Raw genomic sequence first — 72,089 nt, 5'->3', positions numbered from 1 at the left:
TTCGAGTTGCCAAACGTCAGCCTCGAAACCTTAATGACTTGGAGAAGATCTGCAAAGAGGAGTGGAACAAAATCCCTCCTGAGACGTGTGCAAACCTGGTGGCCAACTACAAGAAACGTCTGACCTCTGTGATTGCCAACAAGGGTTTTGCCACCAAGTAATAAGTCATGTTTTGCAGAGGGGTCAAATACTTATTTCCCTCATTAAAATGCTAATCAATTTATAACATTTTTGACATGCGTTGTTCTGTATTTTTTTGTTGTTATTCTGTCTCTCACTGTTCAAATTAACCTACCATTTAAAATTATAGACTGATCATTTCTTTGTCAGTGGGCAAACGTACAAAATCAGCAGGGGATCAAATACGTTTTTCCCTCACTGTATAGTCTCAAATATTTTGTTATCTTTTTTAAGAGAAACGAGGTTGGCAGGTAGGATTTAGTTTCTCCCCGTCTCTGGCCCACATTCCAGTACGGTAGGTGACGGTAATCCACCATAATGGTGGATGCCAACCGCCCGATTAACCCCACTGAAGAAGAAGTAAAAAAAAAAATATATTGCATGAGGAAGTTGAGGAGGGAATGGCGACTCTGCTTGAATCTGAAAGTGCGGCAAGTGAAGTGTGTGATAATTAATTGAAAATAGTGAAATCAAAGAATGGAACAAAACGAGCAAAAGTTGTAGTAGAAGGCAAGGACCGGTCCAATAATTCATTTCTTATTGGACTGCGTTTTTTGGACAAGGAGATTCATTTGGGAAATCCATTTGTAATATTGAGGACTGTGAAGAAAGCAGTGGGAAAGGTGGATTCAATCAAGGTGACTAGAAGCGGCCTTGTTTTGGTTAATTGTGTTGCTGAAGAACAGAAAAAGCTTGCACTGGATCTGGCAAAATTGTCCACGTCAGCAGTGACATGTATTGATCTTCAGAGCAGGGTGTTATAGCTGGAGTCTCGTTGGATATAGATGATGAGTACCTTAGTCAGAAAATCCCAGGAGTGGTCAGTGCACGTCGCCTGACCAACATGGTAAATGGAAGGAAGGAGAAAAGCCTGCCGATATTATTGTTGTTTGATGAGACTGAATATGTGAAGCTTGGATATGTGAGGTATGCGGTGAGAGCATTTGTGTCCAAACCATTACAGTGTGGAAATTGTAAAGGATATGGTCACTTGTCAAATGTTTGCAGACAGGAGAAGTATGATATTGAAGAATCTGTGAATGGAAAATGTTGCAACTATTGTGGGGATCATACTCCGGACTTCCTTGAGTGCCCTGTTAGGGTGAAGGAGGTTGAGGTGTCAAGGATCAGGGCTGTGCAGCGGATCTCCTATGTGGAGGCGGTGAAGAGAGTCGAAGGGGCAAGAGGACACAGTGTTGAAGATATGGTGGTGGATGCATTGCAACCAGTTGCTAGTGTTTTAAGTCAATCGGGTGATCTGGATACACTCACTGTGAAGAAGATGGATTTTGTGGCATTTATAGCCACAGTGATTAATTGTACAGCACAAGTGTCTAAGAAGTTGGATATCATTATATCTGCAGCCGATAAGTTTTTGGGGCTCCAAGAGAGCATACATTTTCATACTTTTCCCCGTGGGAATCGAACCCACAACCCTGGCGTTGCAAGCGCTATGCTCTACCAACTGATCCCCACAGGACCATAGAAGAAGAAGATTTATTTTCTGCATTTATTCTGCGACACAACCGCCAGGACATCATGGAGGAGATCAATGGATCATCAGAAATGGGTATAATAGATAGCTACTTAGTCAGTTTGCAACCAATTTTAATTTTTAATTGGATTTAAAAAAAAGCAAATCTGAATGAAAATGCTCACGGGTTCTCTTCACAAAATGGTCAGCTAGCTAGCTAGGTTACTAGATAGATGGGTAATGGCACATATTGAATGTGTTAAACAGGGGTAAGAGTGTTAGAAGAGATTTTATATTACATATACCTCCTCCATTGTCCATACATTCCCACAAACACACACACCCCAAAGGATTGGGATAACTTGGTTTAGTTATCTATTGCTCTATCTAGGTGTAGTCGCTCACCTGTCTGAAATTGTAAAGTGTGTGTGTGTGTGTGCCCGGGCTGTGTTCAGTAGAGAACAACATTGTCGAAAGTTCAGATAGAAATGAATTGTCTCTCTGCCAATTAGGTCTAGTAATTAATCATATCTCTATTCATTACATTAGGCCTACTACTATCTGTACATCATCTACCTGAACTCAACCCTGTTGATGCTGTCCTCTATTGATGTACTTTATTGAAGTTGGTTTGTGTTCATTAGAGCACACACCATAGCAAATTGTGCTGCAATAAAAAAAACGAGTTCAGATAGTATTCTACCTCCTGTTTCACTGGGTTTTCTTCTGTGTTGTTCCTTCTGAACATTACCCTGTGCTTTATTGACTTCTCTGTCTCTGTAGTGGCCTGTTGTTGTTATTGTTGTATTGACGATGTTGTCTTCTGTGAGGTGGTGGTGGTCTATGGGTGCTGGTCTAGGCAAAGAGGCAGAGCCAGGAGGAACCTGGAGTGGCTGTGGGTGTAGAGGTGGTGCCCGTGCCAGGCCAAGCCCGGGGCCTGGCCGGAGAGTGTATCTACGCTATCTAGCAGCAGTACCGCTCTGCTCTGCCCTCCCTACAGACACTGGTAGGAGGCAGCCTCAGCAATGGCAATGGACCCAGGAACAGGTGAGGAATGGATGAGGGGAGACGACACACAGAGAGATACACACACACACGGACGTGGTACAGTACTGTAATACAACAAGCAGGCTTAACATCCGCTCCCCAAACACACACACATACTTTACTTATTTACAAAAGGCTCATTCCATGGGAAATGAAATGTGTAGGCCTATTTGATCCGACCCCCTTTTGAGAACATTTTTGAAGTTGACTGCAACTACCATACGACGGTAATATCGTCTTCCTTCCCATCCTGACTGTGATTTACATTAGCATTTTAGTCATTTAACAGATGCTCTTATCCAGAGTGACTAACAGGAGCAATTAGGGTTAAGTGCCTTGCTCAAGGGCACATCGGCAGATTTGTCATCTTGTCGGCTCAGGGACTTCGAACCAGCAACCTTTCAGTTACTGGCCCAGCGCTCTAACCGGTGATGTAAGATACCTGCCTTTTAATATTCTCTCCCATCATCTCTAACATAGTAGAGGTTAGTCAGATAAATCATTGATGTGACTTATTTACCTAGATAAATATTTCCCCCGAGGGGCAAGAAGGTATGGCAACACAGATAGGAGGAGAGAAATCTTCCACTGCTCCGTTCTCGCCACAACATGCTCTTCCGCACACACATACACACACAGTCCTCGCTGCTGCAGACCTTAACCTGAGTCCAGTCTGTTTGTGCCATCTTGGCAACTCCTTGTCACTCATGGTGATGCCAAATGTTTGGCTTGACAATGAGACCAACGGAGTTAGCAAGAGCACAAATCTATGACCATGCTACAGACAACTAGGCATACTCCTGTAGCCAACTCACACTGCACCACAAACACACACACTAACCCCACTACCTGTATGTCCCCCTCCATTTAGGAGCAGTAACTGTGCGAGTCTCTCTGCCCTCATCACGCCGGAACCTGTCCATCACTCCCATCGGACAGCAGCCTGCAGTTTGAGTTCCAGCTCTTCCTCTATCTGCTGGTGGTGCTGTTCATTCATTACATTAACATCTATAGGACCATGTGGTGGTACCCTTACATTCATCCTGCCGCCTCCACGTCTCTGGTGGGTTTTAGTACAGACACACACACACACATACATTAATATCTACAGGACAGCGTGGTGGTAACCCTATAGACATCCAGCGGCCTCAACGTCTCTGGTTAATAGTAATATAGGAGACACAGACACGTGCACGCAGTCGCACACACACACAGCTACCTGCTGCCTCTACACATTCCTTCAGTGTGTTAATTTTGTCTCATCTCTCTGCAGAACTTCCATCTGATGGACTACCACCTCACTGTGATGCTGGCCAGGAGACTGGTGTGGACTATAATGTCAGGGGTACTAAACCTTCTATCGCTATATCTCTATCTCTCTTTATCTATCTATCTCTCTTTATCTATATATCTCTCTTTATCTATCTATCTATCTATCTATCTATCTATCTATCTATCTATCTATCTATCTATCTATCTATCTATCTATCTATCGCTAGGGGCCAGGAGAATGGTTATTAAATTAGAAATGAAAAAGCTATTGGCAGTTATTACATTATGGACTAGTCATAAATGGAAGATTGTCCATTCCTGGTTAGGGCTGGGAATTGCCAGGGACTTCACGATGCAATATTATCACGATACTTAGGTGCCGATACGATATGTATTGTGAAACCCACGATTCTATATGTATTGGGATTCAATACTGTGATTTTATTTGGTTTCGATGTTCCAAACATATTGTACACAAAATGTCTGCTGGAAAGACGAGAGAGCCATGAGAAAACAAGTTTTGATCAGTCATGGAAATAAGTGCTGAAAACATGTTGGCTCACTATTTTAAAAGTATATGGAGAACAAGCTATGAAGGAAGAATACTGGAGTGTTGGTGCAGGTACAGCTAACTAGCGCAAAAATAATATTGCGATATTGTCAAAACTATAAGAAAAAATGGGCCTCAGGATCTCGTCAAGGTATTTCTGTGCATTCAAATTGCTATCGATAAAATGCAATTGTGTATGATGTCCGTAGCTTATGCCTGCCCATACCATTACCCCACCATGGGGCACTCTGTTCACAATGTTGACATCAGCAAACCGCTCGCCCATACAACACCATACACAGTCTGCGGTTGTGAGGCCGGTTGGACATACTGCCAAATTCTCTAAAACGAAGTTGGAGGCGGTTTATGGTAGAGAAATGAACATTAAATTCTCTGGCAACAGCTCTGGTGGATATTCCTGCAGTCAGCATGCCAATTGCATGCTCCCTCAAAACTTGAGACATCTTGTGGCATTGTGTTGTGTGACACAACTGCACATTTTAGAGTGGCCTTTTATTGTCCCCAGCACAAGGGGCACCTGTGTAATGATCATGCTGTTTAATCAGCTTCTTGATATGCCACACCTGTCAGGTGGATCGATTATCTTGGCAAAGGAGAAATGCTCACTAGCAGGGATGTAAACAAATATGTGCACAACATTTGAAAGAAATAAGCTTTTTGTGCATAATGACAATTTCTGGGATCTTTTAGTTCAGCTCATGAAACATGGGACCAACACTGCATGTTGCATTTATATTTTTGTTCAGTGTATGTGCTACCACCCATTGTGGAATAGTTTCTGTACAGCAGATAGTGTAGCTAATACCTCACGAGAGATGGACTTACATGCAGGGCTGTTCGTCAAAAAACTAAGAATAGGTCTTAGTTAACCCACCGAAGTCTCATTTAACCCACAGTTTTACACGTTTAAACCACATTCTAACCTGAAAGGGCAATATGATCCTGTTGACAGACTTTTTAATGGGGAGAGTTTCAGCCTGCATGGCTTTGAACTGGTCAAAACTTAATCTATTGAAGTTATTAAGACCATGGGAGATATGAGCTCAGTTCAAGAGCACGGAATAGATGTGTGCGAATACAAAGCCAAATGTGTATGTTTTTTACCGTGTAGATACAACCAACTAACAATCCCCTTTGGATCACCCTTCCATGGATCTTTTCTTCATTTATATTGGGGTTGTTTATTCAAGCCATTGTATGTGTACAGAGAGAACTTGAATTAAAGAATGTAAATAATAATCCTGTTGTCTCACTTCATTACATCTGTCACTCTCACCATATGATCACGTTAAATTGTTGATACTTTTCATAACCTTTTGCATATACAAAAGTGGGATTTTATGTTATTCACTCAAGAATACTAATTTTACTAAAATGTTGCATTTAAAAATTTTGCTTTTTAATGTATGTACAAGAAACAGCTTGACCTGGCAACCTTTAGGGTCTATTATGTTGAGTTATGTGCCATTGACAAGTCTGACATGGAATATACAGTGGTTTGCAAAAGTATTCACCCCCCTTGGCATTTTTCCTATTTTGTTGCCTGGAATTAAAACAGATTTTATGGGGGTTTGTATCATTTGATTTACACAACATGCCTACCACTTTGAAGATGCAAAGTATTTTTTCTTGTGAAACAAAACAAGAAATAAGACTAAACAGAACTGGAGCGCGCATAACTATTCACCCCCCCAAAGTAAATACTTTGTATAGCCACCTTTTGCAGCAATTACAGCTGCAAGTCTCGGGGTATGTCTCTATAAGCTTAGCCACTGAGATTTTTGCCCATTCTTCAAGGCAAAACTGCTCCAGCTCCTTCAAGTTGGATGGGTTCTGCTGGTGTACAGCAATCTTTAAGTCATACCACAGATTCTCAATTGGATTGAGGTCTGGGCTTTGACTAGGCCATTCCAAGACATTTACATGTTTCCCCTTAAACCACTCAACTGTTGCTTTAGCAGTATGCTTAGGGTCATTGTCCTGCTGGAAGGTGAACCTCCATCCCAGTCTCAAATCTCTGGAAGACTGAAACAGGTTTCCCTCAAGAATCTCCCTGTATTTAGCGCCATCCATCGTTCCTTCAATTCTGAACAGTTTCCCAGTCCCTGCCGATGAAAAACATCCCCACAGCATGATGCTGCCACCACCGTGCTTGGATGGTGTTCTCGGGGTGATGAGAGGTGTTGGATTTGCACCAGACATAGCGTTTTCCTTGATGGCCAAAAAGCTACATTTTAGTCTCATCTGACCAGAGTACCTTCTTCCATATGTTGAGAGTCTCCCACATGCCTTTTGGTGAACACCAAACGTGTTTGCTTATTTTTTTCTTTAAGCAATGGCTTTTTTCTGGTCACTCTTCCGTAAAGCCCAGCTCTGTGGAGTGTACGGCTTAAAGTGGTCCTATGGACAGATACTCCAATCTCCGCTGTGGAGCTTTGCAGCTCCTTCAGGGTTATATTTGGTCTCTTTGTTGCCTCCTTGATTAATGCCTTCCTTGCCTGGTCTGTGAGTTTTGGTGGGTGGCCCTATATTGGCAGGTTTGTTGTGGTGCCATATTCTTTAAAAATTTTTATAATGGATTTAAAATGGTGCTCCGTGGGATGTTCAAAGTTTCTGATATTTTTTTATAACCCTGATCTGTACTTCTCCACACCTTTGTCACTGACCTGTTTGGAGAGCTCCTTGGTCTTCATGGTGCCCCTTGCTTAGTGGTGTTGCAGACTCTGGGGCCTTTCAGAACAGGTGTATTTACAGTCGTGGTCAAAAGTTTTGAGAATGACACAAGTATTGGTCTTCACAAAGTTTGCTGCTTCAGTGTTTTTAGATATTTTTGTCAGATGTTACTATGGTATACTGAAGTATAATTACAAAAATTCCATAAGTGTCAAAGGCTTTTATTGACAATTACATTAAGTTTATGCAAGGGTCAATATTTGCAGTGTTGGCCCTTCTTTTTCAAGACCTCTGCAATCCGCCCTGGCATGCTATCAATTAACTTCTGGGCCACATCCTGACTGATGGCAGCACATTCTTCCATAATCAATGCTTGGAGTTTGTCAGAATTTGTGGGTTTTTGTTTGTCCACCCACCTCTTGAGGATCGACCACAAGTTCTCAATGGGATTAAGGTCTGGGGAGTTTCCTGGCCATGGACCCAAAATGTTGATGTTTTGTTCCCCGAGCCACTTAGTTATCACTTTTGCCTTATGGCAAGGTGCTCCATCATGCTGGAAAAGGCATTGTTCGTCACCAAACTGTTCTTGGATGGTTGGGAGAAGTTGCTCTCGGAGGATGTGTTGGTACCATTCTTTATTCATGGCTGTGATCTTAGGCAAAATTGTGAGTAAGCCCACTCCCTTGGCTGAGAAGCAACCCCACACATGAATGCTCTCAGGATGCTTTACTGTTGGCATGACACAGGACTGATGGTAGCGCTCACCTTGTCTTCTCCGGACAAGCTTTTCTCCAGATGCCCCAAACAATCGGAAAGGGGATTCATCAGAGAAAATGACTTTACCCCAGTCCTCAGCAGTCCAATCCCTGTACCTTTTGCAGAATATCAGTCTGTCCCTGATGTTTTTCCTGGAAAGAAGTGACTTCCTCGCTGCCCTTCTTGACACCAGGCCATCCTCCAAAAGTCTTCGCCTCACTGTGCGTGCAGATGCACTCACACCTGCCTGCTGCCATTCCTGAGCAAGCTCTGCACTGGTGGTGCCCCGATCCCGCAGCTCAATCAACTTTAGGAGACGGTCCTGGTGCTTGCTGGACTTTCTTGGGAGCCCTGAAGCGTTCTTCACAACAATTGAACCTCTCTCCTTGAAGATCTTGATGATCCGATAAATGGTTGATTTAGGTGCAATCTTACTAGCAGCAATATCCATGCCTGTGAAGCCCTTTTTGTGCAAAGCAATGATGACGGCACGTGTTTCCTTGCAGGTAACCATGGTTAACAGAGGAAGAACAATGATTTCAAGCACCACCCTCCTTTTAAAGCTTTCAGTCTGTTATTCTAACTTAATCAGCATGATAGAGTGATCTCCAGCCTTGTCCTCGTCAACACTCTCACCTGTGTTAACGAGAGATTCACTGACATGATGTCAGCTGGTCCTTTTGTGGCAGGGCCGAAATGCAGTGGAAATGTTTTTTTGGGGGGATTAAGTTCATTTTCATGGCAAAGAGGGACTTTGCAATTAATTGCAATTCATCTGATCACTCTTCATAACATTCTGGAGTATATGCAAATTGCCATCATAAAAACTGAGGCAGCAGACTGTGAAAATTACTATTTGTGTCATTCTCAAAACTTTTGACCACGACTGTATACTGAGATCATGTGACACTTAAAGTCCACCTGTGTGCAATCTAACTAATTATGTTACTTCTGAAGGTAATTGGTTGCACCAGATCTTATTTAGGGGCTTCATAGGAAACTCTTCCATTATTTATTTTTTAGAAACAAGTTATTTTTTTCATTTCAGTTCACCAATTTGGACTATTTTGTGTATGTCCATTACATGAAATCCAAATAAAAATCCATTTAAATTACAGGTTGTAATGCAACAAAATAGGAAAAACGCCAAGGGGGATGAATACTTTTCCAAGGCACTGTATACCATAACCTGTGATCTGTGTAAGAAGCAATATCTAGTGAGAAATTGTCAGTTGTAACCCATTAGGCTGACGCTTTCAAAATAAATGTTATTTGTCACGTACACATGTTTAGCAGATGTTATTGCGGGTGTAGCGAAATGCTTGTGTTTCTAGCTCCAACAGTGCAGTTTATCTAACTATTCACAACCATACACACAACCTAAAGTAAAAGAATGGAATTAAGGAGAATATAAATATTAGAAATATTAGGATGAGCAATGTCGGAGTGGCATAGACTAAAATACAGTAGACTAGAATACAAATCAAATCAAATTTTATTGGTCACATGCGCTGAATACAACAGGTGCAGACATTACAGTGAAATGCTTACTTACAGCCCTTAACCAACAGTGCATTTATTTTAAACAAAAAAAGTAAAAATAAAACAACAACAAAAAAAGTGTTGAGAAAAAAAAGAGCAGAAGTAAAATAAAGTGACAGTAGGGAGGCTATATATACATGGGGGTACCGTTGCAGAGTCAATGTGCGGGGGCACCGGCTAGTTGAGGTAGTTGAGGTAATATGTACATGTGGGTAGAGTTAAAGTGACTATGCATAAATACTTAACAGAGTAGCAGCAGCGTAAAAGGATGGGGTGGGGGGGCAGTGCAAATAGTCTGGGTAGCCATGATTAGCTGTTCAGGAGTCTTATGGCTTGGGGGTAGAAGCTGGTGAGAAGTCTTTTGGACCTAGACTTGGCACTCCGGTACCGCTTGCCGTGCGGTAGCAGAGAGAACAGTCTATGACTAGGGTGGCTGGAGTCTTTGACAATTTTGAGGGCCTTCCTCTGACACCGCCTGGTATAGAGGTCCTGGATGGCAGGAAGCTTTGCCCCAGTGATGTACTGGGCCGTACGCACTACCCTCTGTAGTGCCTTGCGGTCGGAGGCCAAGCAGTTGCTATACCAGGCGGTGATGCAACCAGTCAGGATGCTCTCGATGGTGCAGCTGTAGAATTTTTTGAGGATCTGAGGACCCATGCCAAATCTTTTTAGTCTCCTGAGGGGGAATAGGCTTTGTCGTGCCCTCTTCACGACTGTCTTGGTGTGTTTGGACCATGATAGTTCGTTGGTGATGTGGACACCAAGGAACTTGAAGCTCTCAACCTGTTCCACTACAGCCCTGTCGATGAGAATGGGGGCGTGCTCAGTCCTCTTTTTTTTCCTGTAGTCCACAATCATCTCCTTTGTCTTGGTCACGTTGAGGGAGAGGTTGTTGTCCTGGCACCACACGGCCAGATCTCTGACCTCCTCCCTATAGGCTGTCTCATCGTTGTCGGTGATCAGGCCTACCACTGTTGTGTCGTCGGCAAACTTAATGATGGTGTTGGAGTCGTGCCTGGCCATGCAGTCATGGGTGAACAGAGAGTACAGGAGGGGACTGAGCACGCACCCCTGAGGGGCCCCCGTGTTGAGGATCAGTGTGGCAGATGTGTTGTTACCTACCCTTACCACCTGGGGGCGGCCCGTCAGGAAGTCCAGGATCTAAACATTATTAAAGTGACTAGTGTTCCATTATTTAAGTGGCGATTGATTCTATGTATATGGGGAAGCAGCCTCTAAGGTGCAGGGTTATGTAACTGGGTGGAAGCCGCCTAGTGATAGTTATTTAACAGTCTGATGGCCTTGAGATTGAAAAACATCTATCTCTCGGTCCCAGCTTTGATGCACTTGTACTGACCTTGCCTTCTGTGTGAACAGGCAGTGGCTCGGGTGGTTGTTGTCCTTGATTATCTTTTTGGCCTTGCGGTGACATCTGGTGCTGTAGGTGTCCTGGACGGCAGGTAGTTTGCCCTCGGTGATGAGTTGGGCAGACCGCACCACCCTCTGGAGAGCCCTGCGGTTGCGGGTGGTTCAGTTGCCGTACCAGGCAGTGATACAGCCCGACAGGATGCTCTCAATTGTGCATCTGTAAAGGTTTGTGAGGGTTTTAGGTGCCAAGCCAAATTTCTTCAGCCTCCTGAGGTTGAAGAGGCACTGTTGCGCCTTCTTCACCACACTGTCTATGTGGGTGGACCATTTCAGATCATCAGTGATGTGTACGCCGAGGAACTTGAAGCTTTCCACCTGATCCACAGCGGTTCTGTCGATGTGGATAGGGGCGTGCTCCCTTTTCTGTTTCCTGAAGTCCACGATCAGCTCCTTTGTTTTGTCGACATTGAGGGAGGTTATTTTCCTGGCACCACACTCCCATGGCCTTCACCTACTCTCTGTAGGCTGTCTCGTCATTGTTGGTAATCAGGCCTACTACAGTTGTGTCATCTGCAAACTTTATAATTGAGTTGGAGGCGTGCGTAGTCACGCAGTCATATGTGAACAGAGTACAGGAGGGGGCTGAGCACGCACCCTTGTGGGGCCCCTGTGTTGAGGATCAGAAAAGTGGAGGTGTTGTTTCCTACCTTCACCACCTAGGGGCGGCCCATTAGGAAGTCCAGGACCCAGTTGCACAGGGCAGGGTTCAGACCAAGGGCCCCGAGCTTAATGATGAGCTTGGAGGGTACTGTGGTGTTGAATGCTGAGCTATAGTCAATGAACAGCATTCTTGCATACAGTGAGGGAAAAAAGTATTTGATCCCCTGCTGATTTTGTACGTTTGCCCACTGACATGATCAGTCTATAATTTTAATGGTAGGTTTATTTGAACAGTGAGAGAGAATAACAACAAAGAAATCCAGAAAAACACATGTCAAAAATGTTATAAATTGATTTGCATTTTAATGAGGGAAATAGGTATTTGACCCCTCTGCAAAACATGACTTAGTACTTGGTGGCAAAACCCTTGTTGGCAATCACAGAGGTCAGACGATTCTTGTAGTTGGCCACCAGGTTTGCACACATCTCAGGAGGGATTTTGTCCCACTCCTCTTTGCAGATCTTCTCCAAGTCATTAAGGTCTGGAAAAAAAATTCTCAATTTGTTTGTCATAGTTGACGTATACCTATGATGAAAATTACAGGCCTCTCTCATCTTTTTAAGTGGGAGAACTTGCACAATTGGTGGCTGACTAAATACTTTTTCCCCCCACTGTATATGTGCTTTCTTGAGCAGGGGGACCTTGCGGGCGCTGCAGGATTTCAGTCCTTCACGGCGTAGTGTGTTACCAATTGTTTTCTTGGTGACTATGTTCCCAGCTGCCTTGAGATCATTGACAAGATCCTCCCGTGTAGTTCTGGGCTGATTCCTCACCGTTCTCATGATCATTGCAACTCCACAAGGTGAGATCTTGCATGGAGCCCCAGACCGAGGGAGATTGACAGTCTTTTGTGTTTCTTCCATTTGCGAATAATCGCACCAACTGTTGTCACCGTCTCACCAAGCTGCTTGGCGATGGTCTTGTAGCCCATTCCAGCCTTGTGTAGGTCTACAATCTTGTCCCTGACATCCTTGGAGAGTTCTTTGGTCTTGGCCGTGGTGGAGAGTTTGGAATCTGATTGATTGATTGCTTCTGTGGACAGGTGTCTTTTATACAGGTAACAAGCTGAGATTAGGAGCACTCCCTTTAAGAGTGTGCTCCTAATCTCAGCTCGTTACCTGTATAAAAGACACCTGGGAGCCAGAAATCTTTCTGATTGAGAGGGGGTCAAATACTTATTTCTATCAACGGTTTCTGGTTAGGGTAGGTTTTCATAGTAACAGTGGGTACATCTCCTCCTATACACTTCCTAATAAACTCAGTCACCGTATCCGTGAATTCGTCTATGTTATTCTCGGAAGCTACCCGGAACATATCCCAGTCCGCGTGATCAAAACAATCTTGTGAAGTGTGGTTTCCGATTGGTCAGACCAGCGTCGAATAGTCCTTAGCACGGGTACTTCCTGTTTGAGTTTCTGCATATAGGAAGGGAGGAGCAAAACAGAGTCATGATCAGATTTGTCTTAGGGAGGGAGGGGAGGGCCTTGTAGGCATCCCGGAAGTTGGAGTAGCAGTAGTCGAGTGTTTTAGCAGCGCGAGTACTACAGTCAATGTGATGATAGAACTTCTGTAGCGTTTTCCTCAAATTTGCTTTGTTAAAATCCCCACCTCAATAAATGCGGCCTCAGGATATGTGGTTTTCAGTTTGCATAAAGTCCAGTGAAGTTATTTTAAGGCCGTCGTGGTATCATCCCTAGATGGTTGGCCATGGAATAAAAATAAATTGGTGTGCTTCTGCACCCCTTTTAGGTCGTCACAAATATCCGGCCCATGTCCAGTCATACTCGGGGTGTCAGCGTGTCCCTGGACGTCATTCCGTCTCAGTTGCAGTGTTCAAATCATGGTCATCATGTGCCTGTGAATAACAACATTAAAGACGATGAGTGATCACAACATTTCCAAATTGAGCCATAGACAATACAACTTAAGCATTGAGGCAAGCATTTTGTTTACAACATGGTGTTTTACACTGTCTGTGTGTGAATGATGGAAGAATCTTACCCCCAGCTGTAGGTCCATTTGAGTGTGTGTGGTCACTTAGGCCTGTACATCAACCAGTACTGGGACCATTGGAGACTTGGGATGAGTGTGTATAAGCTTGTCCTTAATACAAATCATATCCTATTGCCGTAATTCGGCAGGTTGATATATTTAAGTCAGGTGTTAGAGCTGGGCTGGAACAAAACCCTTCACACACACACTCCGGCTCTTCAGGACTTCCTGCAATGACAAACAGACAAAAGCAGGAGAATAGTGTTCCAGGTTGAAACAGCTAACCTAGTTGAGAGGTGATACAACTTAAACACACCCATTGGTTCTGGAATAGAGAAGGTGCAAATAAGGTTTGCAATTTGGCATCAATAACATGACAGTAATTTTACCTCAAAAACAAACATTTGAGTACCAATTAATTTACAACCCACCATAGCAGGTAGGACTAAATAAGGTTATATAACCTTGCCTACTAACTATACTAATGATCTGCTGTCCAGATTGTAACAACAGATAATAACATATCAATTGTTTTCCCGCAGTAAAGTAAGCACACTGTTGACTCAAGAGAGGATGCTAATCAGTCTATCCCTGAAACCTAAAAAGCCAGACTAAATTAATACAGCTAGCTAGGGTAGATACAAGTCAAGTAGTACTTGAAGTAGGCTACCAACCCCTCACCAACAGACACAAACATTATAAAGAACGCCTAGCGCTAGATTCACAGTTTAAGTTAGCTAGCTAGTTAACTAGCAAGCTAGAACAAAACAAAACGTTTTATGAATTTCTTATGCATTTAAATGGCTAGACAAATAGAAGGCTAATGTAGCCATCTAACCAGGTTAATGTTTGCTAGCTAGATAAGACATTTAAAATTAAACACTTCCCCAAGACAATTCACATAATTGTCCATTTAAACAACTTTAGCCCATTTATTAAGTACTTAATTTAGCTAACATTTATAGTTAATTCAGAGATTCTTACCTTTGCCTCTATTTGGCAGTCTCGTCCAGATCATCATGGCCCTGGTGAGTGACATGAAGCTTGAGACAGGTATTTCTAGTTCTGTATGATAGCCACATTAGCAGCTAATTAGCGTTTAATTATTATTATTATAAAAAATGTTTATTTTTTTTTTGGGGGGGGGGGTAAATACAGGCGAATATATTGATGAAAGTCACCTTTTCCGAGAGACATTTACACGGTTATCAAAACGTCACGCCAGGGTAAGCCTACACGAGACACTTATTTGTAGTGTTTCTAAAATCCACAATAGATCAAATGAATGGGTGGTAAAACGAGTGTAACCATTTCCGTGTTTGAACGCTAGGTTTTATGGGTATTATGACTCATGCTGTGGTAGGCTATACTCTTTGGCCCCCCTCTTTCCGCGCCCAGTCTCAAAACGCTCTTCCTGGTTTGAACTGAATGTCAAGACGCTTGGCTACAAATTGTCAAACAACTCCAAAACAGCCTAGTCAGAGGAGGATGGAGCCACGAATGAGATTCCAGTAGCTTAAGGACCATTTTAGATTTTGTAAACCTGGCTTTGCACAATGAAAAACGAATGAGAGGTTTTGAGAGACAACTGTAAAACATTCAGAAAAGCGTATCATCGCAGCTACAGCTGGCTAGCTTTACAGAAGTGAACTATCTTGAAGAAAACAATGGAGAGCAAGGACAAAGTTCAAATGAGGACACACCCACGAAGGTAATGAATCAAGACAATCTAGTTAAATTGGCTACAGAAGTTTGTTTATCTAGTTTGAATATTATCGCGATTGTGTTGGGTTACTATAAACTAGCTAAGTTAGCATGCTAACGTTAGCTAGCTAGCATCATCCAGCAGAGAGCCAATATCAAGCTCTAACGTTATCAACTAACTATCTACTTGCTTGCTAGCTGTTTATTGCAAGTGTAGCATAACTGTTATTGCATCACATAGCTATTTTGTAGAAAGATAGTTTGAAATGGCACAACATTGCCTGGTTCCAGATCTGTTTGTGCGGTCTTGCCAACTCTTATCATCTGCTCCTATGGTTGGAGAGTGTAAGACATGACTGGGGGACACTGGATCAACAGTTGGTGCTCTTCCCCGAAGCCTACTGTTAACTTTAACTTATAGCTAGCTACATATCACACATGAGAACATTTAATGACTTGCCCAATGGTTTTAACTAGCTACTCTACATAGGCTAGCTAGCTAATAGCTATACCATGTTGACAAGCGACTAACCCAGGGGTGTCAAACTCATTTTAGCGCAGGGGCCACATGGAGGAAAATCTATTCCCAAGTGGGCCGGACCGGAAAAATCATGGTGTGTATATATATAACTTAAAAACAACAACTTCAGATTGTTTTCTTTGTTTTAATACGATCAACATACAACATAACATTTACATTTACATTTAAGTCATTTAGCAGACGCTCTTATCCAGAGCGACTTACAGTTAGTGAATACATTTTTTTTTTTATACTGGCCCCCCGTGGGAATCGAACCCACAACCCTGGCGTTGCAAACGCCATTCTCTATCAACTGAGCTACATCCCTGCCGGCCATTCCCTCCCCTACCCTGGACGACGCTGGGCCAATTGTGCGCCGCCCATGAGTCTCCCGGTCGCGGCCGGCTGCGACAGAGCCTGGATTCGAACCAGGATCTCTAGTGGCACAATTAGCACTGCGATGCAGTGCCTTAGACCACTGCGCCACTCAGGAGTACATAAAGCTGGAGCCTGAGGACAGTGTGTCCAAAATAGTACAAAATAGTACAAGCACAACATCACTATTAATCATAGAACACGTCAAGTTTATTTGAAAATTCTAAAGAAAAAGAACACACAAACACACAATGCCTCAGTGATTAACAGAACTGTTTCACAGATCACAGAACTATATCAGGGTGTCATTTCTCAGGCAGAAATGTAGATAAAAATAATGAAATCCTGTTCCCCAAACAAGTGCAAGAACCACAGAGTCAAGAATAGGTTAAATATACAAATAAAATAAAATCAATTAAAAACAATAGCACATCAACATAAAAACATATAAACATAAATCTGAAAGCGTTGCTCAAACTCCCGTAACAGTCCCGTTATTTTATCTTTGAACCGCTTCATGTCTGCCACATGTTGGGTCGCGCACACATTTTTCAGACAGGGGAAGTGAGCTGCATCACCACCGGCAAGTTGCGTCTCCCACAATGACAGCTTCAACTTGAAAGAACGTATGCTGTCATAATACTGCGTGACAACTTTGTTGCGCCCTTGCAGCTGTTTGTTCAACTTATTCAGGTGCTCTGTAACATCCACCATAAATGCAAGGTCCTGCATCCATTCTGCGGAATGAAATTCTAACACTGGTTTGCCCTTTTCTTCCATGAACTGTTCAATTTCTTCTCGTAAATCAAAGAAACGCCTCAGCACAGCACCTCGGCTTAACCATCTTACCTCAGTGTGGTATGGCAGGCCATAGATGAGGTCTTTCTCTCTGAGAAGGCTGTCAAACTGACGGTGATTCAGGCTTCTGGATCGGATGAAATTAACAGTTTGGATGACCACCTTCATGACGTTTTCCATCTTTAATGACTTGCAACACAAAGCCTCCTGGTGCAAAATACAGTGAAAAGTCAAAAAATCACGTCCTCCATTTGCAGATTGCACTTTCTCTCTGAACTTTGTCACAACGCCTGCTTTTTTCCCGATCATTGAGGGCGCACCACCTGTAGCCAGGCTGACAGCGCGGGACCAGTCCACTCCGACCCTGTCCAGCGCGCCGACGAGTGCGGTAAAAATATCAGCTGCTGTCGTTGTATCTGTCATCGGCACCAACTCCACGAACTCCTCGGTGACGGTCAATGTGTCATCAACTCCACGGATGAAAATGGCCAGTTGTGCAACATCTGTAATGTCCGTGCTTTCATCAATTGCAACCGAAAACGCAATAAATGACTTTACTTTTTGCTTCAACTGGCTGTCCAAATCCACTGAAAGATCGGAAATCCTGTCTGCAACTGTGTTTCTTGTCAGGCTGATATTTGCAAAAGCCTGCCGCTTTTCAGGGCACACAATCTCCGCTGCCTTCATCATGCATGTTTTTACAAATTCACCCTCACTAAATGGTTTTGAAGCCACTGCGATTTCATTAGCAATGAGGTAGCTAGCTTTCACTGCAGCGTCACTGATGTCTCGGCTGTGAGTAAACACAGACTGCTGTTTCTTCAGACCCGCCAACAGTTCATTCACCTTCTCTCATCTCCGCTGTCCTTGAAAGTTATCATATTTGTCGGCATGAAGACTCACATAGTGGCGACGAAGGTTATATTCTTTCAGCACTGCAACATGCTCTGAACACACCAAACATACAGCTTTCCCATTCAATTCAGTGAATAAATAGGATGACCATTTTTCTTGGAACACTCTGCACTCTGCGTCCACTTTTCTCTTTTTTGACAGAGACATATTGGGGCAATGAGGGTGCCAAAGCACATAATGTTAAAAGTAGAAGCCGTAATAAATATCGCGGGCAAAACAAAGTAGCTCATTGGCTGCACGTGCTTGACCTACTTGCTCTGCCCCGGTATAAACAGTTTGCTTGCTTAACACAATTGCTATTGCGCCATCCAGTGGACGCAATTGGAACAGCAGTTTATTTTATTGAAAAATTGCAGCGCATTTTTATACTTTACAAAATTATTATTATTATTATTTTTTTTTTTTTAATCATCTCGCGGGCCGGATTAAACCCGTTTGCGGGCCTGATCCGGCCCGCGGGCCGGACGTTTGACACCCCTGGACTAACCTAACAGAAGTATGAAAATGTATGCACTCACTAAAACTGTAAGTCGCTCTGGATACGAGCGTCTGCTAAATTACTAAAACAAAAAAAATCAATCTAGCACGTTGGGGTCGATGAAACAACAGAGTCCCATTAATTTTCAATGAAAAGAAGAGAAGTGGGCAGGGGACCATTGACGATGCAAGCATGGGCGAAGGAGTGGACCAAAGTTGTGGAAAACTGAACTTTTGTAGTTTACTCCGCGACATCGCGTTGCTATTGACCAATGGAAGCTCACTATAGTTTCTAGCCCCTACTAGATTGACTGTGGATACCTAGCACTACCTAGGCTGCTTGCCAGTACCGACATGAGGGCGAAGCTAGCTTGGCAATCCATTTATCCAAAAAGCCCCGTGTAGCTCAGTTGGTAGAGCATTGCGCTTGCAACGCCAGGGTTGTGGGTTCGATTCCCACGGGGGGCCAGTATGGAAAAATAAATAAAAATGTATGCACTCACTGGATAAGAGCGTCTGCTAAATGACTAAAATGTAAAAGTCATTGCTGTAATGAGTGACAAGGGACACAAACACATAGGCCAACATTATTCGACACAACCGATGATATACGGTGCCTTCAGAAAGTATTCATACCCTTTGACTTATTCCACATTTGTTGCTTTACAGCCGGAATACAAAATGGATTAAATATATTTTTTTCTCTCACCCATCTACACACAATACCCCATAATGACAATGTGAAAACAAATGCTATCAAATTTATTGAAAATGAAATATGTCATTTATAAAAGTATTCACACCCCTGAGTCAATACATGTTAGAATCACCTTTGACAGTGATTACAGCTGTGAGTCTTTCTGGGTAAGTCTCTTAGAGCTTTGCACACCTGGGTTGTACAGTATTTGCAAATTTTTCAAGCTCTGTCAAGTCGGTTGTTGATCATTGCTAGACAGCCATTTTTTTGGGTATGACGCTACAAGCTTGGCACACCTGTATTTGGGGAGTTTCTCCCATTCTCTGCAGATCCTCTCAAGCTCTTTCAGGTTGGATGGGGTGCATTGCTGCACAGCCATTTTCAGGTCTCTCCAGAGATGTTCGATCGGGTTCAAGTCCGGGCTCTGGCTGGGCCACTCAAGGACATTCAGAGACTTGTCCCGAAGCCACTCCTGCGTTGTCTTTGCTGTGTGCTTAGGGTCGTTGGTGAAGGTGAACCTTCGCCCCAGTCTGAGGTTGTGAGAGCTTTGGAGCAGGTTTTCATCAAGGATCTCTCTGTACTTTGCTCCGTTCATCTTTTCTGTGATCCTGACTAGTCTCCCAGTCCCTGCCGCTGAAAAACAACCCCACAGCATGATGCTGCCACCACCATGCTTCACCGTAGGGATGGTGCCAGGTTTCCTCTAGACGTGACGCTTGGCATTCAGGCCAAAGAGTTCATTCTTTCTTTCATCAGACCAGAGAATCTAGTTTTCTCATAGTCTGAGTCCTTTAGGTGCCTTTTGGCAAACTCCAAGTGGGCTGTCATGTGCCTTTTACTGAGGAGTGGCATCCGTCTGGCCACTCTACCAAAAAGGCCTGATTGGTGGAGTGCTGCAGAGATTAGTGTCCGGCCTGGAGCGTGAAGTCATGAGCTCTGCTGGTCGGCTACTGTGTTAGCAACCTATGTACATTACGATAGCCAGAATGGCCAAACCCCCAAAAAATTGGGCTCTAAAATGTGTTCATTATGATCAAGTTCAATCCCCACAGTGAATTATTTTAAAGTTCGCTACAAATCAAGATATTTAATTAGATAGTGATCCATTTTGACTACTTAAATTGTCGTCACAGGACCACGCAGACCAATCACGGGCCGGCAGGCTACGAGGAGGCTTGCCCCCTTATGCACGCTCTTTGCACGTACACCTAAGGGGGTGTGGTGTGCTATCCAGATGGGAGTGCGGTGTCAACGAGCCTGTCATGTGGAGATGGAGGGGCTGAACCAATGTGGGCTGACGCGGTTTTAATGTCTATGTGATGACAGAGGATGATAGAGCAGAGAACAGAAAATGGAGATGGAGGAATGCGCTCACACTGTTTGAAATATCCATTTAGTATGCAATTATAATTGAATACATTTTGAATTCAATTTATTTATGATGATTATGATGCTGTTGCACAAATCATAAAGATAGTCTACAATCATATAAAAATACAGAATCGAGAAAATCATTGTGTGTGTGTATACACACACACACACACACAGTTAAAGTCGGAAGTTTACATACACCTTAGCCAAATACATTTAAACTCAGTTTTTCACAATTCCTGACATTTAATCCTAATAAAAATTCCCTGTCTTAGGTCAGCTAGGATCACCACTTTATTTTAAGAATGTGAAATGTCAGAATAATAGTAGAGAGTGATTTATTTCAGCTTCCCAGTGGGTCAGAAGTTTACATACACTCAATTAGTATTTGGTAGCATTGCCTTTAAATTGTTTAATTTGGGTCAAGCGTTTCGGGTAGCCTTCCACAAGCTTCCCACAATAAGTTGGGTGAATGTTGGCCCATTCCTCCTGACAGAGCTGGTGTAACTGAGTCAGGTTTGTAGGCCTCCTTGCTCGCACATGCTTTTTCAGTTCTGCCCACACATTTTCTATAGGATTGAGGTCAGGGCTTTGTGATGGCCACTCCAATACCTTAACTTTGTTGTCCTTAAGCCATTTTGCCACAACTTTGGAAGTATGCTTGGGGTCATTGTCCATTTGGAAGACTCATTTGTGACCAAGCTTTAACTGACTGATGTCTTGAGATGTTGCTTCAATATATCCACATCATTTTCCATCCTCATGATGCCATCTATTTTGTGAAGTGCACCAGTCCCTGCTGCAGCAACTTGCCAAAACTATAGTTTGTTAACAAGAAATTTGTGGAGTGGTTGAAAAACGAGTTTTAATGACTCCAACCTAAGTGTATGTAAACTTCCGTCTTCAACTGTATGTATGTATAGTGAGGGAAAAAAGTATTTGATCCCCTGCTGATTTTGTAAGTTTGCCAACTGACAAAGAAATGATCAGTCTATAATTTTAATGATAGGTTTATTTGAACAGTGAGAGACAGAATAACAACAAAAACATCCAGAAAAACGCATGTCAAAAATGTTATAAATTGATTTGCATTTTAATGAGGGAAATAAGTATTTGACCCCCTCTCAATCAGAAAGATTTCTGGCTCCCAGCTGTCTTTTATACAGGTAACGAGCTGAGATTAGGAGCACACTCTTAAAGGGAGTGCTCCTAATCTCAGCTTGTTACCTGTATAAAAGACAACTGTCCACAGAAGCAATCAATCAATCAGATTCCAAACTCTCCACCATGGCCAAGACCAAAGAGCTCTCCAAGGATGTCAGGGACAAGATTGTAGACCTACACAAGGCTGGAATGGGCTACAAGACCATCGCCAAGCAGCTTGGTGAGAAGGTGACAACAGTTGGTGCGATTATTCGCAAATGGAAGAAACACAAAAGAACTGTCAATCTCCCTCCGTCTGGGGCTCCATGCAAGATCTCACCTCATGGAGTAGCAATGATCATGAGAACGGTGAGGAATCAGCCCAGAACTACACGGGAGGATCTTGTCAATGATCTCAAGGCAGCTGGGACCATAGTCACCAAGAAAACAATTGGTAACACACTATGCCGTGAAGGACTGAAATCCTGCAGCGCCCGCAAGGTCCCCCTGCTCAAGAAAGCACATATACAGGGCCGTCCTGAAGTTTGCCAATGAACATCTGAATGATTCAGAGGAGAACTGGGTGGAAGTGTTGTGGTCAGATGAGACCAAAATGGAGCTCTTTGGCATCAAGTCAACTCGCCGTGTTTGGAGGAGGAGGAATGCTGCCTATGACCCCAAGAACACCATGCCCACCGTCAAACATGGAGGTGGAAACATTATGCTTTGGGGGTGTTTTTCTGCTAAGGGGACACGACAACTTCACCGCATCAAAGGGACGATGGACGGGGCCATGTACCGTAAAATCTTGGGTGAGAACCTCCTTCCCTCAGCCAGGGCATTGAAAATGGGTCGTGGATGGGTATTCCAGCATGACAATGACCCAAAACACACGGCCAAGGCAACAAAGGAGTGGCTCAAGAAGAAGCACATTAAGGTCCTGGAGTGCCAAGACCTTTGGGAAAATACTCTGTGGACTGACGAGACAAAAGTTGAACTTTTTGGAAGGTGTGTGTCCCATTTACATCTGGCCTAAAAGTAACATCACATTTCAGAAAAATAACATCATACCAACAGTAAAATATGGTGGGGGTAGTGTGATGGTCTGGGCCTGTTTTGCTGCTTCAGGACCTGGAAGACTTGCTGTGATAAATGGAACCATGAATTCTGCTGTCTACCAAACAATCCTGAAGGAGAATGTCCGGCCATCTCTTCGTGACCTCAAGCTGAAGCGAACTTGGGTTCTGCAGCATGACAATGATCCAAAACACACCAGCAAGTCCACCTCTGAATGGCTGAAGAAAAACTAAATGAAGACTTTGGAGTGGCCTAGTCAAAGTCCTGACCTGAATCCTATTGAGATGCTGTGGCATGACCTTAAAAAGGCAGTTCATGCTCTCAAACCCTCCAATGTGGCTGAATTACAACAATTCTGCAAAGATGAGTGGGCCAAAATTCCTCCACAGCGCTGTAAAAGACTCATTGCAAGTTATCGCAAACGCTTGATTGCAGTTGTTGCTGCTAAGGGTGGCCCAACCAGTTATTAGGTTGTAGGGGGCAATCACTTTTTCACACAGGGCCATGTAGGTTTGGATTTTGTTTTCCCTTAATAATAACAACCTTCATTTCAAAACTGCATTTTGTGTTTACTTGTGTTATCTTTGACTAATATTTAAATTAGTTTGATGATCTGAAACATTTAAGTGTGACAAACATGCAAACAAATAAGTCAGGAAGGGGGCAAACACTTTTTCACACCACTGTATATATATATATATATATATATATATATATATGTATATGTATATGTATATGTATATATATGTGTACGTATATATGTATGTATGTGTGTCAACTTTTTTTCTCATAGGGTAATTGAATCCAGCCAAACTGAGTTGTGATGGTAGCCCTTTACTTGTTATTTTCAGGTGTAAGGATCATGGTCATATGATATCTAGACTATATTGATAGGGTACTCTTAACTTTGCGCTAATTTGAGTTAGATTTTACAAAGAGCGTCACAATGCCGGCATGTTCTGTATTTAACTGTACTAATCGTCACGCGAAAGAGTCTCATCTTAATTTTTTCAGGTAAGTCAGTTGCAATTCTGATGATCATTCTTCATATTAACTTTCCGTTTTTGATTTGCAATGTTACCTGGCAATTTTCTAGGTAACGCTGATTTTTCAAATTAACCTTGTGCCGCATAGGTTTAACAGTAGGCTAGCATCTGGTTCATAGATATTAAAACCAGGTTGACTTTCTCAGGCAGGATGAAAACGACTTTCACCATGATCCTTAGCAAAAAATTGTTGGTGCCATTCAGCCCTATTCAGTAATATAGCGTGCTTCAAATTCAAATACTTACGGCTTCATGCGCCATCTGGAGTTTTACATAGGAATACATGGATGATGTCAGCGCTATCACTATCTTCTGGTTTTAATGTATATGGGATGAGCGGAGATATCCATACCATGCTGAGAGCCCGAACTGTAGCATTCAATGTCGGCAGAAAGAACCCTGATGACTCGGTAGCGCGCAAAGTGTACAAGGCAATGAGGTACGAGCTCCGCAAATCCATTGGGGATGCAAATAGACAATACAGACTCAAACTTGAGTTGATGTTCGACAACTGACGTGCGCTGCATGTGGCAAGGACTACAAGACCCTCATGGACAACAAAGGCAAATACAGCTGTGTAGTGCCCACCGACACCTCCCTCCCAGATGAGCTCAACACATTCTATGCTCGATTCGAGGCAGATGATACCGAGCCATCCTGGTCGTCTGCTGCTCCGGACCAGGTGCTTTCGCTTTCCGAAGCTGACGTGTGGAAAACTCTTGAGTGAATACGTACAAAGCCGCTGGCCCAGACGGCATCCCTGACCACGTCCTCAGTGTGTGTGCTGACCAGCTTGCTGGCGTCTTCTCTGACATCTTCAACCTTTCCCCGTCCCAGGCTGTAGTCCACACCTGCTTCAAGGAAACCACCGTAGTCCCAGTGCCCAAGAAAAACAAGATGACATGCCCAAATGACTGTTTCCCCTTCCCACTCACCCCGGTCATCACGAAGTGCTTTGAGAGGCTGGTCATGGCCCACATCAAGTCCAGCATGCCAGGCAAACTGGACCTACTCCAATTTGCCTAGCGCTCCAACAGATCCATGGAAGATGCCATTTCCATCATTATTCATACTGTCGTAACACATCTGGACAAGAGGAACACCTATGTGAGAATGCTGTTCATTGACTACTGTTCAGCATCCAACACTGTTGTTCCGTCCGAGCTTGACACCAAGCTCAGAACCCTGGGTCTGGACATCGCCCTCTACAACTGGATCCTGGACTTCCTGACGGGCAGACCACAGGCTGTGAGGATTCGCAACAACACCACCTCCTCACTGACTCTTAACACAGGGGGCCCCCCCAGTGGTGTCCTCAGCCCTCTGATGTACACCTTGTTCACCCACGAGTGCGTGGCTTTGTACAACAACTCAATCATCAAGTTTGCTGACGACAACATGGTTGTAGGCCTATTAACCAACAACGACAAGTCAGCCTATCGGGAGGAGGTAAGTGAACTGGAATCGCTCAACATCAGCAAAACAAAGGAGCTGATTGTTGACTTCAGGAAACAGAGGAGGGAGCATGCCCCAATCCACATCAATGAGACTGCAGTAGAGAATCAGCTGTTTTGAAATTCCTCAGTGTCAATATCACCGAGGACATGTACCAACCAGACCACCACTCTTATCAAGAGGGCACAGCGGCATCTCTACTTCCTAAAGCGGCTGAAGAAATACGGCATGCCACCCCGAGTCCTCTCCAAATACTACCACTGCACCATCGAGCGTCCTGACCGGTTGCATCACGGCCTGGTACGGGAATTGCTCCGTATATGACCGCAAGGCCCACCAGCGGGTGGTGAAGATGGCCTAGTACATCACTGGGACCGTGCTCCCACCCATCCAGGACATCTACTCGAAGCGGTGCCTGAGGAAGGCCCGCAGCATCATCAAGAACCATACACACCCCAGCCACAAGCTGTTCTCTTCCCTGGATGGTATCGGAGCATGAGGTCTGATACCAACAGGCTCAGAGACAGTTTCTGTCTACAAGCCATCAGACTGCTGAACACTTGAGCTGGACTGAGCACCTGCTCCGATTCTCCTCACCTTAGCACACATGCACTCACTCACGCGCACACCCACACAGACATATACACACACACACATACATACATTCATGCTACACACACATCACAACTGCTGCTACCAGACTCTTATTATGATTGCTAAATACTGCACAGTTTAAACACTTGCCCCCCAATCTCCCCTTCCCCCAAAACACGTGTAAATAAATTGTTCCTTCCTGTATCACACTTATGCTAAAAAATGTATTCTACTGAGCCATTTACTTTCTGTTCGTATTCTTATCTTTTATTATTGTTGTTGCATTGTCGAGGAGGAACCTGCAAGTAAGCATTTCATTGGAACACCTTGTGTATCCTGTACATACGACTAATAACATTTAGAAACTTTCTTTCTCCACCGTACAGGCAGTTAAAGAAGCTCAGTGAAGACAGTTTAACCAAGCAGCCAGAGGAGGTCTTTGATGTGCTAGAGAAACTTGGCGAAGGGTGAGTCCTGGACGTGTTTTGTTATGTACAGTTGGCGCTAGAACGCCATGTCGTTTCAGTTCTGAGAAGCTATCCCTCTCTGACTTACATTAGACTCAAGGAAGAAGAGCACCATAACGCCACGGCGTAAGTGTCACTCATGCAGTCAGCCCCTCTCTCTCCACCCGTCATGCTTCCTCATTTCCTGTTACTCCATTTTCTGCCAGAGTGTCTGTGATTAACATGCCCTCTTGTGTTGCGTCATGACTGACAGCTGATGGGTGAAGTTCTGCTGCGCTAGTCACTGTATTGCTCCTTGTATTGCTCCTTATTGATATGCCTATTTCAAGAACGTATCAAATGAACCTACTGTGCTAGAATAAGACTACAGTCATTCATCTATTTACATCTCAAACAAACCACTTGCCATGTAGGCCCTATGACCACACAGCCTTCTCACTGTGAACTGAAGGTATCCTATTTGAGGAGCGTGTCACGAGTTGACTCATTTAGTAGTAGCCTAGATTCTTTTAAAAAATGTAAAAAGTATTCACACCTGTTTTCTATGCAGGTCCTATGGCTGCGTCTTTAAGGCCAACTATAAAGAGACGGGGGAGATTGTGGCCATCAAGCAGGTCCCTGTGGAGTCCGACCTGCAGGAGATCATCAAAGAGATCTCCATTATGCAGCAGTGTAACAGGTGAGGCCCCCTCCCCTCGACCTCCTCTGGTTGCCTGACTTCCCTCTGTGTCGCCAGATCGAATAATCTCTTGCTGTGTGGTAACATTATTTGTGACCTGAAGAAGAGTACATCCTAAATATATGATTAGTCTGATATAGACAACAGGGTACCAGAACTAGGCTAAATACCCATAAGGCTCTTTTGCGTCCTCAGTCCCCATGTTGTGAGGTACTACGGCAGTTATTTTAAGAACAGTGACCTGTGGATCGTGATGGAGTACTGCGCAGCTGGCTCGGTCTCTGACATCATTCGCCTGCGCAACAAAACGGTAACATGTCTAATCTGACTGAATATTAAGGGAGATATTTTCTTCTTCTAAATGCTGTGTGTGTAACACCTTCTTACCCAAACAACTTGTAATGGGATACAGTCAGGTCCAAAATGGCCACCCTTGATAAAGATGAGCAAAACAGACTGTATAAAATAAATAATACAAATACTGAGGTATATTGTATGCTCCAATTTTTTAAACAATTATTTTATACTAATACAATTGCTCAGAGAACGAGATGTTGCTTAATAAGTACGTTCTTCCCCTCAAAGATAGGGGTCAAAATTATTATCCTTGCGAGGATAACGGCACAGAGCCGTTTTCTAAAATGTTTTATGAGATTGGAGAACACATTGGGAGGGATCTTATACCATTCCTCCTTACAGAATCTTTCCAGAGCCTTTATATCCGTAGTCTGCGCTTATGAACTGCCCTCTTCAATTCAAACAACAGGTTTTCAATTGGGTTTATGTCCGGTGACTGAGATGGCCATTGCAAAATTTAGATTTTATGTTCAATTAACAATTTCTTTGTGGATTTTGATGTGTGCTTGGGGTTATCGTCTTGCTGAAATATCCACTTGCGGCCAAGTTTCAACCTCCTGGCAGTGGCAACCAGGTTTTTGGCTAAAATGTCCTGGTACTGGGTTAAGTTCATGATGCTGTTGGCCTTAACAAGGGCCCCAGGACCAGTGGAAGTAAAATATCCCCATTACATCAAAGATCCACCACCATATTCTACAGTAGGTATGGGGTTATTTTCTGCATATGCATCTCTTTCTACGCAATACCCACCACTGGTGTTCGTGGCCAAAGAGCTCTATTTTCATGTCATCTGACCATAGCACAGGTTCCAATCCCAAGTGCCAATGCCGTTTACAAAACTCCAGGAGTTAACATTTGTTGGATGACATGAAAATTGAGCTCTTTGGCCACGAACACCAGTGGTGGATTTTGTGTAAAAAGAAAGATGCATATGCGGAAAATAACCCCATACCTGCTGTAAAATATAGTGGTGGATCTTTGATGTTATGGGGCTATTTAGCTTCCACTGGTCCTGGGGCCCTTGTTAAGGTCAACCACATCATGAACTTTTAGTATTTATTTTGTATACAATATAGCTCTGTTTCTGTATGATTTTATTTTATACAGTCTTTTTTAGGGTGCCAATCATTTTGGATCAGACTATTTTGAAACGTTCATAAGAATGTGGTCATTATTTATACAGATTTAAAGTCAACATTACAGAAATGTATTAATTGTTTTGGATTCATTTCTGCTTGCCGTACATTTTAACATGGTTATTTTGTGTGCTGAGTGTATGCAATCAGTAGTGGAAATCATCGCCCTAAAAGAAGTAGAATTATGCTTACAGTGTCTCTTACCTCACGTGTCTGTTGTAGCTAACAGAGGATGAGATCGCGACCATAGTGCAGTCCACACTGAAGGGACTGGAGTACCTGCACTTTATGAGAAAGATCCACAGAGACATCAAGGCAGGGAACATCCTGCTCAACGCAGAGGGCCAGGCCAAGCTGGCTGACTTTGGGGTGGCGGGACAGCTGACAGTAAGGAATTCACCAGCTGACAGCTGGTGCAGATCATGGGCTGCATTTACACAGGCAGCCCAATTCGGATCTTTTGTTTTGACCAATCACATCAGATCTTTTCGCATCAGATCTTTTTCAGAACTGAACTGATTGGTTAAAAGAGCAATTAGTGAAAAAAAGATCAAAATTGGACTGCCTGTCTAAACGCAGCCATTAAGTTAATGAGATGAACGTTTGATCTAGGACAGGGGTGTCAAACTCAATTCCTGGAGGGCTGAGTGTCCGCGGGTTTATGCTCCTCCCTTGTACTTGATTGATCAAGTAAGGTCATTAATTAGTTAGGAACTCCCTTCACCTGGTTGTCTAGGTCTTAATTGGACATTAATTAAAAGAAAATAACAAAAACCAGCAGACACACAGCTCTCCAGGAATTATGTTTGACTCCTCTGATCTAGGATGTTGATTTAACTCTTTGGTTTGATTGATCTGAACTATAAAATTACACCTGCAACATTGACTGTTGGTGTCTCCCAAGATTCACTATGTCAAATCTTGGGGAGAGGTTCAGAAACAAGAGGCATCCGCTCAACCAATGGAAATAGTTTTACATTTATTCGTCATCTTGCTTGAACGGGCTGAAAACTGGCGAGTCTTGTCGAGTAGTCTCATCAGTTGATGCCTTTTTGATCTGGACTGGGCCCAACCAAAATATGCTACTCTTCAACCAACTTTTTTTATTTACCTTTTAAAATAGGAGTTTTGGCCATCTGGGCCATACTGTAGTCCCTTTTTAACATCCTGCATTGTAGTTAATATAGCTTAATTGTTTGTGAGATAGAAATAAAATCATATTCAAGCAATCCAGGACTAACCAGGATGCCATAAGGTGTATATTTTTCTAATGTTCTCTATATATCATGTACCAATATCATCCGTATGTCATGTCTACTACTTGTCTGTTTCTCAGGATACAATGGCCAAGCGGAACACAGTGATTGGCACTCCTTTCTGGATGGCCCCCGAGGTGATCCAGGAGATTGGGTATAACTGTGTGGCAGACATCTGGTCCCTGGGCATCACAGCCATAGAGATGGCAGAGGGAAAGCCTCCCTACGCAGACATCCACCCTATGAGGGTGAGTCTATTGTTAATGTGTACAGATCTGGTTTTGTTATTGATGGAACTTGTCAAACACTCTGTCTCAGGGTTGAACCTCTCTAAAATCAATCTGAGTATAGTGGCAAAAACAGAGAGAACTTGAATTGTGATTTTGTGTTATTAAATTGTTTCTGTTCTGTCTGTTACATTGCTTTGTCATAGGCCATATTTATGATTCCTACCAATCCTCCACCGACGTTCCGAAACCCAGACTTGTGGTCAGAGCCGTTCCAAGACTTTCTCACCCAGTGCCTGGTGAAGAACCCAGAGAACCGAGCCACTGCCACACAGCTTTTACAGGTAGAAGACCCCATCTCACCGACACTGTCTGCATCTCAAATGCCTCCCTTCTCCCTAAATAGTGCACTACTTTTGACAGCCAAAAGTAGTGCACTGTGTAGGGAATAGGGTGCCAGATGGGACCTTATTCAGCCTAGTACTTCTGTTTCTCTCCCCTCTCTTCCTCTTTTTGTCTCTTTCGGTCTGTTCATTTCCTATTTGTCCTTCCATCATTTCTCTCTGGATTACATTTTCCTCTTGCAAAGAAACACGTTGCATGAGCAAACTAACCATTAATATTTTCGATGGGATAGCACATTATCCGAGGCCATTTCCGAGTAAAACTGAAACTTGCGGTTGCATTGCACTGCTTTAAACTCTGGTTAAAAAGATTTATAAACGCCTTTATTTTTAAGGCAATTTCAAATAAACATTTGCAGTAAATGCTGTGGATGTCGGCTCAATTGTGTTTTTGTGTGTGTTTGTACGTTGTGTGTTTGTCCTCCGGCAGAATACGTTCATTAAGACTGCTAAGCCCAGCAGCATCCTCAGAGCTCTGATCACAGATGCCATGGAAATCAAACTGAAGAATGTGGAGGCCGAGCAGAGAGAACAGGACCAAGAGGACGAAGACAACTCGGTACACACACACACACACACAGACCCACACGCACACACCCCACTAAAGCTTAGGCCTAATTCATAGTTGGGAGCTGCAGGGCCGCGACAGTCCGCCGGCCCATTTATCAGCTATTTATTAGCCTCATGGAATTGTTTTTTTTATCAACAAGCTTGGCTACGTCACAATGGACAGCTTGACCCTACCACTTTATTCTGTACGCTGACTGATGGGGCTGGGGAAATGTAACCACTCTCAAACACTGTAGACCTATTTATAGACGGGGCAATAGATGCAGGACTGACAATCCAAGAGATCGACATACATCATATTTTTAAACACATTTTGGAGCTTTACATTGTTTACAAATGACACCAAAAACATAAACAATGGAGTAATACTTGTATTTATATTTGGGATTAAGCTCATAAGGCATGTATAATTTATATTATTCAGTAACAAATGCAATTAAATATCATTAGGCAGGTTTCCACTGACTCAGGTTTATTTGACAAAAGCAATGTCGCAACCAAAAAACATTGCGACGTGTAATGGAAACGGCAGCTATAGACCGTTATAATGGCATGCGAGCTTGCATTCTAAATAATTGTAGGACCCCTGACGACTTCCTCTCCGAAAACGTGTTGTCCTTATACTAGCCTGCTAGGCTTCCAACCAAACAAGTAAAATGAATCAGACCAACTTTGGTAGTTTCTGTTCTGTTGTGGTGTGAGGTCAGGCAAAAATGCCATATTCAAAGATTCAAATGTTCAGATTTCCAAAAAACGAGGAAAGACGACGAGCTTGGGTCACTGCAGTCCAAAGGGAGGCTTGGGAGCCCAAAAATCATACCAGGGTCTGCAGCACTCACTTAATTTCAGGTAAACTCACTAGTACACAATTCATTTAAAATCTACCTAGCTTGTAAGACCAGCGTTATTAGCTAAGTCTGAAATACGACAAATCTATTAGACACAGTTAGCTACAGACCACCATAATCCCAGTTAGCTAGCTTGCTAGCTAATTTAGCTAGACAAGCTAACGGTAACTAGCAGCTACCTTGCCTAATGGTTTTTGCGTCCAACATTAGCTAGCTAGATTAACTAACTTGTAGTAACTGGTCAGAAGTTGAGTGAGGTCCTGGTTCCCAAAATTACACGTTATTGTTTTGACCGATAAAAACATGTATAGGAGAAATGTTCTAAAGATCGGCAACATTTTTATCTGTTCGACATGGGTGGATTTTTCTTTTGTAGATTTTTTTCTTTTGTTATTGCGACAAATGGAAACGAATAAATGGTGATTGCCGAAAATTAAGTCTATTTTTGCAACTATAAAACATTGTTTCTTTGCAGGACAGTGATTGTCCTGAATTGCTTCACTTTGCTTTTCTGTTTGGCTGGATGCAAGTTTTACCTTCCAATTATTTCAGATCTCCTGGACTGTGGCAATAAGTTGGCACGTGAGAATTATGAAAAATATTATTACATTCTTGCATTCTATCCATATTGGCTTTTGCAGGCTTCCTGAAACAGATCGGTGGGAGGGCATATAGGCTGTCGCCAATTTATTAATGCACAATTTGCCTAAATGGATAATGGAAACACTTTCGACACTAGGTTTTTAGCGAAAAAGCCTTTTTATTAGGTGTGACGTCATTACGTCCAGCTGTTTTTATCGTCACAAGTTAAATGGAAATGCATCATAGCATGCAATTGTCACATCTATTTTATATGCAAACTATCTAAATGTCAGCCAGAAATCACTAGACAAGTTAATGGAAACATAGCTAATCATTTAAAATGACCGGCAGAAAATTGTATCTTGTGCTTCGTTGGCATACTGCTATTTCTCTGCCCTGATATTACACACTTGAAACATCAGACTGCCTCTATACAAAAAAAGCCTACCAACTGGATGATACATCACTGGATTTTTCAAAATCACGGTGTCAAAATCTATTTCCATGTAACTTTGTGTGCGTGACCGTGTGGCGCAGTTGCACAGTCTTGACCAGAGATGTTTTGCCCAATCAGGATGAGGACGAGGTAGACCAGGGTACGATGGTGAGGGCAGGCACGAGCGACATGGGCACCGTCCGGGAGGCCGGTTCGTTAGCGGGCACGGTGAGGACCATGATCAAGCAGAGCGACATGGGCACCATGGAGTCTCAGCTGGGCACCATGGTGATCAACTCGGACGATGACGAGGACGCCGGCACCATGAAACGTAAGAGACAGAAGCCACACTGTCATAGTAGATTTATAATTCCCTGTTGGAGTTACATTGCAATACACTGTGAATGTCATGTCGAGCCATTACGTGATCACTGGAGACTTTTGGTGTGAAAAGAGAATGAGTTGTCAAAGCATTACACAAAACGATGTCACAAGGGCTCATGAATCTATCACGGTGTGTGTGGTGCATTCATCAACCCCAGCTTCAAATTGGCTCATTCAACCCCTCTCATCTCCCCTGCAACTTGTTGTAAATGACAATGTGTTCTCAGTGAAGTTACCTGGTTAAATAAGTTTAAGTAAAAAAAAAAAAAAAAAAAAAAGGTTAAATAAATTAACAAATAAAATGAAACAAAGTTAAGTTTCTATAATTAAAAGTGCTGTACGCAAGTCCAGATGCAATCTGTCCAAATTTTTTTTAGCTAGCATGCTTCCGTTTAAAACCACTGTCCTGCGTACAGTGAGATTGTGGTTACTTCATTGGACTTGGAGCCACACATTGAACCAGTGGGACAATGTGACGTTCCAGTGGCTGCCCATGGTGTATAGGACTGCCAATTTTAGCTGATTTCTCTCCGAGGCCCACTAGATGGCATGGATATTTCACTGGGGTGAAGGGGAGATTGTTTCCCTTGCCGCATAGTGCTGGTGGCTGCTCAGGCTAATACCATTGACATTTTAGTCATTTTAGGGATGGTCCAGAGAATAAAGAGTGTTTACTATAGGGCTGGGTGATATATTGAGTTAATTCAAATAAAAAAATACTGCCGACAAGCATTGAATCTCATTTTTAAATTACTTTAATTTTTATGAGCATTTATGTCCACTTTTTGGTCTCGTCTCCCTCGCTCCTTCTGACTGCTGTGCAGCACTTTCCCACTCACACACCAAGCTGAGAGATTGCTTCTTCCTCTCTGACAGCAAGCAGTTCCAACTCGCTATTTGTATTTTAAGTTTGGTCATGTGGACACCGAAACACAGTGAGACATAATTTTACTGTAATATAGGTGAATTTAACCTTTCTAACGAAAGCGCATACAATTGACCTCCGAGCAGATGCACCGTTGCACATGGCATTGCGTTACCACGTACCGCTAGCAGCATTTTTATGTGCTAGCTGTCTAGTCTGTGTTTTTATAAATGTGCAATGAACATAAAAATACTCATTTATAAGGAATTGGCAACTCATTCTCATTCTGAGAAATAAGGCTACATGCTCTTAAAACAGGTAGAGACAGACAGGGGGGTATGTTCATAACAGTTGAACTGTTCTACCTTGCTAGCTAATAGATAAACATTGGCTAGACTTGAAATATAAAGATTAGGCCTATCTGGCTACTACCTAGCACGTGGGCTTGTGCTTGAGAGATTGTTTATAAGACCTGTGTTAATTTTCTATAATGCATTCACCTGCTACAATAAGTTATTATTAGTGGATGTGCATGGTTCTGGTTACATTTGTAACCAAGGGGTCATTTTTCATAGACTTAAGTCAGATCAGTGATTATTGCAAAATGGCAGGTTAAACTATTTTCATCAAATGTCATTTTTAGTGGGTGTTATGGTTGTGGAAGGCTTATTTAGCCTATGCATAATTTTGTAAGCACTGAATTAATAAAATTATTGCGGACTGTTCAAAATGCAGTGTATTGACCTTTAACTGTACAACAAAGTTTATTTAGAGAGAGAAAATTAAACATGTAGATGTAAATCGCGCGTAACTGTGAAGAAATCGAGATATGATTTTTAGGCCATATCACCCAGCCCTTGTTTACTAGAAGGTTTATGTAATCTGACATTTTGCCATTAGTTGTCATCTGAAGAATGCCAAGCAGGGGTGGAAATTGGGGGTGAATGAATGGGAATGGAGTAGAGTTCCCAATGAAAACATCTCATGGGTTATAATATGATATGTGAAATACACTACCGGTCAAAAGTTTTAGGACACTTACTCATTCAAGGGTTTTTATTTTATTTTGACTATTTTCTACATTGTAGAATAATAGTGAAGACATCAAAACTATGAAATAACACACATGGAATCATGTACTAACCAAAAAAGTGTTAACCAAATCAAAATATATTTTATATTTGAGATTCTTCAAATAGCCACCCTTTGCCTTGATAACAGCTTTGCACACATTTGGCATTCTCTCAACCAGCTTTACCTGGAATGATTGTTCAACAGTCTTGAAGGAGTTTCCACATATGCGTAGCACTTGTTGGCTGCTTTTCCTTCACTCTGCAGCCCGACTCATCCCAAACCATCTCAATTTGGTTGAGGTCGGGGGATTGTGGAGGCCAGGTCATCTGATGCAGCACTCCATTACTCTCCTTCTTGGTAAAATAGCCCTTACACAGCCTGGAGGTGTGTTGGGTCATTGTCCTGTTGAAAAACAAATGATAGTCCCACTAAGCCCAAACCAGATGGGATGGCGTATCGCAGCAGAATGCTGTGGTAGCCATGCTGGTTAAGTGTGCCTTGAATTCTATTGTCACCAGCAAAGCACCCCCACACCATAACACCACCTCCTCCATGCTTTACGGTGGGAACTACACATGTGAAGATCATCCGTTCACCCACACCGCGTCTCACAAACGCATGTCGGTTGGAACCAAAAATCTCCAATTTGGACTCCAGACCAAAGGACACATTTCCACCGGACTAATGTCCATTGCTCATGTTTCTTGGCCCAAACAAGTCTCTTCTTCTTATTGGTGTCCTTTAGTAGTGGTTTCTTTTCAGCAATTCGACCATGAAGGCCTGATTCACACAGTCTCATCTGAACAGTTGATGTTGAGATGTGTCTGTTACTTGATCTCTGTGAAGCATTTACTTGGGCTGCAATTTCTGAGGCAGGTAACTCTGGAGCAAAATGGAGTCGTGTTCTGATTTGCCGAAGGGAGGGCGGGGAAGGGCCTTGTAGGCATCTCGAGAAGGCGAGTAGCAGTGATCTAGTGTTTTTCCTAAGCGAGTACTACAGTCAGTGTGTTTGATAGAACTTCGGTAGCGTTTTCCACAAATTTGCTTTGTTAAAATCCTCATCTACAATAAATGCGGCCTCAGGATATGTGGTTTCCATTTTTCATAGTCCAGTGTAGTTCCTTGAGAACCATTGTGGTATCTGCTTGAGGGGGAATATACACGGCTGTGACTATAACCAAAGAGAATTCTCTTGGGAGGTAAAACAGTCGGCATTTGATTGTGAGGTATTCTAGGTTGGGTGAACAAAAGGATTTGAGTTTCTGTATGTTATCACAATCACACCTTGAGTAGTTAATCATGAAGCATACACACCTGCCTTTCTTCTTCCCGGAGAGTTCTTTATTCCTGTCTGCGCGATGAACTGAGAACCCAGCTGGTTGTATGGATGGGGACAGTATATCCCGAGAGAGCCATGATTCCGTGAACCAGAGTATGTTACAGTCCCTGATGTCTCTCTGGAAGGAGATCCTCACCCTGAGCTTGTCTACTTTATTGTCCAGAGACTGAACATTAGCCAGTAATATACTCGGAAGCGGTGGATGGTGTGCCCGCCTCCTGAGTCGGACACTCGTATGTGAGCGGGTGTGTGTAGAATCTGTATAAATGCATTTGCATATTTTGTGTGAGTGAGCAGATGATGGAGTGAGTGTGTAGGGCCCTGTGAGTGTGCATAGAGAAAATAAAAGGTCAACAAAGATTAACTATTTTGTTAGCTATTTATCAGTATTATTGCTTGGAGATTTTCAAGAGCCTGTTGGTGCCAGACTTGATGCACCGGTACCACTTGCCGTGCGGAATCAGAGAGAATAGTCTATGGCTTAGGTGGTTGGAGTCTTTAACAATTTTCAGGACCTTCCTACCACAACGCCTGATATAGATGTCCTGGATGGCAGGGAGCTCGGCCTCAGTGATGTACTGGGCTGTCCGCACCACCCTCTGTAGCGCCATGAGATCGATGACGGTGCTATTGCCATACCAGGCAGTCATGCAGCCAGTGATGATGCTCTCAATGGTACAGATGTATAACTTTTTGAGGATTTGAGGACCCATGCCAAACTTTTTCAACCTCCTGAGGGGGGAAGAGGCGCTGTCGCGCCTTCTTCATGATTGTATGCGTGTGTTTGGACCATTTTAAGTCTTAAGTGATTTGTACACTGAGGAACTTGAAGCTGTCGACCTGATCCAGTTGCAGAGGGAGGTGTTCAGACTCAGTGTCCTAAGCTTGGTGACAAACTTGGAGGGGACAATGGTGTTGAACGTTGAGCTGTAGTCAATGAACAGCATTCTCACATAGGTATTCCTCTTATCTAGGTGGGTGAGCGCCACACTGCCAGGTCACTGACCTCCTCCCTGTAGGCTGACTCATCGTCACCAGTGATCAGGCCTACCACTGTCATGTCGTCAGCGAACTTGATGGTGGAGTCATGCTGTAGTCAATGAACAGCATTCTCACATAGGTATTCCTCTTATCTAGGTGGGTGAGGGCAGTGTGGAGAGCAATTTAGATTGCATCTTCTATGGATCTGTTGGGGCGGTATGCAAATTGGAGTGGGTCTAGGGTGGCTGGGATGGTGGAGTTAATGTGTGCCATAACCAGCCTCTCAAAGCCCTTCATGATTACAGAAGTGAGTGCTACAGGGTGGTAGTCATTGTGGCATGAAGCCTTAGAGTTCTTGGGGACAGGAATGATGGTGGTCATCTTAAAACATGTGGGGATTACAGACTGGAGAGGTTGAAAATTACTGTTCTGCGCATGCTCTGAGAACGTGCCCTGGAATTCCATCGGGCCCAGTGGCCTAGCGGGTGCTGATCTGATTACAGACCTTTCTCACGTCGGCCTCGGAGAGCGAGATCACCCAATCCTCTGGGTCGGTGACGGCCCTCACACCCGGCACAATGTTGTCAAAGCCTGCATAAAATGCATTGAGTTCGTCTGGTAGAGAGGCATCGTTGGGTAGATCACTGTTGGGTCTTCCTTTGTAATCCGTAATGGACTGTAGCCCCTGCCACATCCGGCGGGCGGCAGAGCCTGTGTAATATGATTCCACCTTATTCCTATATTGTCCTATTGCTCGTTTGATGCTCTGCAGAGGTCATAGCGGGACGTCTTGTACTTATTCCTGTGTTCGGCCGTAGCCTCAGTTGTCTATGATAGCTCTGTGTGTGGTAGCCCTGTCCTTTAGCGCCAACCATGGTGTTAATCCAGGGCTTTTATTTGGAGAAGCAGCTAACCCTCACCGTGGGGATAATGTCGCCGATACATTTTCTAATGAAGCCGGTGGCAGAGGTGGTTAGCTCGTCAATGTTATCGGCGGAGTCTCTAAACATATTCCAATCAGTGCTAGCAAAGCAGTCCTGTAGCATAACCTCTGATTCTGGTGACCATTTCTCAATGGAGCGGGTCACAGGTGCTTCCTGTTTTGAGTTTCTGTTTGTAAGCAGGAGTACAGAGTACTATAAATGCATTTATGGCCTATGCCTACATGCCCTGTAGAGCCCGACCGTTAAATCGGTTCACCAATATTGGCCTTTTAACAGCTATGTCGGTATCGGCCGATAACTCCACAGATAACGATATTCGATAAATAGGATGAAAAAAGGCAATCTCATGCTTATCTAAACACTTGCGGCCTTCTCATTATGTAATTGTTGTCACAATACAGTGCCTTCAGAAAGTATTCATACCCCTTGACTTATTCCACATTTTGTTGTTAGTCTGAATTTAAAATGTATTGAATTTTTTTTCTTCTCATCCATCTACAAAATAATCCCATAATGACAAAGTGAAAACATGTTTTATACATTTGTGCACATTTTTTGAAAATGGAAGTACAGAAATATCTCAATACATAACTATTCACACCACGTTAGAATCACCTTTGGCAGCGATTACAGCTGTGAGTCTTTCTGGGTAAGTCTCTAATAGCTTTGCACACCTGGATTGTACAAAATGTGCATATTTATTAAAAAATATATATTTAAGCTCTGTCAAGTTGATTGTTGATCATTGCTAGACAGCCATTTGTCAAGATTTTCAAGCCGCTTTAAGTCAACTGTAACTAGACCACTCAAGAACATTCAATGTCATCTTGGTAAGAAACTCCACTTTATATTTGGCCTTTTTTTAGGTTATTGTCCTGCTGAAAGGTGAATTTGTCTCCCAGTGTCTATTGGAAAGCAGAATGAACCAAGTTATACTTTTTTTTCTATGATTTTGCCTGTACTTAGCACTATTCTGTTTATTTTAATCCTAAAAAAAGACATAACATGATGCAGCAACCACCATGCTTGAAAATTTGAAGAGTTGTGTTGAATATGCCCTAAACATAGCAAATTGTATTCAGGACATAATTTCTTTGTCACATCTTTGGCAGTTTTACTTGAGTGCCTTATTGCAAACAGGATGCATTTTTTGGAATATTTTTGTTCTGTACATGCTTCATTCTTTTCACTCTGTCATTTAGGTTAGTATTGTGGAGTAACTACAATGTTGTTGATCCATCCTCAGTTTTTTCCTATCACAGCCATTACACTCTGTAACTGTTTTGAAGTCACCATTGGCCTCATGATGAAATCCCTGAGCTGTTTCCTTCCTCTCTGACAACTGAGTTAGGAAGGACACCTGTATCTTTGTAGTGACTAGGTATTGATACATCATCCAAAGTATAATAAATAACTTCACCATACTCAAAGGGATATTCAATGTATGCCTTTCTTTCCGAGTCATTGGAAAGTACAGAGATGAGGTAGTCATTCAAAAATCATGTTAAACACTATTGCACACAGAGTGAGTCCGTGTAACTTATTATGTGACTTGTTAAGCAAATGCTTAGTCCTGAACTTATTTAAGCATGCCGTAACAAAGGGGTTGAATACTTATTGACTCAAGACATTTCAGCTTTTCATTTTTTATTAATTGGTAAACATTTCTGAAGGCCAAGTATATGAAATCAACATTTGAAGCACAGTTATTGGACAATTGCTCTTTTGGGTGGCAAAATAATTCAGTGTGGAAAAATTACACTTTTTCATTTCCCCGCTGTAAAACAGTATATCGGTAAGTTCCCCCCCCCAAAAAAAAATCGGACCCCCAAAAAACATATCGATCGGGCTCTAATGCCCTGTACTGATGGCCTTTAGAGTACCAGCCTGGTATCTCTGGTTTCAGCTAAGATACCTCTGTGTCTGATCAATTAAAGCGATCAATCCACCAATCCTGGGCACATTCTCCTTCTCTTCCCTAATGGAAAAGGATCCAGTTAGTATAGATTCCTGCTCAGAGCTGTTAATACGACGTTAACAAATGAACGTGTAGAAATAACCTTTACCCTCCTAAATGGAATTCCCTCTCCAATCCGAATCGCTTACCCAGAGTAAGTCTTTGGTCTTGGAGTCTGCTGCCCAGAATAAGTTAGGCATATTGATTTTCCGTACTGGGGCTGTAGGAATGAGAAGGCTATTTCTTTACACCATCAGGGTCCTGCGATGGACGCACGAGCTAGAAATTAAGCCGCTAACAAATTGAAATGATCCTCACTCCAAATTGATTCGAAATCACTAGTCAAATATGAAGAATTGTTTGAATAACTACTTTCTCCCACTCCTTAATTACGATCAAACATTTTGGTCAGTTGAATAAATTACTTTTGAATTGCTTCATCTCAGAACTTTTTAAGTTTCCAATACTTTTTTAAGTGGTGATTGTACTGAAATTCTTCAGTGACACATTTTAATATATTTGGCAATAATTACTGATGAATACATGAATCCAAAATGACACTTCAGTATGTTTCTTCTCAAGTAGTGATATGTGCGCGCATGTAGGAGAGGATTTCTGTGCATGGAGAACAATAGTAGAGTTTGCTTAGATGCTGGAATCTGAACAGTCTGTGTCATTCTCACCACTCATCTGCTCTCCCCCACAATGCTCAGCAGAAGACCCTCCTGATGCTATGTGGCCAGGAATCAAATCCCAGGGATGAGTTCTCCCTGTTATCTCATGATGGGTTAAATAATTGATATTTTGCCCAGTGAAGATGTCCCACTGCTGGGCTTTAGTGGTTCCTTGGTATCTACTTCTGCATTAAGTCAACTCTGGGGTGGTCTCTCAACTTGGTTGGGCTAGTGTGCTTTGTGGACTCATCTGACTTTTTTTTATTCATGGCAGGAGTTTTCCTTGTTTGATTTTGGGTCAAATTTATGCAGTGGTTCACAGTCTGGTGTAATCTAGTGTCCTTCATGTTATTTCAGTAAAGGTACAATGTGTTTAAGTGTCAGTTGGGAAAGGCACATATTTCATGTTACTGTAAGGAACACCAGAGTAAGCGGCATCAGTCCAGGTAGACTAGTTCCTCCCCATTTTGTTAACCAAATGTTATTCTGTTTTGTGCCTCCTGAACACGAGTATGTAAAGCTTTTACTGAGGTTTGAGAGGAATGCTGCATGGAGAGTATAGCAAAGATGTTGGGGTGGATGTCATTGTAATGTAGCATACAGTACAACCCTGTCAAACTATCCACAGGGACACAGTTTGGTAGGGTATGGAATCTTTTCTGACCAATGGTAGTTTCTTCAAACTGGATGTAATGTGCTGGGTTGTGTTCAGTAGGCAAGAAAAGGAAGAAAACGCAGTGAGAAAATGGCCCAAAACGGGAAGGGACTTTCTAAACCTGTCCAATAAATGCTTTGTTTTAGTTTTCTGTTGCAAAACGTTTCGCTACGTTGGGAACTTGTCTCTTCTTCCTGTACTAATGGACCAAATCTGCAATTGTAAGAGACCAGGGAGACCGTATTGAAATGGTTGAATTAATGATACGCCAAGGGTCTGTGCCAGTAGGAGTGGGGTACAGGTAGCATATGGCCATATAGGCAGAGACCATTTCTTAACACTAGGCATAGCATTTAATTAAAGGTATTTTTCTTCTGTAAGCTGGTTAGCGTGATTAGTCCTGGGGGTTTTGATGGTCACTATAATGATTCCTATAGGAGTGAGTAACCCCATCTTACTCAATACATTTCTCTCTTCAAAATGTCTCTGATCACCAATATCTTCCCTTTCATCAATACAGGTCCATGGGGATTCAAACCATTTGAATGCAAATATTATGTTTGGTTGCATGAATACGGCCCTTTATATCCATAGAATGCTCCCTTATGAAACTGTATGAAATATGAAAGTGAACGGTCTTCTTGAATGTTGGAGGCACTAACACCCCTGTTGTTTCGGTGCATGTCTAGGGAGAGATGAGACCATGCAGCCCGCCAAGCCGTCCTTCCTGGAGTACTTTGAGCAGAAAGAGAAGGAGGCCAACTGTCACAACGACAGCGGAGGAGACGCAGGACACAACCCTGACAACCGCAAACTGCCTGCGGAGGGGGATCTAGAGGTGGTAAGTACAGTGCCTTGCAAAAGTATTCATCCCCCTTGGCGTTTCTCCTATTTTGTTGCATTACAACCTGTAATTTAAATGGATTTGGATTTCATGTAATGGACATACACAAAATAGTCCAAATTGGTGAAGTGAAATGAAAAAAATAGTTGTGCACGCTCAAGTTTTCGGGTTTTTTGTCTTATTTATTTTTTGTTTCACAATAAAACATATTTTGCATCTTCAAAGTGGTAGGCAAGTTGTGTAAATCAAATGATACAAACCCCCCCCAAAAATCAATTTAAATTCCAGGTTGTAAGGCAACAAAATAGGAAAAATGCCGAGGGGGGTGAATACTTTCGCAAGCCACTGTAAAGTGACATGATGCCGATGCCTCTAGTAAGCCGTTCTTCTACTTCCTATAGAACCTTCGTTGTTTTAACCTACACGGCTCAGTACCTCAAAATTAACTACAACGTGATGGAATCATGCAAGTTATGACGTGCTTAACGGACAACTAAGTATTATTGACATTTCTTCCAATTAACTAAATCACCTGATGAGCAAGAATTAGATTTCACCCCAATGAATTAGAATTAACCCTATGGGCCGGTTTCTCAGACACAGATTAAGCCAACGCTATTCCTGGACTGAAAAACATGCTTAACTGAGAATTTCCTTTGCTTTTTAGTCCAGTACTAGGCTAGTAGTAAACTAATCTGTCTGGGAAACTGCCCTATGAGTTCACTTAGTGAATCCCATGACTTAAACCCAACATATAAAGTACAATGTTGAGCATCAACAGATTGATTAAGCCTACACCAAGGATGTAGTGCAGGGTAAGTCTTATTTTTTACCACTTCATCCCTGGCCTACACATTCTGTTTACTTTAAGAGCGCTGGCCACACAGATGAGGGGTAAAGATGAGACCTGTTGTGGCATTCTTGAGCCAGCAGTTTTGCTCTCTTGCCGTGTCACGCTAGTCGTATTTGTTGTTCTCGTTTTTGTTACGTTAAAATAGACTGACAGTCGACCGTCGAGTGACTCCAGAAGTCACTTACACTGGCAGCACAAGCAGCGGCAATATCTTCAAACATCACATTTGTCTCAAAACCCAACAGAATTGGGTCAGTAGCTGCAAAGTAGACTTGGAGATGAGGATGCGATATGCTGCATGTTGGTTAGATCAGTTCAGCTTGGTCGTTGTTTGAAGTGTCATGATGACTGGGGCCTGCACTATAGACTACATGAAGCTAGCCTAATTGGCGCTGGATCTAAATATAGACCTGTCATACAAAATAGTTTTGCCTGTATTGCTTTGATTTTGTTTGCGTGGCTTCAATACGTTAATGTCTGGCGGTTAAGACGGCTGTAAGACATCACAGTGGACTTTGGTGTGTTCAACATTGCATGAGGGAGACAGAGTATGTAGATTAGATTACTTTTAAGGGACCATGTGATTCAAGAGGGCTTTTGCAATAAAAATTCAGGCAAGGTAACGTGTAGGCCTAAATCAACCCTCTCTTTTGAGACCACCGGCCTTTTAACATATTTGTTGCAGGCCTGCTATACCTCATTCAACTAGTTCCCGAAAAAAATCAAGCCATTGACTAGTTGAATCTGATGTGCTAGCTCAGTGCTACAACAAATAAATAAATCATATCTCTATTTCTTTTTTCAAACTTATAGACGATTCACAAACTATATCTCGATAAAAAAAGAAGTTCTCTAAATAAGCTTTGTTGTACAATTAAAGGTCAAATGCACTGCATTTCAAACAGTCAGCAATAATCTATAAATATAAGCCTTCCACAACCATAAAACTCACTAATAATTTAATTATTGTATCAAAGTAGTTTAACCTGCTTTTTTGCAATAATCACATCTGGCTTTCAAGTCTGTCTATGAAAATGCCCTTTTTGTTACACGTGCTAGTGAGTAGCCAGCTGATCTTTATATTTAAAGTTTTGCCAACTTGGATCTATTTGCTAGCTAACAAGGCAGAAAGGTTGAATTGTTATGAACACACCCTTCTATCTAACTGTTTGAACAGCATGCTAGCCTGTCCACTTTGTTCAGATGTTGAAATCAAGTAGCCTACCTTATTTCTCAGAATGAGAACGAGTTGTCATTTAGCAGATGCTCTTATTCAGAGCGACTTACAGTTAGTGCATTCATCTTAAAATAGCTAGGTGGGACAACCACATATCACAGGCATAGTAAGTACCCTTCTCTTCAATAAAGTAGTTATTAGCAATGTCATTTTCAAAGGGCTTATTGTGGACCTAAGCTTGTCGCCTGCCTTCCTGCCTTCGGGACAACAACTCCCATTGTTAGGGCGAGACACAAGCATCTCGTCATTATATACAGATCTCTGGTGTAAATGGGAGGGTGCACACAGCACAGAAGGCGCGAAGGAGACGAGACCAAAAAGACAACATGAGAACAAGCGGACATAAACTCTCATTTTAAAAAAATACATATTTTACAGTGACTTCGGAAATTATTCAGACCCCTTGAATTGATTAAAAAAAAAAAATAATCCCCTCATCAGTCTACACACAATTCCCCATAATGACGAAGCAAAAACAGGATTTTAGAAATGTATTATTAAAAATTAAAAACAGAACTATCACATTTATTTAGACCCTTTACTCAGTACTTTGTTGAAGCACCTTTGGCAGTGATTACAGCCTAGAGTCTTCTTGGGTATGACGCTACAAGCTTGCCACACCTGTATTTGGGGAGTTTCTCCTATTCTTCTCTGCAGATCCTCTCAAGCTCTGTCAGGTTGGATGGGGAGCATTGCTACACAGATATTTTCAGGTCTCTTCAGAGATGTTCGATAGGATTCAAGTCCAGGCTCTGGCTGGGCCACTCAAGGACATTCAGACATTTGTCCTGAAACCACTCCTGCGTAGTCTTGGCTGTGTGCTTAGGGTCGTTGTCCTATTGGAAGGGGAACCTTCGTCCCAGTCTGAGGTCCAGAGTGCTCTGAAGCAGGTTTGTATCAAGGATCTCCCTGTACTTTGCTCCATTCATCTTTACCTCGATCCTGACTAGTCTCCCAGTCCCTGCTGCTGAAATACATTCCCACAGCATGATGCTGCCACCACCATGCTTCACAGTAGGGATGGTGCCAGGTTTCCTCAAGAAGTGATGCTTGGCATTCAGGCCAAAGAGTTCAATCTTGGTTTCATCAGACCAGAGAATCCTTCTGGAAGATTCTCCCATCTCCACAGAGGAACTCTAGAGCTCTGTCAGACTGACCATCGGGTTCTTGGTCACCTCCCTGACCAAGGCCCTTCTCCCCCGATTGCTCAGTTTGGCCGGGCGGCCAGCTCTAGGAAGTGTCTTGGTGGTTCCAAACTTCTTCTATTTAAGAATTGCTGCAAAGAAACCACTACTAAAGGACACAAATAAGAAGAAGAGACTTGCTTGGGCCAAGAAACACGATCAATGGACATTAGACCGTTGGAAATCTGTCCTTTGGCATCAGATGACCTGGCCTCCACAATCCCCCAACCTCAACCCAATTGAGATGGTTAGGGATGAGTTGGATTGCAGAGTGAAGGGAAAGCAGCCAACAAGTGCTCAGCATATGTGAGAACTCCTTCAAGACTGTTGGAAAAGCATTCCAGGTGAAGCTGGTTGAGAGAATGCCAAGAGTGTGCAAAGCTGCCATCAAGGCAAAGGGTGGCTACTTTGAAGAATCTCAAATATAAAATATATTTTGATTTGTTTAACACTTATTTGGTTACTACATGATTTAATATGTGTTATTTCATAGTTTTGATGTCTTCACTATTATTTTACAATGTAGAAATGAGTAGGTGTGTCCGAACTTTTGACTGGTACTGTGTGTGTGTGTGTGTGTGTGTGTGTGTGTGTGTGTGTGTGTGTGTGTGTGTGTGTGTATATATATATAATTTTAAAAAATCTTGATTCTTGCAATACAGGCATTTCGATTATCGCGCAAAAACATATATCAAATTAATTCAATTAAGTTGAATGTATCACCCTACATCACCCACTAATTAATTTGACTGTCGACACAGTTACATGCAGTTCGATACTGAATGAGAGGACGCATCAGTTGTCACAAAAGATGAGGTATTTTCGGAAGGTAGAATGAATGTAATATGGGGGGAAAAAAGGTGAACCCTACATTTGAAACGGTTTGGGGTCCGTGGACCGATGCACTTCTATCTTAAAGGAATACTTCAGTATTTTGTGATTTCGGGTAATTTCCTACTTACACAGAATAAGTTTCATGTCTCTGCGTGCAGTTTGAAGGAGGTTTAATGTAGCATATCATTAGCTTAGAGCAATTGTTGGAAGTCTATGGGTATCTACTAGCCAGCTCCTCTCAAAAGCAGGGAAATAGACCTAACTACTTCAAAGCTGGGTGGTTGGTCATTTATAATCTTACGAAGCTATACATAGTAATTTATATTTTATACATTAGTTAATTTGACTGATAATCATAAGAAATTAGATTCTATCAACTTCCTCATTTGCGGACTACTTTGGGTTCTGCCTGCACGCTCTTCCCGCAAGACTTGGTGTGGTTTTGTAAACAACACCCAGGAGGCAGCCAGCTGTTGCGTACTCTAGTAGCTAAAGTAGCTAGCTTGCTTGCTTGCTGGCAAATCAACATAACATTTGATAAAAATCATGTCGGACTTTGAGGTAGAAGAATAATAGCTTTTTAATCAGAGCCATATTTATTCTAGCCAGAATTTACTGAAGAGGAACTTGTGCAGTTGGATGCTGAGCAAGCACGGGGGAGGCTGAATTAGCGGAGCCAGTAGACGAGCTAGTGGAGCGGTAGAGTTTGTGCATATATTATGATGACATTTTGTGACGTTTTGTTCGGGTACAAATTTTTTCTGGAGGCAAAATGTATATAGAAGAAGTTTGGAGCCGAAGTCTACGCCCCTTCGTTGATGATTAGTCAACAGTAGGGATTCTTCAATAAAGTATTTGTTGTCATTCAACAAGAGGAGACACGTTTTCATACACATTTTTTCATTGAAAAATATTGCACCAAACATCTTAGATGTAAAATTGCGCAACATCAAAATTAATGACATATTTCTTGAGTTAGCTTAGATTAATTCGGACTATTGTGAGGACTAACACTACTATTGCTTTTTTCTATTTTTTAAAACGAAGGTCTTTTAAGGGAGTATGAGAGCACACTCGTTCAGTTCGGCTAGCCGAGTTCGGCTAGGCGCCAGCCGATCTGAAGCATGTTGACACCTTAAACCAGAACATATTTTGAGTACTTACCAGCAATGGTTGAGGCGTGTCCTCTATTCTGGTCCTGAACGTGATGTTACTCCAGCAGATATGGAGTCCGTTTCTTGTGGACTGTCCCCTATCTCAACCTGAGTGAGAAATAAAGGAAAAGGGAACAGGAAATGTTGGTATTCATTTGAAATAAACAAAGGAGAGCACACTTGAAGAAGGCCATAATAGCTGTTCTGTTTTTGTGGCATGCTGTCATCTATTACATAGCTAACTCTATAAAGTAAAGTCGATATATTTGTTTCTCAAGCATGTGAAAATGGTATAATTAGTTAGAAACTTAAATCAAGTTTAATAAAGACAAAAATAATGGCAATTTGAATAATGAAAAAGGACAGCACATAATTTTGAGCATTCTCAGTTGTTTTGTTATACTCGGCTATTCTTTGGCTTTGAGAGGAGGGCATTCACAAAGATGTAGGCTAAAGGATGACCGCTTATCCACGAGAAAATGGACAGGCCTGTCGCATTTTATCATGAGAACAGCTAGCTACAATTCAATCAATCAGATAATGTTATATCATCAAAACACTTACCCCATTCCACTTTGTTCTGGTGTACGTAGAATACCAACTGATGGGACCGCTGTATCCCTCAGGAAACGTCTCATCTTGGCTTGTCAATTCCATCCTCTCATACAAATAAATCTGACAAACTACTAACTTTCTGAGGTCCTTGGTCAGAGTGATGTCATCTATAATCAGCGCAACTAACCATAGTTTCAGTCGGTCCGGATCATTCAATGGAAGTTTATGAAAGATTCTAGCCACCTATCGGTGAATCGTTACATCCCTAATACCCATGTAGGTTAATTGATCAATATATCTGTAAATGTAGGCTAATATCCTACAAAAACTTTCCAGCACTAGGCCTAGGCTACTTCATGTGTGCCTATTCACTGCAAATGGCACGCTCTACTACGCTTCGCAGGCGCATCAAAGCCATACAACAGCCTACTCCGGTTGTAAAGTGATGCCATGAGCTCAATATTAAGAGGTGAGAAATAAATTATATAGAGTGCATTTGGAAAGTATTCAGACCGCTTCCCTTTTTCCACATTTTGTCATGTTACAAACTTATTCAAAAATGGATTAAGTAATTATTTTCCCCTCATCAATCTACACACAATACCCCATGATGACAAAGCAAAAACAAGTTTTTAGAAATGTTTGCAAATGTATTACAAATATGAAACAGAATTAACTTATTTACGTAACTATTCAGACCCTTTGCTATGAGACTCGAAATTAAGCTCAGGTGCATCCTGTTTCCATTGATCATCCTTGAGATGTTTCTACAACTTGATTGGAGTCCACCTGTGATAAATTCAATTGATTGGACATGATTTGGAATGGCACACACCTGTCTATATTAGGTCCTACAGTTGACAGTGCATGTCAGAGCAAGAACCAAGCCATGAGGTTGAAGGAAATGTCCGTAGAGGTCCGAGACAGGATTGTGTCTAGGCACAGTTCTGGGGAAGGGTACCAAAGAACACAGTGGCCTCCATCATTCTTAAATAGAAGAGTTTTGGAACCACCAAGACTCTTCCTAGAGCTGGCTGACCGGGCCAAACTGAGCAATCGGGGGAGAAGGGCATTTGTCAGGGAGGTGACCAAGAACCCAATGGTCAATCTGAAAGGGCTCCAGAGTTCCTCTGTGGAGATGGGAGAACCATCCAGAAGGACACCCAACTCTGCAGCACTCCACCAATCAGGCCTTTGCGGTAGAGTGGCCAGACGGAAGCCACTCCTCAGTAAAAGGCACATGACAGCCCGCTTGGAGTTTGCCAAAAGGCACCTAAAGGACTCTGACCATGAGAAACAAGATTCTCTGGTTTGATGAAACCAAGATTGAAATCTTTGGCCTGCATGCCAAGCGTCACGTCTGGAGGAAACCTGGTACCCTCCCTACGGTGAAGCATGGTGGTGGCAGCATCATGCTGTGGGGATGTTTGTCAGCGGCAGAGACTGGGAGACTAGTCAGGATCGAGGGAAAGATGAACGGAGCAAAGTACAGAGAGATCCTTGATGAAAACCTGCTCCAGAGTGCTCAGGACCTCAGACTGGGACGAAGGTTCACCTTCCAACAGGACAACGACCCTAAGCATAATATAAAATAAAATAAAGAAATAATAATAATTAAAAAACCATTCCTTTAACAGACGCTCTTATCCAGAGTGACTTAGAGGAGCAATTGGGGATAAGTGCTTTGCTCAAGGGTACATTGACAGATTTTTCACCTAGTCAGCTCGGGGATTCAAACCAGCAACCTTTCGGTTACTGGTCCAACGCTCTTAACCGCTAATCTACCTGCTGCCCTAACCAGGCATGATGTGTGCAAGCATTAATGCTCATGCATCTTATCAATCGTTATCGAGAGCCTGTATTTTGAGATTTTGTAAGGATCTTAACATTCATTGGTAAAGAGTTCTTAGGGTAAACTTCAACTTTATGCAATCTGAAACCCTGAAAGCACAAAGTACTTCTAAGGACACCATGGTTTAATGTGCAAGGTTTAGACCAGGTGTTTTATAATTAATATGGTGGTGTCTGTATGGTTTGAAGCTGGGATTCTTACACGTCTTTCAGCTCAAGTTCAAGCTTAGTATAATTGCTGACTTTACGTGAACATTGTATACTTTTTAGATGCGAACATGGAGTGTGGAGGAGCTGAGGTTACGGCTGGCCTCCCTTGACCCCCAGATGGAGCAGGAGATCAAGGACATCCGCCAGTGCTACCTGGCCAAGCGCCAGCCCATCCTGGACGCCATCGAGGCCAAGAAGCGACTCCAGCAGAACATCTGAGGCACTTTGGCATGCCACACTCAAACCTCTTAAGTGGACTCTTGGTCATTCACACTGGACAATGACGTGGACAGATTACTTCTGTTCATTGCTTTGGACTCTACTTCATTGCGGTTCTAGTCTTTTTCTTTAAATGGAAACCACTTAATGCTGCCATGCATGGATGTTTTTGGGGGTTTTAACTTATTGCGTTGTTTTGTTTCGTGCACTTGAGACTTCAAGTATTATTTTTTCACTCATGTGGTACAATTGTATTATCTTCCACTGTTGGTACTCCTGAATCAACTGTGTAGCATTGCTAATTGGAAATCGCTTTCATACCATACACTGTATCATTTTGTGTGTTTTTCTATTACCACTTTTGTGTAATTTGGTACTTATTCCTTAATTTGTATTTAGGTTCCCCATACTAGCCTATTAATTTTGCAGCGCAGTACATTATCCAGCCAAAGGGAAGAACCTGAATTTAATTCAATAGATAGTACCTCAGCCTTGGTTGAATGCATGTGCCTCAATAAAAACCAATTTCTAACTTCAGATACGTGCATATCTGTTGTCAATGGACGATTTTAAGAAAACGTCAAGTTTCATGCTCATATCAGAATTTTTTTATTTTAGAGACATTACAATGAGAGAATGGACAAAAAGGTACAAGGCATAACCAGTTAAAAGGTGTTTGAAAAATGTAAGTGAAACCTTGTTTTTGTGTTAAACCACGGTGCACTTCGTTCATTGTTATTTACTTCTCTATTTTTGTTCATAACTCATCAACATTCCATAGAGCAGCTTGTACTTATTTTTTTAACATTCAAACTTTTGGTATATATAAGGGGCAATCATTTTGTATATATAGTTTAGCAGTTATCCTTAGGAGGAAGAAACATTTTGCATTTGTTCTGCTACAGAAATTTGCATCAGTGTGCAAACTAGGCTCTCAGGTCAGATATTCTCAGGATATTAATTAAGAAATGTATCGAAATAACCCAGTTTAATGACCAATAAGCACAATTTAGTTATCTGAAAATATGACTTGTTACAAGCAAAAAGGGAATGTATTTAATTGCCTTATCCTGCCTACTTATTCGTTTTTTGCATTATTAATTGGAATAATGATCTATGTCAATTGTTTTTTTTAATGAATTACAATTATTTAATTACTGTAGGTTTATAACTCCTCAAACCTTTAACATATCACTCAATCTAAACCTGCTCTGTTGATCTGATTTATATTTATTTGAGATTCATCACATTGTTACAACCATTGTTTCTGAGTAACGTTCTATAGGCAGGCTATGTTTTTGTCTCTTATATTGAAAGGCATTCATTGAAGTTGCAATCTCTGTAAAGCATTTCAGACCTGTAATATGAATGAAGAACTGGTGTCTACTCTAAAATCGCCACCGGTCCATAAATGTAGTATTCATTCCAAGAAAATGGTTTTCAAATTTCCATGCCTTAAATTATGCAATGAAAGTCATGCATGTGTTAAATATCAGTGTTTGATTTGTGTATTTGTTGCGTGCCTATTAAAACCAATTTGTGTTTTTTTATACTATGTGTTTTTTCCTCCCCATTTGAAGTTACTGATGTTGGAACGAGTGTACTGTTATGAGTGTTTTGGCTTTTGCAATGACATCTCAGGCAAGGTAACATATGTAGGCCTAGATCAGTGTTTCCCATCCCTCTCCTTGGAAACCACAGGTATTTTAACATGGTTGTTGCAACCCTGATATAGTACACCTCATTCAACTAGTACACGAAAGAAATCAAGCCATTGACTAGTTGACTCTGATGTAATAGCCCAGGGCTACAACAAATATCTGACTGCTGGGGGTCCTCAAGGATATGGTTGGGAAACACTGGCCTAGATGTCACTACAGACTTAGTCTGTGGGTAGTCTGCTTTATGAAATGATGGTTGTTAACTCACTAGGAAGCAGAACCGGTGCAGAGAGCGTGGCCATGCTGCTACCTTAAATTGCAACTCTGGATGAATGTGTGCTAGAACAGCTGGGGGATAACATTTATCTGCATTATGCATGAGAGCGAGATTAAGAAGGACCACGTTTTTGTCTCCAAACACTCCTACTCTGAACACACCAAGTAAAGGAAGATATGGGCCGTGGCTAATAATCCACGACAGTGGTTTTCACACGCCACCCCATTCCCCACTGGACACTATTTTGGGAGGCTTGCTTGGCCGTAGATGATCTATGCTGGGTAGTTGCTTAGGTTGGGAGATATGGACAAAAATCTATATCGCGGTAATCTCAAAATCGAATGGTTTTGACGATTTTTAATTTTTTACGGAGTGTAATTCTCTTCTACTAGCTGGCGTCCAGTGCTCCTCGCAAACGTGATTGCTGTCCACCTCGTATAATGATCAACTTTACCCTGTATATATAATAATTACCATAATCACTGAGTATACAAAACATTAAGAACACCTGCTCTTTCCATGACATAGACTGACCATGTGAATCAAGGTGAAAGCTATGATCCACTTGTTAAATCCACTTCAATCAGTGTAGATGAAGGGGAGGAGACAGGTTAAAGAAGGATTTTTAAGCCTTGAGACATGGATTGTGTATGTGTGCCATTTAGAGGGTGATATGTAAGTGCCTTTAAACTGGGCATGGTAGTAGGTGCCAAAACTACCAAAACTATTGCTGATGGTGAATCTGAATAATCAAAATAATATCTATTGTAAGCCGAGTTCAGCAGGTTGGTCAGTGTGCGAATCTGGGCACAGTGGCAGTTTGACTAGGCTACCGATATTGCCAGGGGTTGTTCAGCATGCAAAATTACTTGTACTGTAGATCAATGACTGTCAACACAGTTCAGTTCGACACAAGGAGAGGACGCATCAGTTGTCACAAAAGATGAGAGGTATTTTCAGAAGGGAGAATTAATGTAATATGAGCAATACATGTTAGTGAACCAGGGCCCTACGGGCGCATCAAAACCATACTACAGCCTACTCCAGTTGTAAAGTGCCATGAACTAAATATCAAGAGGTGAGAAATGATATATAGTAGTTGATGGTAAGAGAAAGTTCTCCCATACAGGTATTGCAGAAAAAGAGTGCAACAAATTTAGGATGCTCTAATGCAGACAGCTAACCTGAAGAATACATCAGTTCCGAAGTGGCTGATTCGGACTAAACTCATGCTGTTAATGCACACCTGAATTGAGTATGTCCAATAACTGCTAGTCCATGACACACGCTGATCGGTACCAGGGAGGGACACCGACACCTTTGTCAAAGTAATGTGACGTTATTCGTGCAGGACGTAGAGAATTGGATTTGATTGGTTGAGAACATTTGAATTTAGCCACAAATTCAGGAGAGTTGAGTTAGCCAGCCAGGAAGCATGTTACATGTGGATGATTTATTGCCATAGCTTCTGGTCTGGCTATACATTGAGCTCGCTTTCTGTAACAGGAAATTCTGAGTTGATTCAGGATCTGATTTTAAGTTAGCTCGCTCTCATTGATCTTACTTTATGAAACAGTCCTCTGTAGTCCACACCAAGGACTATAACGATAACTATAAAAAAAAAATACAAATCATTCAAATTCAAGTGAACTACAACGATAATTACATAAAGAGTGAAGAACGATAATGAGACCTATCGTTTGGATCACTTTCAATGCGATTTTTCCTTGTCATCCGACGATAAACCATTGACAACCAATCAATAGCGCGTTCTAGGTGCACAAGGCTGTTCCGAGAGGAGAGAAGGAATAACTGGGCATGTGTGAGCATATTGTTGGCCACATTAATTATAGTATGACTTGGGAGAATGATCATCCACGTGAAACAGCGCCTGAGAAGGCCATATTTTCAGATGGTAGGCCTATCTGTTAAGGCTGATACATCCTTACAAAATACACACTATGTGACTGCCCAACACAATCTCACATTCAATTCGTGCATATACAGTGGGGAGGTCGGTTTTCCTACTTACAAAGCATGTAGAGGTCTGTAATTTCTATCATAGGTACACTTCAACTGTGAGAGACGGAATCTAAAACAAAAATCCAGAAAATCACATTGTATGATTTTTAAGTAATTAATTTGCATTTTATTGCATGACATAAGTATTTGATACATCAGAAAAGCAGAACTTAATATTTGGTACAGAAACCTTTGTTTGCAATTACAGAGATCATACGTTTCCTGTAGGTCTTGACATGGTTTGCACACACTGCAGCAGGGATTTTGGACCATTCCTCCATACAGACCTCCAGATCCTTCAGGTTTCGGGGCTGTCGCTGGGCAATACGGACTTTCAGCTCCCTCCAAAGATTTTCTTTTGGGTTCAGGTCTGGAGACTGGCTAGGCCACTCCAGGACCTTGAGATGCTTCTTACGGAGCCACTCCTTAGTTGCCCTGGCTGTGTGTTTCGGGTCATTGTCATGCTGGAAGACCCAGCCACGACCCATCTTCAATGATCTTACTGAGGGAAGGAGGTTGTTGGCCAAGATCTCGCGATACATGGCCCCATCCATCCTCCCCTCAATACGGTGCAGTCGTCCTGTCCCCTTTGCAGAAAAGCATCCCCAAAGAATGATGTTTCAACCTCCATGCTTCACGGTTGGGATGGTGTTCTTGGGGTTGTACTCATCCTTCTTCTTCCTCCAAACACGGCGAGTGGAGTTTAGACCAAAAAGCTCTATTTTTGTCTCATCAGACCACATGACCTTCTCCCATTCCTCCTCTGGATCATCCAGATGGTCATTGGCAAACTTCAGACGGGCCTGGACATGCGCTGGCTTGAGCAGGGGGACCTTGCGTGCGCTGCAGGATTTTAATCCATGACGGCGCGTGTGTTACTAATGGTTTTCTTTGAGACTGTGGTCCCAGCTCTCTTCAGGTCATTGACCAGGTCCTGCCGTGTAGTTCTGGGCTGATCCCTCACCTTCCTCATGATCATTGATGCCCCACGAGGTGAGATCTTACATGGAGCCCCAGACCAAGGGTGATTGACCGTCATCTTGAACTTCTTCCATTTTCTAATAATTGCGCCAACAGTTGTTGCCTTCTCACCAAGCTGCTTGCCTATTGTCCTGTAGCCCATCCCAGCCTTGTGCAGGTCTACAATTTTATCCCTGATGTCCTTACACAGCTCTCTGGTCTTGGCTATTGTGGAGAGGTTGGAGTCTGTTTGATTGAGTGTGTGGACAGGTGTCTTTTATACAGGTGACGAGTTCAAACAGGTGCAGTTAATACAGGTAATGAGTGGAGAACAGGAGGGCTTCTTAAAGAAAAACTAACAGGTCTGTGAGAGCCGGAATTCTTACTGGTTGGTAGGTGATCAAATACTTATGTCATGCAATAAAATGCAAATTAATTACTTAAAAATCATATAACGGGATTATCTGGATTTTGGTTTTAGGTTCCGTCTCTCACAGTTGAAGTGTACTTATGATAAAAATTACAGACCTCTACATGCTTTGTAAGTAGGAAAACCTGCAAAATCGGCAGTGTATCAAATACTTTTTCTCCCCACTGTATGTACATAATGTATTTCAGCAGATTTCGTGCGTTTTTGTGTCGCTGAATTCGTGCGAAAAGACACACATTTTACCAGTAGGCTACACTTAAGCCATTGCAACAACCATAGACGCGATAGCCTATATTTCCTTTTTTTTTCTTCATTATGGCTAATTCAACGTTATGAATATACAGAAATGTTGTCTTTATTTAATCCTGTTGTAGGTGTAGGCAACAGTACACGATTTTCTTCATAACGCATTTCATATTTCGTGGAGCCTAAATTACACAATTTTCTTCATAATGTATTTAATACATGTTAAACAGGTTAATTTAAAATAATGAATTATGTTGGCTTACACTTCCAAGGCCTTTCCATGATGATTATTACAGTCATGTTAATCATGTGATATACGTAGGCTGATGTAAAGCGTTCAGCAAGTCAGAAATGTCTGTTTCCTAGGACCGACTAGCACTTGAATGCTGTATTATGCTGGCTTCACATTCTCGTGGGAAATGGGGAAATGGGAAGATGTAACTCCGACATGATTGTGTTCAAGTGCTTAAGAAGTCGAAACAATTGTTAAACCAATAAGATTGGCAACAGCATTTTCTCATTATCCCACTTGTAATTCCTACTTGGAGGGTCATTCAAGTGAAACTTCCCAGTTGGAACTAGGTATTTCCGATAACTCCGATAGCACCTGAACGCGGCATTAGCATGTCTGATCGACAACATTAGGGTCTGGGTCGCGGCGTGTCCAGCGCCCCCATACCCGACCACTGCGGAGTGAGTGTCAGTAGCCTACTATGTGTCCGTGCAGTCAACTAGTATAATTATTGTTTGTGAAGTAAGTATGGTGATTATTATTAATGTTCTGGTCGTCTGAGATACCAACAAGTAGGCGATACATCAAACAATAAAACTATAGAATTAAGAAACTAAAGTAAATAAAGTAATAATGAAATAAATGCCAAAAATAAAATAACATTAAATGTTTGGTTGCTTTGAGACTAATGAGTCATGTCTACACAATAATATTTTTCAAGGAGCGGTTCCAGTGTTTAGCCTACATCCAATGTTTAGCCTACATACAATATAACATGCAGATTTATTTTATGGCTGATTTTTCCATTAAATACATTTCTTTCAATCTACCACTCCACTCTTCCGTAGTATGAATGTCCTCATTTAACCAATGCTCTTTAATACATGTCTTTGATGCAGACAAGAGGATATTCAACAGGTGGGCATTTTGAAACCGGTCAGGGATTACTCCAAGTAATGGCACTCTTTGGGTTCTTTGCCAGGGAACATTTAAATACATTATCAATGGCAATACTGTTTTCTATGCTTGATTTAACTTAATATTTTTGGGTATTGTTGCGCTCATTGCAGTCAGAAAACATGTTGGCCGACCAAAACCCTTGCGGGTGATGTTGCTTTCTCTCCCCAAGTCGTACCAGAAAATAACGGAAAACGGACCCGAGATCAGTACTGTACATAGGCAACTTCAACCCAATGTAATGCAGAGCTTGTTCCAGCTCATTAACACAATCGGCTGCAGGGGAGGTTACTTTCTGCGTTGTTCGGTGCATTTAAGAATATCAAATTAAATGAATCTTAGAAACGCTTTTCCAGGCAGTTTGAATGTATATTCTTCTTCTGTGCAGAATCTGTGTATGTTGACCTACAACACAAATGTGCATCATTACTTCAACAAAGAAGGCGACTTGGAACGTACCCGATCCTCCCATGCGATCATCCTCTTTCCCGGTAAGTGAAGTAGGCAATAAACAATGTGGTTGTAATCGATAGTATGTAATGTTATGGAGATTGATTTATAGCTTTTTACGACATTTCTCAATAAACCACTGTGCATTTCCATTGATCTGTCAAGGTTTTCAATGAAAATCTTAGCTATAGGTCTACTCAACCGTTTCAGCGAGCTAGGCTACAGTGGAGGTTCACGGTTGGCCCAGGGTTTTGTTCTGGCCAACATCTACACACCTGATTCAACTAGTTTGAGTGGTTAATTACTTTAATCCACATGTGTCAAACCTTCTACCTCGGGAGGACCGAATGTCTGCATGTTTTTGCTCCACCCTTTATTGATGAATTAAGGTCACAAATTACTAAGGAACTCCCCTCACCTGGTTAGGTTGTCTAGGTCTAGGTGTTAATTGAAAGGAAAAACCAAAAACCCGCAGACACTCGGCCCTCTGTGGAATGAGTTTGACACCCCTGCTAAATTTAGTCTGTTACTGTTAGCCTACTGTTACTGTTTGTTTAGAACAAAATCATGCACCTGTATTTGAATTCTATTTTTGCACAAAATAACTTGCATTTAATTATATTTATCTCAAAGCTGATGTAGTATCTGAACATTTATAGCTTTGGCTGAGGTTTCATATTGTTGGTTAAATGAACTTTGCTCTGCTGTGCTGAAACATCTGGAAAGTGTTACTATAGGGGCCCCCTAAAACAGTGGACATGGGGATATGTGGAGGCCAGGGATTGGTCTATTCAAAACACGCCATTTTATGTTACATAGGATATATACCATGTTTGAACAAAGGGACGAGGAGAGTGATCATATTTGAGATTGGGTTTGTTGCTCTCCAGATTCTGCAGAAATCTGTAAATTGATGCTGAAATCTTTTGATATAATAAAAGTTATAATCAAAGTACAGTGTCAGCGGATTCCTTGTCAACACAGCATCTCAGCATCGTTGTTCGGCCACCACAGAAATTGGCGACGAGGATTTTGGGACGTGTTGCGTCTATTTCAGCGTTACATCATGGGCTCCGAGCTGACTCTCGCTCCAGAGTCCGGCAGATAAGGGTGAGCTTTCTCACAACTTTGGGCGCTGGTCAGTTCGTGTAGCCGTGTGTGCGTTGGGGGGACGCACCATGAAGGACCAGTGTGTGCCATGCTGTTATTGCTGTGTGATAAAATTCCGTTCTAAATTTCTAAATTTGTTTGCGTTGTTTCCATGGGGGGAGTGTGAATATAATACAAGATCTAAGGAAAAAAGGAATTGATAACACTGGGCCCAGGGAAATTTGGCTTGAATAAAATTAAAGGGAAAAGGAATAAAATAAAGGAATAAGACAAGGAACTAAGGAAAAAGGTATACTAATTAGGACGTCGCTGATCTACGGAAGCCCTCAAATGAGGCGATCATTAGATGGTCCACAAATCCTGTGAAGTCACTAGGTGGATTTTCAGGTCAGTTCCAAGGGACTGTGAGTTTATAGAATACACATTCAATTGTATGTTACCTCTCGGTATATAGTTGACGAGGTATATGTCCGAAGTAGCCTCTCATTGAATATCTGAAACTCAAGGTAGCACAAATTTAGGAAGAAAATAAGGAATAGGAGCGACGGAAGCATGCTTTTGGAATTGTATGAATGGATGCATTCTTGTTGATTGAATAGTTTTCATGTGTGTGTGAGAGACAGAGAGTGTGTCTCTGCTGTGTTTGAGCTGTGTGGATTGTGCAGAGAGTTATATGCTCAACTCATGCTATGATAAGATTTTATGCTAGATATATATACATATATATGTTGTGGTTGAGAACAGGGGTTTTAGTTTTTTGTAAGGAAATCTGTTAATTACGGTTAAAACCTTATGAGTGTCCATTTGAGAGAACGTTTTCAAATTTGTTAAAGTCTATGAGCCCCCGGGAGGACGTTATGATTGTATAGAGAGGATTTGTAATGGATAAGACAATAACTATAAATCTGCAGATTGGAGTAGAATGGGTGAAGAAAGAGGAGAGAGAAAATAGACTAAAGTTAAGTTAAGAAACTTCAAAGAAGGATTTGTGTTCTATGTTTTGTGTTGGTTTGTGCGTTTTGTTCAGTGTTACTGTTTGTCTGTGTTGGAAAGAACGGAGGGACAGCTGGTCTGTCTGCTGTTTGACTTAGAGAAAAGTTACTTGCGGGAGCGCTCCTCTCACCCTGAAGTCGCACTAATAAATGAACTGCGCATGTGTGGAGCTCTAAGGATTTTGTAGTTGACCAGAACGAATATGCCACTCCCCTGCCTGCACTGAGCTGCTGGGAGACGCAGACTTATAGCTGAAAAAAGAAAGGGGGAAATTTGAGTACACACTAATAAAGTATTCTGTTTGTTAAAGTGGCTGTTGCGTAACTATGAACCTATTGGATTGAGATTCATTGAATTTATAAATGAGAGCTATGTTGACGGATTAAAAATAAAAAATAAAAAAAATAAAATGTTATTTATAATATTCCTGAGTTAAGCTGTTTGCTTATTTCTTAGCGCGAATATGAACATAGGTATGCATAATGGACTAAATTGTTGTCTGTTTCTTTTGTTCTCCTGTGGTGTGAGAGACGAGAAGGAGGAGACAGAGAGAGAGGAGGTGCTGATCAGTGTGTCACGCGACAGCGTGGTCTGTCCCAGATCCAGTCCAATTAAGGCCAGTACTGTTCTATCCACAAAACTTACTTTCCCTCACAGGATATTATAGATGAAGGGCATTTATCTGTTTGTGTATGCCTAAAATATTTCATGTTGTGACCATTTAGCAGGGACTTGGCAACTGACTGATCAATTGATGTAATTGAGAATTGCACATTGAAGTTTTTTTGTGCATGGGTTGTTTTGATTAGAGTTGTGTTGGAAATCCAGCACTGAGATTATTCTGTAAAATTAAGGTGATTGGGTGCTTATTAAGCAATTGGTTTGTGGGTGCTGTTTTGTTGCTGGATTACAGGTCTTTCTTTTTTGATTGCTCTGAAGTTGACTAGTTTCCTTTATTTGTATTTATCGGATGTGGTAAGATTGCCACTAATCAATAATTTGGTAGAAAAATAAAAATAAAATAAAAATAGGAGGGAATGATAAGCAACATAGCTTAAAGTATTTTTTGGTTTACAAATTAATTAGTTTAAAATAATAATAATAATAAAAAAATTCACAATAAAGGAATATATTAGAGTTGTTAGAATGGGGAAAAAGGACATAAAAACTATGAAAGTAATTACTCCTGTTGATGTAGTACAAAATAGTAATCCTTTAGTTAATGGTATTGCAAGGTTATCTGGAAAATGGAATAAACGTTGGCCTGACATTGAACAACCATGGCCAGTGGAAGGGACTCTTAACCCAGATGTAATTAAAATAATGCAAGTGCTTGTGTCCACATATAAGGCAGATCAAAAGAAGGGGAAAAAAGGGGAACAGCGTAAAGAAAAGAGACAAAGAGAGCTGGGTGTTCCTAAGTTGTTTGAAAATGAGGGACAAAAACTGATAAAAGATACAAAAGATAAAAGAGACAGAGGTATAGAGAAAATGGCAAAAGAGGCGAAGGTAACAGAAAAACTAATGGCAGAAGTCAATACACCTTTCTCACATAAGGATTCAACAAAAAGACCCCCATCTTACGAGGAAGAAGTAGAGTTTAAGGACGTCTATCCTCAACTCATGATCATTCAGGAGGGTGATTATTGCATCAGAGATGAAGATGAACGAATAATAGAGAGAGGACAAGCAGAAACGACCATAAAGATGAATCCAAACTCCAAAAGTAAGAAGAAAACGACATGTCTGGAAACTAAGAGTGGAGTGAGGTTCAGGAGGATGGAACTTGAAGATGATGATGATGATGATCAGAGTGATTCAGAAGAGATCATGGGTGGATATGACCCTGTGATCAGACGGAGGTTGGCCAGAGCGGAAAGAAGGGGTGATGGAAGTTGGAAGAAGAAGGATACAAGAGATTCGACCTCTGATGAAAGTGAAGATGGAGACAGCAATGAAAATTTGGAGATTAAAGGTGCTTCATGTTCAAGAGGATTTTATCCTACAATGACTAGCACAGAAGAAATAGAAAGAGATATGGATCGATGCATATCATGCTTGGATAAGGAGAATAATTTAGAAGAAGTAAGAGAATTGGAAGAACAACTCAAGAAGTTGAAGATACAGAAGGAAAAACAGCTGAAAAAATAATCCCAAAAATTGGAGAGGAAGTATACATTGCGGACAAGAAGAGGGAGCACAAGTAAGAAGATGATGCCAGTGATAATTCGAGGACAGAACCTGGAGTATAAGCCTTTGCAGAATACCAATATGTCAGATATACTTGAGAAGCTGCCTACTCTTCAAGATGGAGCATATCCTTGGATTTCAAAGTTGGAAGAAATTACGGCGGGAACACAGTCTGCCATAGGAGACATTAAGAGACTTTTGGCTAATCTCCTTGGGATTCCAGGTATGGAGGAAATTTTTCAGAGAGCTGGACTTAATCGATATATGGGGACTGCAGTGAATGATCATGAGTTGTTAGCTGCAAGTAAAAATAGGCTGTGGAGAGCACTGAAAGATACATTTCCAACAAATGTGCATCCTGACAACATTCTGATTGACCCACTAGGACAACAAGAAAATCAGAGAGCCTATGTGTCAAGAGCTCATCAAGTGTGGAGAAATATTACCGGAAATGATCCAGATGTGAGTCAAATAGAGCAGTCAATTTTGCGAGCTAAATTGCAGATGGGGCTTCTCTCACCAGTAAGGAGCAAACTGGCAGAGGTGGTTGGACTTGGAAGCATGGCAAAAGGTGTCTATACAGATCATATAGCCCATCAAGTGGATCTATACAGGAAAAAGGAACACAACCAGAAAGAACAGGACCAAGAAACTCTCAGAAAACTCAATCAAATACAACTGGTGGAGAATAAGAAGAAGGAGAAGAAATAGGCTTTGGTTATGCAGAATCAGTGTTCACCAAATCAACAATCACTGCTACAGCTTCAACCGAACCAGTTCCAACTGCAATTGTCCTAGCCACCACTAGTGGGACCAGTTGTTTCATATCTGCAGCCAGTTTCCAGATAGACACAGAATTGGAGAGGAAGAGGATGAGAAGGCTTAGGAAGAGGAAGAGGAGGAAGATTTAATCCATACTTCCAGCAATCTTCAGAAGTGTGTTATAATTGTGGACAGGTTGGTCACTTTGCCCGTGAGTGTAATGGGCGAGGAGGAAACACCAGAGGAAATTTCAGAGGAAGATACAGGGGCCAGTCAAGATCATTTGGAGGAAAGGTGAACCCTTATAGGGATCCGGAGCCAGGATTCTAGAGGTGCCCAGAAGATCCGAAAGGGGGGTGTCAGCTGGTAGCATCAGGACCGGAAAAAGATCCAACAATTGAGGTGAAAGTAAACAACCGACCATTGGAAGTGATGGCGGATAGCGGAGCTGCTTTCCCCTGTGTTCGGCCTGAAGATGCTACACATCTTCCTATGTCCAATCAACTGATTCGGACAATCGGATTTGAGGGAGTGAAACAGCTGATTCCTCTTATGGAACCAATTGAGCTCTGCTATAAAAATCAGAAAACTACAATACCCATACTGGTATAGGAACATACACCTATTGCATTGTTGGGAAGAGGTGCATTGTGTAGATTGAATTGTACAATAAAATGTACGCCAGACGGCTGTCTGGTAGAAGTGCCAAAAGAAAAGGTTTACCAATTGTTGATGTTGACAGAGATTGACTCTTCTTCAGTATTTTGGATTGGAAATCTCAGTGCAGATTTTTTGAAGCCGTCTAAGATATGGGAGAAATTCATTGTGGCAAACATGCCAGATGCGAGGCTTCCGGAATATCAATTTCATTGTACGCTCAAGTATTTCAAGAATGCTGCCCAATCAAACTCAGAGGAATGGTTGAGTCATCAACCAAAGAAAGTTCAACTCAACTCATGTTGCATAATTTTAGGATCACAAGGAGCAGCTATGAAGATAAACACAGACGATTATCTGGATAAAGAATTTGAGATTGAGAAGAGTGTGCCACATGTGACCTTGTTGGTTTCTGAAGACTATGAGCAGAAGCATATAGGAGAAATGATGACAGAAGCAGAGAAAGCTGTTTTCGTACCGATGAAAGAGAATTTGGCGATTTGGAGGAGTGAAGATCAGCGATTTCTCAAAATCATGATTTCGGCTCAAGGACAAGGACAGCCACAAGCTGTACGGATGACACATTAATCTATTTGCAGTGTGAAGATGGATTCAGACCCTATGAAAGAGGAGATGTTGCAACAAGTTCCAGAAGGTTTGTGGTATCAACACAGTGCCGATATTGGACTTGTGAAATCAGCCCAACCGGTGAAAGTTGAACTTCGACCAGGAGCCAGACCTCCTTGGAAGAATCAGTATCCATTGAAAGATGAAGCAATCCAAGGGATCGAACCACAAATTGAAGGACTTTCGAAAACAGGTGTTTTGAAGACAATAAAAAATCCTCAGAGTAACAAGAGTTTGTTGCCTTTGAAGAAACCCGATGAGACTTATCGTATGGTTCATGATTTGAGAGCAGTGGATGAAGTAGGGACCTTTGAGAGCTATGATTAAAGATACTGGGAGTGGTCAACTCCATAGCAATCTTTCCTGGACACAGGAAGGCTTTGTGGCATTTGAAACGATCAAACAGAGGTTACAAGAGGCACCTGCACTAACACTACCAGACTACTTTAAGAATTTCTTGCTATATGTGTCTACTTCTACTGGAGGTAAATATGCTTGTGCAGTTCTCTGTCAGCTGACAGGTACAGGGACGAATCCTCAACCTATTTCCTACTACTCTACTGCCTATTCAGAAGTAGAACTAGGGCTACCACTGTGTTACAGAGCAATGGTGGGAGTATATTTAATGTATGACAAAGCATCATCTGTTACGATGGGTTACCCAGTAACAATTCTTACCCATCATAGTCTCAGAAATCTTCCTAGGCTCAGAGACTATCATAGGCTCTTAGAGCAAGAAGATGTCACCCTAGTGAGGTGTGATATGGTGAATCCAGCCGAGAATTTGCCAACTTCAGAGGATGGTGAGCCACATGATTGTGTTCAAGAAGCAGATATACTTGAGGCTTAGATCAGATTTGCAAGCCCTTCCATTATGTGAGGCAGACCTGGAGTATTGGACTGATGGATTTTGTTATCGTGTGGGAGATAAATTGTGTGCTGGCTATGCAGTAGTTAAAGCCCAAGGAACTGGATTTGTTGTTGAAAAGGCTGAAGTAATACCACAGCCTGCGTCCGCACAACTTGCTGAACTTGTGGGGCTAACAGAAGTGTGTTTGTTAGCAGAAGGAAAGCGAGTGACGATATATACTGATTCTGCATATGCACATAGTGTATGTCATTTGTTTGGAGCAGTGTGAAAAGGTCGAGGGTGTAAGAAAACGGATGGTTCTCCGATACAACATCATGCGCAAATAATGAAACTGTTGCATGCTATGATGAAGCCTAAAGAGAAAGCGATAGCTAAGTGTGCAGCTCATAAAACAGATGTGTTGTCAAAAGTCACACAAAAGTTGCCAAGTTTTTGTGTGAAGAAGTCATAAGCAGGTGGGGATTTCCCGATCGAAAAATCCTCAGATAATGGGAAAGAGTTTTGTGGATAAATCTGTGAAATTGATTTTTTTTTTAATTGGGGAAAAAAGTCAGACCAAAATGTTACGAAAACTAGGGTTGAAGTAACTCTAGGAAATGTTGAATATCTGATTGTGCGATAATTTTCACATGTCTTTGCATATTGTTGTGATATTTAGTGTTTTCTTATGAATCAAAGGGGGGAAATGGAATGTGATTCATTTATATATATCATTTTTATATATTATTTTTGATATTGATGTTTTAATTTTCATGTGTTGCTTTGCAAAAGATACTGGTTGGTGTTTTCTTTTCTTCCAGAAGCATATGGGGGATGTGTAGAGTGGGATTCAAATACTCAAACATTTACAATATGAATGGACTGGAGGAAGTTGAACAAGGAAGGTGTCGAAATGTTCAGATTCCATCATCGACGTTGCATTGAAAGTCGACACTGCTGAGGAGCTGCAGTGTAGTGGACTACATTCCAGTGTCTGCAATGATTTATATACATATTTGCATGTGTAATACATAATTTGTGTCATATTCTTTCTGTATTAATTTTTTGAAGAATGATGTTTTCTGTTGTTGGGTACATGTGGGGACCTCAGATGTTTTGTTTTTTCTTTGACGCTTAGGGATATTGGGTCTAAGCAGGGACAGAGAGAATCCACAGGAGGGTCCGATGGGTCGACCAGCCTGAATGTGGACAGGTTTTTAATTGTATTTTGTTTTCTGAGGCTTTCATGTGTATTTGATTGCACCATAGCTTAAAATGCATTGATAAAGATTTATAAATTGATCTGGAGTACTTAGGTGGTCGCCTGGGGCAGAGGGGCCGTGAGAGAATTTTACTGTCTTGATTGATTGATGGATATTTGGAAAGAAAGCTGCCAGACAGGTTTTTCGCTCTTACACTCCATAACAATTTGTTTACACTTCATAAAAATGTGTTCACACTCCATAAACTTGGTTTTATTGCTAAAGTTACACAAGATTTGTCATAATCCTATTCTTTTTGTTTTCGAGACTTAATTAGTCTCGAAGGGGGGAAATATGTAGTATCTGAACATTTATAGCTTTGGCTGAGGTTTCATATTGTTGGTTAAATGAACTTTGCTCTGCTGTGCTGAAACATCTGGAAAGTGTTACTATAGGGGCCCCCTAAAACAGTGGACATGGGGATATGTGGAGGCCAGGGATTGGTCTATTCAAAACACGCCATTTTATGTTACATAGGATATATACCATGTTTGAACAAAGGGACGAGGAGAGTGATCATATTTGAGATTGGGTTTGTTGCTCTCCAGATTCTGCAGAAATCTGTAAATTGATGCTGAAATCTTTTGATATAATAAAAGTTATAATCAAAGTACAGTGTCAGCGGATTCCTTGTCAACACAGCATCTCAGCATCGTTGTTCGGCCACCACACTGACATTTTCTGTACTCCCCCTATTATTGGTAGGCCTAATAGAGCAAGTTAAACTTGCCTTTGCAAATCATTTCTTAAAGAGTTTTAGATCTTGTGGAACAAACAATTGATGAATAGGGACAGCAATGCTCCCATCCACAGTGAATGTGTATCCATCCAATGGTCATCTTGTTATCCATCATTCACATTCTTTACATTTTTGTACACCACCTGTAGTTTTTGTGATGTAATCCACTTACAAATGAAGTACATCTTAATGCTCAGTTAAAAATGTTTATTAAAATAAGTAGCCTACCTATACAGCGGTGAAATATAATTCTAAACTTGTTCTGTTTACTTTGCAGCTCCAAATAAAGACCCTTCACACCTACCACCCTTCTATTCAGACCACTCAGACCTACGGCTGACACCTTTAGTCTCTCTCTTTCTCTCTCTCTCTCTCTCTTTCTTTCTATCCATCCTCTGGCTGCATTTTAAGTAAGACTTTTTCTCTTTTAATTCAGATTCCTTCCCATTTCTTGTGTTTTGATAAACCAAACCAGGTTGTAGTTTTAAAATGCAAAGCAACTTGAGGAGATTATCCAAAAAGTGCAGCTTCAAATAAGTGACCAAATCCCACTGGCCCAGGTACTGTTTCATCTGTCAACTAACGACGCTCATTGCACTATGCACCTGAGGCTATGGTAGATAGCCTATATCTAGGCTACAATAGTAGCCAACAGTTAGTAGGACACATTTTTATGTTACAGTGTGGCATGTGGGGTAATGTTAAAGACTCAGGCTTAGTTTTAGTACCAGGCGAGGTCCATTATCAGATCTGACCCATATGATTGAGTCATTGAAACCCATGTCACCTTCAAACACACACATAGCACTTCCTTAATGGGTTTGAGAAGGGTCAGGGCTTCATGTTTAATGTGAACTCAAAGTCAGCTCCTTAGTTGGCCAAACTGTATTAATTGCGATTGTTAGAGTATTTTTTATCTCACAATCTCTAATTCTCCTTGTCAATTCAAGCTCCATGCCAGAGTGGACCTCCCTGGTGCGTTCCATCAATCAAAGTTATGTGTATAGGGCTATTCTTTCTGACACTTTTGTATCCACCTTTCATGCAGAATGGCTCCTGGCTCCAGCCGTAAGCTGTGTCCTAGAAGTAAAACATCAATAGAAGTAGCATCAAAGAAGTACAAGTTCTGTGGTGCAAAAATACAGCTAAAGGTAAAGTTGGAAGGCCCAAAAAATGAAGGCAACAGATGAATGGGAAAATAAGACAATGAAACATAGAAGATATGCAACCTTGGTTAATGCAGCAAACAAGCTGGTAAGCTTTATTATGTTTTCTTCTAAAAATATTTCTGCATTTCTAGCGTAGGGAATGATAGGCCCTATGCACTTATTTGTTGGTGTCTCATTGTGTCATTTCAGACTGTAAATCTAAATGTCATTATTTGACAGATATTTGTTGTGTTTCTGGAAGTTATTTTGTCATTAATGATTCCAGGTACATAGGTTCCACAAGGTAGGAGTGTACCCCCTGCTACTCCTCAGGAAAATGAAGAAGGATAACATTTTGTTGTCAACCTCACTGTGTCCTCATAGTGTTATGATGAATCCGACCTCAATGGCAGCAATCTAAAGGTTGTATGAGGCAATTTTGAAAGGTATATGGACAGAAATATGTATGTTTGTCTACCTTAAGACCATATCCTTCAACCACCACATCCGTCAGATTGTAAAAAACTAATTATTCTGCATATGAAATTCACCAAAGTCAGCTTCTCCCTCTCCTGTCCTGCCGAAACTCTCATCCATGCTTTCATCTTGTCCCGAATAGACTATTGCAACTCACTACTCCCCGGCATCAACACAAGCTCCCTCGATAAGCGCCAAATGGTTCAAAACTAAGCAGCCCATCTTCTAACCCACACTAAATCCTGGCAGCATATCACCCCCATCCTCTGTGAACTCTACTTGCTCCCTGTCTCCCACCGCATTAATTACAAGATCCTCCTGACCTAAAAAGCACTCCCCCACCTGGCTACCCCTTACCTTACTCCTACCTCTCTGACCTTCTTCTCTCCTACCAACCCTCATGCTCTCTCCGCTCAACCACAGTTAGCCACCTTGTCATCCCCAGGTCCAAGCTCCAGAGCTTCGGCGACAGGGCCTTCTCCAGGGTTGCTCCTAGGCTCTGGAACTCCCTCCCTCCAGCCATCCGTGACTCTGAGTCCATCATCATCTTTCAGTCCCGCCTAAAAACCCACCTCTTCACCATGGCCTACCCTTACCTCCCCCCTCCACCATTCTCACACACACCTCTTCTGTTTCACACACTCGCATACACACTCACACGTACACGCAACACCTGCTCGCTCACTCACCTGCTCGCTCACTCACATACTCACACATCACACCCTTTCCTTGAGCCCTTCTTACCTCTATTTAGCCCCGTTTATACCTGGTTTTAACATGCATTATATGTCCTGATCTTGTCCACAGTCTGATTGTGCCCACATTTTCAGGCAGGTGTAGACGATTAAAAGAAACCTGATCAGATTGTGATCAGATCTTCCTGACCACGTCTGGAGGTGACAGTGAAACCATTTAAATCATCCTGCCTTCTAAAATCATTGACAGGTGGCACCATTGACTTATGGAATAAATAAATAAATAAGTATTATTTTGAAAGAATATCTGTCAAAGAATTATCATACAAGGCGGGACCAGAAAATCTGTTCACAATGCAGACACAGTGGACGGATAAGACCATGTGTAGACGCATTTCAAAAAATGTGGGCACAATCAGAATGTGGACAGGATCAGGACAAAGGTTGCATGTTAGTGCCAGGTATAAACAAGTATTTTGTTTAATGTTTTTCTTCCTTTTGTTTAGTCTGGTGTTGTTTCGTTAGATTGTTGATTGTTTGTTAGTTTCTACAATTGTTAAGCTATGTATGTTTCATTATTGTTATTATTAAAGTAGAGGACTTAGTTCAGGCAAGCAACATTTCAACACATTCTTTTCACATATCCTGTGTAGAAGTTTATTTATAAACTGGGTGGTTCCAGCCCTGAATGCTGATTGTCTGAAAGCCTTGGTATATCAGACCGTATACCACAGGTATGACAAAACATTTATTTTTACTACTGTAATTACATTGGTAACCAGTTTATAATAGCAATAAGGCTCCTCAGGGGTTTGTGATATATGGCCAATATACCACGGCTAAGGGCTGGGTCCAGGCACTCCGCATTGCGTCATGCATAAAAACAGCCCTTAGCAGTGGTATATTGGCCATGTACACTAGTATATTGGCCATTTACCACACCTCCTCGGGCCTTATTGCTTAAATATACGTGCTCACCTCACCCATTTCCTTAAGATGTTCTAGTTCGCAGTGGCAATCAACACCCATGCCCCCACACTACAACCACCCTCCTGGTGCTGCCCAAGAACTGTCTGATACAGTTGCCCCCCAGGAGACCAGCTACACCCTCATCCTCACCCAGGTTGAACCCCCGATAGCCTCCACCACCCAGGAGACCAGCAACACCCCCATCCTCAACCAGGTTGAACCCCCTATATCCCCCACCACCCAGGAGACCAGCTACACCCCCATCCTCAACCAGGTTGAACCCCCTATATCCCCCACCACCCAGGAGACCAGCTACACCCCCATCCTCAACCAGGTTGAACCCCCTATATCCCCCACCACCCAGGAGACCAGCTACACCCCCATCCTCAACCAGGTTGAACCCCCTATATCCCCCACCACCCAGGAGACCAGCTACACCCGGATCCCCAACCAGATTGAACCCCCGATAACCCCCACCGCACAGGAGACGAGCTACACTATCCTCAACCAGGTTGAACCCCCTATATCCCCCACCACACAGGAGACCAGCTACACCCGGATCCCCAACCAGGTTGAACCTCCAATAACCCCCACCGCCCAGGAGACCAGTTACACCCAAACCGAACCAAAGAAGACAGGGAGAAAGTCCTGTAGCCCTGTCACCCTCAAAAAACCCTCCAACCCGCTGACACAGTCAACCCCATCCAAACCCCAACCAAGGAAGAGGAAATATGACTACATGCAATAAGGTAAATCAGTATTTAACATATTGTTTATTCATAAATCTTAATGATGTCAATAACTTCAATTATGTTTTTTAATAAATTAATACAACAATTCCAGTGATTGATGGTCCCCTACTTTTCGGGAGGCAGGCATACTGTACACTCTTAAAAAAAAAGGGTTCCAAAAGGGTTCTTCAGCTGTCCCCATAGGAGAACCCTTTTTGGTTCTAGGTAGAACCCTTTTTGGTTCCAGGTAGAACTCTATTGGGTTCCATGTAGAACCCTTTGTCTTAAGGGTTCTACATGGAACCAAAAGGCTTCTCCTATGGGGACAGCCAAATAACCATTTCCAAAAGTGTAGGCTAGGCATAGATGTAAAAGTAATAATGTAAATGACAGGCACACTAACTTTATTAATGTTCTGGTTATTAAATAAATACATGTATTTATTGTTTCAGAGTGTCCAGTGCATCCGGGGCAAACGATTTTCCCTATTTTCGAAATTCTTGCCAATAGAACTTCAAGGGAGGTAAATCATCTGCAGTACATTGAAATTGACTGTATTTACAGTGGGGGAAAAAAGTATTTAGTCAGCCACCAATTGTGCAAGTTCTCCCACTTAAAAAGATGAGAGAGGCCTGTAATTTTCATCATAGGTACACGTCAACTATGACAGACAAATTGAGGAAAAAAAATCCAGAAAATCACATTGTAGGATTTTTTATGAATTTATTTGCAAATTATGGTGGAAAATAAGTATACCTACAAACAAGCAAGATTTCTGGCTCTCACAGACCTATAACTTCTTCTTTAAGAGGCTCCTCTGTCCTCCACTCGTTACCTGTATTAATGGCACCTGTTTGAACTTGTTATCAGTATAATAGACACCTGTCCACAACCTCAAACAGTCACACTCCAAACTCCACTATGGCCAAGACCAAAGAGCTGTCAAAGGACACCAGAAACAAAATTGTAGACCTGCACCAGGCTGGGAAGACTGAATCTGCAATAGGTAAGCAGCTTGGTTTGAAGAAATCAACTGTGGGAGCAATAATTAGGAAATGGAAGACATACAAGACCACTGATAATCTCCCTCGATCTGGGGC

At 42.0% G+C, this 72,089-nt stretch overlaps 1 protein-coding gene across 1 annotated transcript; it reads left to right on the top strand.

Annotated features, from left to right (window-relative positions):
• The first annotated feature begins 15,009 nt into the window (after positions 1 to 15,009).
• Positions 15,010 to 52,096, top strand: LOC311133821 (serine/threonine-protein kinase 4-like). Its single transcript, XM_084167414.1, has 11 exons — positions 15,010 to 15,307; positions 26,155 to 26,235; positions 26,786 to 26,914; positions 27,110 to 27,224; positions 28,630 to 28,794; positions 29,744 to 29,911; positions 30,097 to 30,234; positions 30,725 to 30,853; positions 32,869 to 33,061; positions 42,293 to 42,444; positions 50,386 to 52,096. The coding sequence occupies exons 1-11, from the start codon at positions 15,264 to 15,266 to the stop codon at positions 50,542 to 50,544; spliced, it is 1,473 nt and encodes a 490-aa protein (XP_084023540.1). The 5' UTR covers positions 15,010 to 15,263; the 3' UTR covers positions 50,545 to 52,096.
• The last annotated feature ends 19,993 nt before the right edge of the window (positions 52,097 to 72,089 follow it).

This window comes from Coregonus lavaretus (genome assembly GCF_964263955.1).
Source record: "Coregonus lavaretus genome assembly, chromosome: 8".
In the NCBI taxonomy this organism is placed as follows: Eukaryota; Metazoa; Chordata; class Actinopteri; order Salmoniformes; family Salmonidae; genus Coregonus; species Coregonus lavaretus.
The sequence above is the reverse complement of the archived record's forward strand: the minus strand, read 5'-3'. Positions and strand labels throughout refer to the sequence as shown.

What these genes read in the sequence shown, in the direction of transcription:
- LOC311133821 (XM_084167414.1), top strand. Translation starts at nt 15,264, where the DNA reads ATGGAGAGCAAGGACAAAGTTCAAATGAGGACACACCCACGAAG. An exon ending in ATGAGGACACACCCACGAAG is followed by an intron (nt 15,308 to 26,154) that starts GTAATGAATCAA and finishes TCCACCGTACAG; the next exon opens with GCAGTTAAAGAAGCTCAGTG. An exon ending in CAGACATCCACCCTATGAGG is followed by an intron (nt 29,912 to 30,096) that starts GTGAGTCTATTG and finishes GCTTTGTCATAG; the next exon opens with GCCATATTTATGATTCCTAC.